The sequence below is a fragment of the Phyllobates terribilis genome, unplaced genomic scaffold (genome assembly GCF_046119375.1).
Source record: "Phyllobates terribilis strain yellow unplaced genomic scaffold, ASM4611937v1 Scaffold_3__8_contigs__length_932513732, whole genome shotgun sequence".
Taxonomy (NCBI): domain Eukaryota; kingdom Metazoa; phylum Chordata; class Amphibia; order Anura; family Dendrobatidae; genus Phyllobates; species Phyllobates terribilis.
This window is the reverse complement of record NW_027362763.1, coordinates 859,070,091-859,142,179: the sequence shown is the minus strand read 5'-3', so window position 1 is coordinate 859,142,179 and position 72,089 is coordinate 859,070,091. Positions and strand designations below refer to the sequence as shown.

The 72,089-nt window shown below is 44.8% G+C and overlaps 1 protein-coding gene across 1 annotated transcript; it reads left to right on the top strand.

Moving 5' to 3' along the window:
• The first annotated feature begins 41,954 nt into the window (after nt 1–41,954).
• On the top strand, nt 41,955–71,587 carry SLC30A6 (solute carrier family 30 member 6). Its single transcript, XM_073672565.1, has 14 exons — nt 41,955–42,074; nt 46,185–46,271; nt 49,579–49,663; nt 50,133–50,175; nt 50,488–50,553; nt 51,492–51,572; nt 53,097–53,132; nt 53,216–53,310; nt 54,080–54,128; nt 55,731–55,850; nt 56,359–56,461; nt 65,827–65,874; nt 68,071–68,139; nt 68,867–71,587. Exons 1-14 carry the CDS (start codon nt 42,000–42,002, stop codon nt 69,374–69,376), a joined length of 1,467 nt encoding a protein of 488 aa, XP_073528666.1. The 5' UTR covers nt 41,955–41,999; the 3' UTR covers nt 69,377–71,587.
• Nucleotides 71,588–72,089: the final 502 nt, after the last annotated feature.

Below are 72,089 nucleotides of genomic sequence, written 5' to 3'. Positions count from 1 at the left end.
GTTATGTTCTGGGGCTGCTTTGCTGCATCTGGCACAGGGTGTCTTGAATCTGTGCAGGCTACAATTAAATCTCAAGACTATTGTAGCATTGGCGTCTCTGCCTCCTGCTGGGCAGAGACGTTGATCCCCTCACCGCCGCGGTCCCGGCTCCCCTCCTGCGTCTGGCCGTGATGCGCGCGCCACGTGCAGATTCCCGGGCACTGTGCTTAGGGCGTGCGAGCGCTCTCTCCCTCTTGAAGGGGCCGCACGCGCCATCCTAAAGAGTCCCTGGTCAATGGCTGGAGGACTTCCCCTATATAAGGCACCTCCGCCAAAATGGAGGTGCCTATGCAAGATTGTTGTTTGTGTGCTAACACTCTCCTCAGTCCTCAGGTCCCTGTGCCCACCAACCTGTCTATCAGCCGTGACCACCTGCCTGTCTATCAGCCGTGCCCACCAGCCTGTCTACCTGCCGTGCCTGCCTGCTTGCCTACCTGCATCACCTGCCTGTCTACCGGCCGTGCTCATCTGCTGTGCCTGTCAGCTTCAGCCATCAGTCCCGTGGGAGTCGCCTGCTCTCACAAGATCAGTCCCAGAGTGGCACCTGGTTCACCTTCCCGGTCCCTCCTTGGTTCACGGAGTCGACTAAGCCGCCGTGTGGCCAGGGTCGATCTGGGTAGGCATTTAGTTACGCTCCTCTGGTCCCTCTTGGCATCACAGAACAGAGGTTCCACCACCCGGATCCGTAACAGTTTGCACAGGCCATGGAATCTGGTGGCTCCCAGGCTCCTTTGCTGTCAGACCTGTACCAAGAGGTCTCTTGCCAGAGATTCCAACAGGATACTATCCTGTCCTATCTGCGGACAGTCAACTCTCGCCTGGACGCGCTGTCCACCCCGACTGTGTCCGTCTCTAACCGAGCGGCACCCGCTCCGGCGGCACCTCAACCCAGTGGCGCTGTGGCATTCGGCTTTGGACCCCGGCTTTCTGCACCTCCACATTTCGGTGGTGACCGTGCCCTATGTCGGGGATTCATAAATCAGTGCATGCTGCACTTTGAGCTCCTGGCACACCAGTTCACATCCGACCGGGCCAAGGTCGCATTGATCATGTCTCACTTCACCGGAGAGGCGTTGGCGTGGCTTAACCCTCTATGGGAGAGAGGGGATCCTCTGGTGTCCGATCTCCAGACCTTCCTCGCGGCTTTCCGGAAGGTTTTCGATGAGCCTGGACAAGAATCTTCGACTGCCTCCTCTCTTCTCCAACTCCGCCAAGGGAGTCTCTCTGTGGGACATTATGCCATGCGTTTCCACACCCTCGCATCTGAACTGGCCTGGAACAATGAGGCTCTGGTGTCCACCTTTTGGGAGGGCCTTTCCGGACGGATCAAGGATGAGCTAGCCGGTCTTGACACACCTCCCTCTCTGGACGACCTGGTGTCAATAGCTACCCGGATTGACATCCGTTTTCAGGAGTGCTCTAAGGAGACGACCCGGGAGAGAAGACCCCTGCGTCTCTCACCAACCTTGCAAAGGCCAGTCACGCAACCAGAATTCCCCTCGGTGTCTTCTCCAGAGTCTATGCTAATAGACCAAGTTAGATGATCAAGTCTCGCCAGGAGATCCGCCGTGCCAAAGGGAGTTGCTTCTATTGTGGCAGAATATGCTACGGATCTGGGTGGTGGAACGTCTGTGCTGCGGTGCAAGGAGGGACCAGAGGGGCGTAACTAGGTATCAACTCGGACCAAACAAGGCCGTACAGCGGCTCAATTGACTCCGTGACCAGGGAAGGACCGAGCAGAGGGACCAGGTGCTACTCTGGGGACCGACCTTGTATGAGAGCAGGTGACTCCCACGGGTCAGAAGGCAGAGACTGACCGGTACAGTAGATGAGCACAGCAGGCAGGCTGACGGGAGATCCGGGCAGACGGTCTGGCAGGCACGGCAGGTAACTAGCAGGAGCCTCTAGGTAGGCTGTCTGGTGGTCACGGCAAGTGACAGGCAGGAGCCTCTAGGTAGGCTGTCAGGTGGTCATCGCAAGTGACAGGCAGGAGCCTCTAGGTAGGCTGTCAGGTGGTCACGGCAAGTGACAGGCAGTAGCCTCTAGGCAGGCTGTCAGGTGGTCACGGCAAGTGACGGACAGGAGCCTCTAGGTAGGCTGTTAGGTATACACGGCAGATGCAGACAGGAGCCTCTAGGTAGGCTGTCAGGTATACATGGCAGGTGCAGGCAGGAGCATCCAGGTAACAGGCAAGTTCTCCAAGTAGCAGGCTAACCTAGCCCATAGACAGACTGGCGGGTTTGACCGTAGGCAGACCGTCGGGCTGGAGAGTGTCCTTGGCAGGCGGAGACAGGTAGCAGGTGAAGGCTCCGGATAAGCAGACTAGCCAAGCCCATAGACAGACTCGCGGATTGGGTTGTAAGCAGACTGTCGGGCTGGACTGGTAATCAGGCTGGCAGACTGGACTGATAGTTAGACGGACTAGACTGGTAGTCAGACAGGCAGCAGGACCTGTGGGCTGAAGCAGAGTTTAGCATACAGAGCAACAACCTTGCACGGGCACTTCCATATTGGAGGAGGTGCCTTTTATAGGGGAAGTCCTCCGGCCATGGCCAGGGACTTTTTAGGACGGCGCGCGCGGCCCCTTTTAGAGGGAGGGAGCGCGCGCGCCCCCTAAGTACAGTGCCTGGGGAGCTGCGCGTGCCAGCAGCAAGAGAGGCAGGAGCGCCGGAGGACACCGGGCAGGGAGCGCGGCGGTGAGTGGGACGGCGTCTCTGCCTGTCAGGGGGCAGAGACGCCGATACTACAATACCCCCCCTTTACGCCCCCTCTTCTTTAGGCCTGAAAGAAATTGGGGCGTGGATGTTCTCCCTGGGTTCCCAAGTTCTCTCCTCTGGGCTAAACCCCTTCCAATCCACCAGAAAAAAGTTTTTTCCTCTTACCCTCTTGGTGGCCAGAATGTTCTCTACCTCATAGACGTCCTCAGCGGAGACCGGAGCTGGGGAGGTACCTGGATTATCGGAAAAAGAATTAAGCACAATTGGCTTGAGGAGAGATACGTGGAAGGAGTTGGGAATCCGTAAGGTGGCCGGGAGTTTTAATTTGTAGGCTACTGGGTTGATTTGCTTGAGGACTTCAAACGGACCGATGAACCGTGGACCCAACTTATAGGAGGGTATTTTGAGACGAACATGTTTGGAGGAGAGCGAAACCTTGTCTCCCGGATGGAATTGAGGAGGATCCAGACATCTCTTATCAGCATGCTTCTTCATCCGCTCGGAGGATTGAAGAAGTACGGATCTAGTGTCCTCCCAAATAGTGGAAAATTCACTGACCAGAGACTCTGCGGCCGGGTTGTCCACCGAAGCGGAGGGGGAAACGGAATCCGGGGATGTTGACCGTAGACCACAAAGAATGGGGACTTGGAAGAAGATTTGCTTTCATGGTTGTTGTAGGAGAACTCGGCCCATGGTAGGAGCTCCACCCAATCGGTATGGTGAGCGTTGACAAAGTGCCGGAGATAGCTGGTAAGGATCTGGTTGATACGCTCCACTTGGCCATTGGACTGTGGATGATAAGCGGAGGAGAAATCCAGGGTGACATCCAGCAGCTTACACGTAGCTCTCCACAAGCGCGAAGTGAACTGGACCCCTCGATCAGACACAATGTGGAGGGGTAGGCCGTGGAGACGAAAGATGTGATGGATGAAGTCCTTAGCCAGTACAGATGCAGATGGGAGACCAGGCAGAGGGATAAAGTGAGCCATTTTAGAAAAGCGGTCAGCGACCACCCAAATGACCGTACAACATACAGAAACAGGGAGATCCGTAATAAAGTCCATAGCAATGATGTCTGGGAACCTTGTTGGTGGCAAAGGACGAACAGGCCGTGACGAAGTCTACCACATCCTGGCGCAGGGTAGGCCACCAGTAATGCCGGGTAATGAGCAGGAAGGTCTTCTTCTGGCCAGCATGGCCGGCTAATTTGGATGAATGACCCCAGTGAAGAACCTTCTTACGATCCGGAACCGCTACAAACGTCTTACCGGGTGGGAGACGAGACAGATCCAAGGGGGCCACATTCATCTCTTTGGAGGGATCGATGATATGCATAGGCTCCTCCTCTTGATCGGAAGACAGAAAGGATCGGGACAAGGCGTCTGCTTTAACGTTCTTGTCCGCCGGGCGGTAATGTAGGGTAAAGTTAAAGCGGGTGAAGAACAAAGACCACCGAGCCTGACGCGGATTGAGTCTTTGGGCATTCTGTATATATGCCAGGTTTTTGTGGTCAGTATAGATGACCACCGGGTGCAGAGTCCCTTTGAGCAGGTAATGCCACTCCTCCAGCTCCAATTTGATGGCTAGCAGTTCTCGGTCTCCTATGGAGTAGTTGCGCTCAGACGAGGAGAAGAGCTTGGAGAAGAAGCCGCAGGTTACCATACTCCTAGTTGGAGATTTCTGGGTGAGCACCGCTCCGGCTCCGGAAGAGGAAGCATCTACCTCCAAAAAGAACTGTTTGTTGCAATCCGGACGGTGCAGCACTGGGGCAGAAGAGAAGGCTTGTTTGGACGACCATTCCTTAGGATTCGCTCCCTTTTTGGTGAGCGCAGAGATGGGAGCAGTCCAGGAAGAGAAATGCGGGATGAAGAGACTGGTAATAGTTGTCGAAGCCCAGGAATCGTTGAATCGCCTTCAACCCCTCCGGACGGGGCCACTTTAGGACGGCAGAGACCTTCTCAGGGTCCATCCGTAGACCTGTCTTAGAGATAATATAGCCCAGGAACGGAAGAGAGGACTGCTCGAAGAGGCAGTTCTCAAATTTTGCATATAGGTGATTCTGCCTGAGCCTAAGCAGGCCCTGACGAACATCCCTCCGATGTGAGGGAAGATCCGGAGAGAAGACCAAGATGTCGTCCAGGTACACCACCACACATGAATATAAGAGGTCACGGAAGATGTCATTAACTAATTCTTGGAAGACGGCGGGAGCATTACAAAGACCGAAGGGCATCACACGGTATTCATAGTGACCATCCCGGGTATTGAATGCCGTCTTCCACTCGTCTCCTTGGCGGATCCGGACCAGGTTATACACCCCACGAAGATCGAGCTTGGTGAAGATCTTCGCGCCTTTAAGGTGGTCGAAAAGCTCAGAGATGAGTGGCAGGGGGTATTTGTTTTTGACAGTGATTTGGTTGAGTCCTCTATAATCGATACATGGACGTAGTGAACCGTCTTTCTTTTTAACGAAGAAGAATCCGGCTCCAGCCGGAGAGGAAGATTTCCGGATGAATCCCCTAGCCAGATTTTCTTTGATGTACTCCGACATTGCCCGAGTTTCGGCCAACGACAACGGATAGATACGCCTACGGGGTGGAGTGGCACCGGGTATCAGGTCGATAGGGCAGTCATATGGCCTATGAGGTGGCAGTGTCTCTGCCTCTTTTTTGTCGAAGACATCAGCATAGGACCAGTAAGGTGCTGGTAGACCGGGTAAATTAGTCGGAGTAGATGGAGGTCGAGCCGGGCGAACTGGGACCAGGCAGGTGTTATGGCAATCCTGCCCCCAACGGAGCACCTCACCGGATTGCCAGTTCAGAATGGGTTTGTGTCTCTGTAGCCAGGGTAGACCTAGCAAAAGAGGATGAGAGAGTCCGGAGAGCACATGGAAGGAGTTCCTCTCTGAGTGCAGCATTCCTACCTGCAGGGTTACGGGCTCTGTGATGAGCAAGATGGTCACCGGAAGGAGTCTTCCATCCACGGAAGCGACTGCCAATGGTTCAGCCAGAGATTTGGTAGGAATCAGATACTTCTCTACAAGGGACTGGGAAATGAGATTCCCAGCGGCTTCAGAGTCCAGTTGTGCAGTTTCAAAGAAGCGGTTCTCTCCACAGGAGATAGAAACGGACAAAGTCAAGAACGGAGAGGATTTGCTCTTGCCTAGGACGACCTCTCCGAGCGGTCCTAGACACTGGAGTTTCCCAGCTTCACTGGACAGGAACGGATCAGGTGCTCCTTACTACCACAGTAGAAACAGCTCCCCTCGGCTCGGCGTGTTTCTTGGCGTGACTTGACCATCTTAGTCTGGTCGATCTGCATGGGTTCGGGCGAGCGTGCCCGGGGAGTAGCTGTTTGGGAAGCCGGTTTCTGAAAAACAGGAGCAAGACGGGGAAATCTTCTCTCCCTGGTAGTCTCCTTGGCACGTTCTAGGAAAAGGATGTCAATCCGGGTAGCCAGTGACAACAGGTCATCCAGGGTGGTAGGAATGTCCCGGCCGGCTAACTCGTCCTTAATCCGACCGGAAAGACCCTCCCAGAAGGTGGACACCAGGACCTCGTTGCCCCAGGCAAGCTCAGAAGCGAGGGTACGGAACTGTGTGGCATACTGGCCCACGGTGAGACTCCCTTGGCGGAGACGGAGCAATGAGGAGGCAGTAGAAATCCTTCGTCCGGGTTCATCGAAGACCTTCCGTTATGCAGTGAGGAAAGCCGGTAGATCGGACACCAGGGAATCCCCTCTCTCCCATAGAGGGTTTAGCCATGCCAAAGCTTCCCCGGTGAGGTGAGACATGATGAACGCCACTTTGGCCCGGTCGGAGGGAAACTGATGTGGCAGCAGTTCAAAGTGCAGCGTGCACTGGTTCAGAAAGCCCCGACATAGGACGGGGTCACCTCCAAAACGAGGAGGCGCAGAGAGCCGGGGTCCTGGGCTGGATGCCGTGGTATTGGTAGGCAGCGGCGCTGCCGGAGCGGGTGTCGCTCGACTTGAGTCGGACACCGGTGGACCAGACAGTGTGTCCTGGCGAGAATTGACCGACCGCAGGTAGGTCAGGATGGTCTACTGTTGGGATCTCTGATGAGAAACCTCCTTGTACAGGTCAGCAAGTGAAGGAGCCTGGGGGACACTGGGTTCCATGGCCCGTGCAAACTGTTACGGATCCGGGTGGTGGAACCTCTGTGCTGCTGTGCAAGGAGGGACTGTGGCACCCCTGGGGGTTCAGTCACCACAGAGGTACTGCACCTCACCCAGAGGTGTGGTGCCTCCTTCTCTCAGGTAAAGAGGGAGTGCTGCCCGGGACCCCAACACCCACGTTCAACACTACACTACTCCAGGCCGGCTGGAAGGGCAAGATGCATTATTTCCCTGCTGAGCCCTGTCCCTGGTTGGAGTGGGGGGAACCAAAGAGAGGGGGAACCAGTAGTGGGTGTGGGTGGAGGATGTAGAGTAGGGGAGCACCATTGCAGGAGGTATATAAAGGGAAGCCATCTTAGGGTGGCAGGAGAGTTCATTAGGTCAGTGAGTTAAGACAGTCTGGGAGCAGAGTCTCCTTAGGAGCTCTGTCCCACAAGTGCGGCCTAGTGCTAGAGGCCCAGTAGGTGAGCAGAGGAGGAAGGCTCCGTTCTATTAAAGGGATGCCAGGGGGTACGGCGAGTGCAGCACGGCACCCGTACGCCCCGAACCTGTCAGAAGGCAGAGGGATCAGGCCGCAAGAAGGGGACCGGCCCCTGGACCAGCCGTGTTACGGTGACGCCTCTTCTCGGAAGCCCTTGTCTTTACCCTGGGAGATGGGGGACTTGGAGTCAGGTCCTATGATGGAGAGATGGGGTGCAGCCGTGGCCCGGACCTGACCCGTGCTCAGGGCCGTCACATTAAAAGGATGGTGTGGGCTTATCCGGGTTGAGTGGCTGATTTACGACTAAGCCACCTGTGGCACCTGGTGAAGGCCACCAGCGCTGCTGCAGTCCGCTGAGGTATGGTGTTATGGCGGCCAGAGTTATTACTACTCCCCACAGGCGGAGCAAGGCCTCAGGGCCGAGGGACAGGATGGAGGGGGTAGTAGTAGAGGAGAACGGGCGCAGCGTCGTGCGGTGTAGCGCAGAATAAACAGTCCGGAGGCCATAGGGGTGAACTTCCAAGGCTTTACTCACATTAGAGATGGCAAAAGGAAGGCGACTCCCTGCTTCCCGCGAAGTCCTGCGGTCACCAGGGACAGGGGTCCGACAACCTCAGAGCAAGTCCAGTATTCAATCGGGACCCTGCACCAGAGTGTTCTTGAACTACAGACCGAATCCTTTCCTGTCCGTGTGTGTAGATAGGCCGGGTCTCCCTCTGAGCTCCTCTCAGAACAAGGGTACGGGTGGCAGCTCCGCTCCTTCAGATACCCGGTGGGATCCTCAGGGCCTACCGGGCTTTCCCGACCAGGACATAGAGTAGCAAGGTCGGGTGTCGGGGGCCGGTACCCCTCTTGCAGCCGGACTCCCTGTAACCAGTAGGGCTGCACCTGGTCATTCTAGCCCCCTCTGGTGGAGAAATGTGATGTTGGATGTAAAGGTTGGGTCCTGACCATCACGCTGTTCTTACCTCAGAGGAGGAACACTACACTCCATTAGAGAAGTGCAGCATCCCTGTGACAGTCGAACCCTCAGGGGCGCCACATTTCTCCAGGTCTCGGATGGAAAAAACGGAGGCTTCTGGCTTTTATAGTGCAGTTGCCACAGCCTCATCTTTGTCTCCGTGAGGGTCAAGCAGGTTCTGGAACTCCAAGTTGCCCAGAGGGACTTCAGAGCACCCGAACGGGACTGTGAGTGGGGAAGCGCAGGGCAGGAGGGAGAAGACCCAGCGTTAAGTCAGTCTAGAGAGGAACATAAGAAAGCGGGGTTCCGTCAGGTGCTCCTAACCTACCTGAGGAAGAGCTGAATCCCCGGTCTGGTGAACGCAGTGTGACATGGGAGGCTGGCACTCGCGCAGTGTATCAGTGGAACGTACATGAGAACTGTGAGTAAAGATTCGGATGACTGCACCGCACTGCTTCCGTCCATTATTTCAGCTGCGCCATCTTTCCCCCTGCACTACAACGCCCAGCACAACCAACAATATCTACACTGCCCTGGAGCTAGCTCTTCCAGTGGAGAGCCACACCATCCCTGCTGCAGTAACATCAGCTTCAGAGGACTGCTCCGCAGCGGCGGCTCCCTTTGGCCGCATTCCACAGGTGGCGTCACGAACTTTATAAATCCCCTATAAATAGAAAACGCCTTTTTATTGACCGCCCTGGGTCACGGACCAGGCCAGCCACCATGATATCCCCCCACCAGCATCCATAGGCCCGGCTGCCGAGTACCCCACGGCCCTGGGGGCACGTCAGGACCAGAGGGGCGTAACTAGGTATCAACTCGGACTGACCAAGGCCGTACTGCGGCTCAATCGACTCCGTGACCAGGGAAGGACCGAGCAGAGGGACCAGGTGCTACTCTGGGGACCGACCTTGTATGAGAGCAGGTGACTCCCATGGGTCAGAAGGCAGAGACTGACCAGTACAACAGATGAGCACGGCAGGCAGGCTGACGGGAGATCAGGGCAGACGGGCTGGCAGGCACGGCAGGTAACCAGCAGGAGCCTCTAGGTAGGCTGTCTGGTGGTCACGGCAAGTGACAGGCGGTAGCCTCTAGGTAGGCTGGCAGGTGGTCACGGCAAGTGACAGGCAGGAGCCTCTAGGTAGGCTGTCAGGTGGTCACGGCAAGTGACGGACAGGAGCCTCTAGGTAGGCTGTCAGGTATACACGGCAGGTGTAGACAGGAGCCTCTAGGTAGGCTGTCAGGTATACACGGCAGGTGCAGACAGGAGCCTCCAGGTAACAGGCAAGTTCTCCAAGTAGGCAGGCTAGCCTAGCCCATGGACAGACTGGCGGGTTTGACCGTAGGCAGACCGTCAGGCTGGAGAGTGTCCTTGGCAGGCGGAGAGAGGTAGCAGGTGAAGGCTCCGGATAAGCGGACTGGCCAAGCCCATAGACAGACTAGCGGACTGGGCTGTAAGCAGACTGTCAGGCTGGACTGGTAATCAGGCTGGCAGACTGGACTGATAGTCAGATGGACTAGACTGGTAGTCAGACAGGCAGCAGGACCTGTGGGCTGAAGCAGAGTTTAGCATACAGAGCAACAACCTTGCACGGGCACCTCCATATTGGACGAGGTGCCTTTTATAGGGGAAGTCCTCTGGCCATTGGCCAGGGACTTTTGAGGACGGCACGCTGGGCCCCTTTAAGAGGGAGGGAGCGCGCACCCTAAGCACAGTGCCCGGGGAGCTGCGCGTGCCGGCAGCAAGAGAGGCAGGAGCGACGGAGGACGCCGGGCAGGGAGCGCGGCGGTGAGTGGGACGGCGTCTCTGCCTGTCAGGGGGCAGAGACGTCGATACTACAGTATAGAGCATCAAATCCGCTCCTGTCCGGTGAGACCGGGAAACTCCAGTGTCTAGGACCGCTCTGAGAGGTCGTCCTAGGGAAAAGTTCTTCCTCTCCGCCCTTGACTCTGTCCGTTTCAGTTACCAGTGATGAGACCCGCTTCTTCGAGACTGCCTATCTGGATTCTAGAGCCGCTGAGAATCTCATTCAACAGGCCATTGTGGAGCGTTGTCAGATTCCTACCATACATCTGGCAGATCCTTTAGCGGTTTCCTCTGTGGATGGAAAGCTTCTCTCTGAGACCATCTTGTTTGTCACTGAGCCTGTAACTCTTTAGATGGGAATGTAACATTCGGAGAAGATCCCCTTTTACATGCTGTCCGGTCTATCTCGTCCCCTCTTGCTTGGCCTGCTTTGGTTACAGAGACATGAGCCCGTCCAGAATTGGAGCTCGGGTGAGGTGCTCCCTTGGGGTCAGGAATGTCATAAGTCTTGTCTGGTTCCGGTTCGTCCTGCTCGACCTCCGTCTACTCCAGCTAACCTACCTGGCCTGCCGGCACCCTACTGGTCATATGCGGACGTCTTTGATAAAAAGGAGGCAAAGACTCTACCACCTTGTAGGCCGTATGATTGCCCCATCGACCTAATACCTGGTGCTTTACCTCCTCGCGGGTGAATCTACCCCTTGTCGCTGGCTGAGACCTGTGCTATGTCTGAATACATAGAGGAGAATCTTGCTAGGTGATTTATCCAGAAATCCACCTCTCCGACTGGATCAGGATTCTTCTTCGTCAAGAACGATGGCTCTATTCGTCCATGTATCGACTATAGGGGTCTAAACCAGATTACCATCAAAAATAAGTACCCCTTGCCTCTCTTCCCAGAGCTGTTTGACCGCCTAAAAGGCGCAAAGATCTTCACTAAGCTCAATCCTAGAGGGGCATACAATATGGTCCGGATTCGCCAGGTAGACGAGTGGAAGACGGCATTCAATATATATCACTGACTGCGGTGGAACATAAAATAAAATATAACTTTTATTGAATATAGAAAATAACAATACACTAAATCCACCGTGCTTGTGTGCAGTCTACCCAAGTGTGCCTGCACAAGCAGGACACACCATGAGTATTAATAGACCTAAAAATGTCAAATAAATGTCCAGCATCAGCTCATAATATATGGAGGTTCTAGACTCACTGATATTTCAAATCCCCAACTGATGAAAGAGGGTATAGAGAAACTAAACCAAGAAGGGAGAACACCCCCTTCATAAAGTGCAATTAGTTGTATATTGCACAATAGCCCAAATGCTTGTCATAGAGCCCTGTCACAGAGCTCCTTATTTCATAAAGTGCAATCAGTTGTATATTGCACAATAGCCCAATTGCCTATCATAGAGCCTTGTCATAGAGCTGCTTATTATAACCTTCATTCACCCAGAGCACCTTAGAGTTTACTACAGATAGCTCCCACAAATATTATGGTCTATAACACAGGTTACTGCCTAGAAATTAATTACTAGCTCCTTAATTTCACTGCTCCATTGGTAGCCAGCGAATAATACTATAGCTCACACTGCTTCATTTATAGCAGGGGAGCACATTCAGATCACACCTCGACGCGTTTCATCCCTTTTCAATGCTCACAAGGATACATCAGGAGGCTTATTAGAATATGGTGCATTTGTTTAGCACCAGAGCTTAACAGGTACGGCTCATATAATATAATAATGTCTCTTTGGACTTTTCTTCGGCCTATCATCCTCAGTCCAATGGTCAAGTGGAACGTATTAATCAGATCCTTACCAGTTTTCTTCGGCACTTTGTCAACGCTCACAATAGCGATTGGGTAGAACTCCTGCCTTGGGCCGAGTTTTCTTATAATAACCATGTGAGTGAGTCCTCTGCTAAGTCTCCGTTTTTTGTGGTTTATGGTCGAGACCACCGAATTCTGTTTCCCGTCTCCTCTTCAGTGGACAATCCTGCCACGGAGTCTCTCGTCAGTGAATTTTCGGTGATTTGGGAAGACACTAGATCTGCGCTTCTTCAGTCCTCCGAGCAGATGAAGAAGCATGCTGATAAGAGATGTCTGGATCCACCTCTATTTCGTCCGGGAGACAAGGTCTGGCTTTCCTCCAAATATGTCTGTCTCAAGATACCATCATACAAGTTGGACCCGCGGTTCATCGGTCCTTTTGAGATTCTAAACCAAATAAATCCAGTGGCGTACAAGCTGAAACTCCCTGCCTCCTTACAGATTCCCAATTCCTTTCACGTGTCTCTCCTCAAGCCTGTTGTCCTTAATCCTTTCTCTGATGATCCAGGTACCACTGCAGCTCCAGTCTCCACTGAGAACGTCTTTGAAGCAGAGAACATTTTGGCCATCAAGAGGGTAAGATTGTTGTTTGTGTGCTAACACTCTCCTCAGTCCTCAGGTCCCAGTGCCCGCCAGCCTGTCTATCAGCCGTGACCGCCAGCCTGTTTATCAGCTGTGCCCACCTGCCTGTCTATCAGCCGTGCCTGCCAGCCTGTCTACCTGCCGTGCCCGCCAGCCTGTCTACCTGCCGTGCCCGCCTGCTTGCCTACCCGCATCACCTTCCTGTCTACCGGCTGTGCTCATCTGCTGTGCCTGTCAGCTTCAGTCATCAGTCCTGTGGGAGTCGCCTGCTCTCACAAGGTCGGTCCCAAAGTGGCACCTTGTTCACCTTCCCGGTCCCTACTTGGTTCATGGAGTCGACTAAGCCGCTGTGTGGCCAGGGTCGGTCCGGGTAGGCATTTAGTTACGCCCCTCTGATCCCTCCTTTCATCACAGCACAGAGGTTCCACGACCCGGATCCGTAACAGTTTACACAGGCCATGGAATCCGGTGGCTCCCAGGCTCCTTTGCTCTATGACGTGTACCAAGAGGTCTCTCGCCAGAGATCCCAACAGGTTCCACCACCCAGATCCGTAACAACTATCAAGGGATTCTAGAGAGAAATGTGCTGCTCAGTGTCAGAAAGCTTGGTCTCAGTCGCAGGTCATGGGTCTTGCAACATGATAATGACCCAAAACACACAGCTAAAAACACCCAAGAATGGCTAAGAGGAATACATTGGACTATTCTGAAGTGGCCTTCTATGAGTCCTGACCTAAATCCTATTGAGCATCTTTGGAAAGAGCTGAAACATGCCGTCTGGAAAAGGCGACCTTCAAACACGAGACAACTGGAGCAGTTTGATCATGAGGAGTGGGCCAAAATGCCTGTCGAGAAGTGCAGAAGTCTCATTGACGTTTACTGGAATCGTTTGATTGCAGTGGTTGCCTCAAAAGGTTGTTCAACAAAATATTATGTTAACAGTACCATCATTTCGGTCCAGGCCTATTTCATGAGTTTAATTTTTTTTTAAATTCTGTGGAAGCAAAAAAGCAATGTCTGACTTTCATTTGTTCATTTTCATACATTTTTAATTTATTATTACTTATGTCAGATTCAAGTTATTTCTGTGACCATTGTGGGTTGTTCTTTCATTAAATGATGGGTACCAACAATTTTGACCACGTGTGTACCAGCCTGGTCAGGGCCACTAGTGGAAACAACCTCTTTGAATATTTTTTGATATTTGCTTTAAGAGCTTTTTCAGACCACTTCCATGACTGACTTCATCTCAAGTTGATACCTTACTTTTTAATTTGCCTTCTTCTAACATTTAGTCAATAAAATCTACTTTGAAGGGTTTGGGAAAGACAATAATTCTTTGCATGAACATGTAAACACCGACTAATGCATTTTACACAAATAGCTACGGGCTTTCAATACTGTGTTGCCATGTTTAAACTTGCAGAATGATGTTGATACTTTTGCATCTGGAAACCAAATTGAAAAATACAAAGTGACCATATAGCCTTCACACTCTCCAGTAACTCTAAAATTATTTCATCAACACAAACAGGAAATGCAAAAAAACAAGTAAGAATTTGCAAACTACACTATTCTTCAGCAAGATCCTTTTACAGTCCTGCTCATTGTTATTGGCATCCATGAAGTTTAAGCACATAATGTGTAATATCTCCTGAAAAAAATGAATCAATTCAAACAGTATTTTGTATAGAGCATTCTTGTTAAATACAAAAGAGTAAATGATAAACAATAATTTAAAACAAAAAACATGGGGAGGGAAATAGAAAAACCTAAGCTTGCTGTGTCGCTGGTATTTGCACCCTTTACATTAATTTAGTATGGAAGCACATTTTGACTCATCTGTGGTAAATCACAAAAGAGATTCACCTGTGATTAATTCTCGGTGCCCATGTGACATGAATTAGCTAATAAATGATGATTTCAGTGTTTTAAAAAGCCACATGGTAGGCTCTGTTCCTTTGTCACAATGGTGATGACAAAGGAGCTGTCTGAGGACATCAGAACTGCTATTATTAGCATCAAGACTTCCAAAGGGTATAAGGCCATCTCCAAAGACCTTGGTATCCCAGTTTTAACAGTGTGCAATGTTATTAAGAAGTTTTCCAAGCATGGAACCATCAAGAACCTCCCTGGACATGGGCCTGAAGAGGAAATTTGATCGACAAGAGATGTCTTCGAAGGTTGGTGCGAATGGTGGAAAAAACACCATGTCAAACATCCAAAGACCTGAAGGCCAACTTGGAACAGTCTGGGGTCATGGTTTCAACAAGTACCATACGCCACACACTAAACCAAGAAGAGCTTTATGGGTGAAGCCAAGGGAGAAACCATTGCTGAAGAAAAGACATAAAAAGGAACATCTTTGCCAAAGAGTACCTTGACAAACCACAGTCCTTCTGGGAAAATATTCTGTGGACAGATGAAACAAAAATAGAGCTTTTTGGCAATGCAAAGAAGCAGTTTGTTTACAGACGGAGGGATGAAGCTTATAAGGAAAAGAACACCTTATCAACAGTTAAGCAGGATCCATAATGCTGTGGGGTTTTGTTGCTGCGTCTGGTACTGGAGGCCTTAAACGTATCACAGGAATCATGAAATCAGAGAATTATGGACAGATTTTAGAGCGAAATGTCCTACCCAGTGTAAGAAAACTTGGTTTGAGTCGAAGATCATGGGTCCTCCAGCAAGAAAATGACCCAAAGCACACATCCAAAAGTACACAGGAATAGTTGAAAAAAAAAATGAACTGTTTTAAAATGACCAGCAATGAGTCCTGATTTCAATCCTATTGAAAATCTTTGGGGTGAGCTGAAATCTGCCACTGGGAAAAAGAACCGTGCAAACATTCAAGAGCTTGAACAAACTGCAATGGAAGAGTAGGAGAAAATTCCAGCTGAGAAGTGCAAGAAGCTTATAGATGGCTACAAGAAACGTTTGGAGGCTGTCAGCAATGCCAAAGGGTGTGCAACCAAGTATTAGGGGTGCCTTTATTGCTGCACATGCTGTTTATTCTGTTTCTTCTTTGAAATCGCAACATGGAGGTTGAAAAACAATGTTTTATTGTTGTATTACTTTGGACCACTAGTTAAAGAATCCTGAGGATATAACTTTGGTACATTTCCATTTATTTCTGAAGATATTGTACAGTCTATGAAAAAAATGAAGGGGTGCAGGTAATGGTGAGCAGCATTGTAATTCAATGGCATGGATAGATAGATAGATAGATAGATAGATAGATAGATAGATAGATAGATAGATAGATAGATAGATAGATAGATAGATAGTATTGGAGTTAAGCAGTAAACTTACATGGTTGTTTTTGGTAATATATCCTTGAGTTTGTAGTTGACTATATCTGGTTTTGTTATAGAAGAAGGATTTCAGATGTGGGTCGTGTAAATTGTTGTATTCTGATTTGATCAAATAACAGTTCGGATCTGTCAGATCAAACTCAAAAGCTGGTTGATGAAGCTAAAATAGAAATAATATTTACATTAATTTTAATACTAAGCAAAAATGAACAAAATTTTATAACATCTCTCCTTAACTGTACATTTGTGGGAAGCCCTACACTGGTGATTTTTCTAAATATTGTCTATTAAAAAAAGCATTTAGAAAAGTCCCTATTGTCTTCTGAAAGGGCCCAACTTTCTAGAAAAAAAATCAGGCTCAAACTTCCGGGTTGGGATCCCAGGTGAGTGATCCCACAACCCTTCGCTGCCTCTCTGCCAGATCTTGCTCTTTGCACTAACCCAGTGCTGCAGCGTACTTTACTAGGCTGTTACCTTACACTAACTGCTTTAGTACTGTTATCGTTCGGTAAAAGGTTAGTAAAGTACGCAGTAGTGCTGGATTAGCGCAAAGAGTGAGATCTCGCTTTTTCAATGTGAGAGTGGCCGTGGAGATATATGGGATCCCATTCTACATGCCAGCATCCAGAAAGCTGGAAGTTCAGGCCCAACTTTTGCTGAGCGCTGAGATGATATGTAGAAAAATCACCAGTCTGAGGTTGGCCATATTTTTTACTAAACAAAAAGTGCAGCCCCAGATTAGTGACAGATGCTCTTTAAAAGGGACCTGTCATGATGAACATGGCGTGTGCTCTGCATGGTATAGAGCAGGTGAAGCTAAACAGACTGATACATAGTTTGAAAGGATATGTAGTGGTTATACCTTGTATATTACTCATGTAAATCACTGCTCTTTCTAGTCTTAGAAATCATGTAGGCTGTCCTAATCAGTGACTGACAGGTATCTCTGTATGACTGCATACAAAGGCTCTTGGTCACTAAGTAGGACTCCTAAGTATAGCTAGATTAAGGATTTAAATGAATAACATTCAAGTTATATAGAATCTTTCCCATTAATCTGTTCAGCCCGCCCTGCTTTATAGCATGCTGCTCACAGATAGGAGTGTATGGGCAATGTGTTAGGTTCCCATTTAGTACTTCTAAAGCCCATTCCACATAGTGTCTGTTTTTCACATTTTTACTATTTTGATTTTTAATTCCATGAAGTTGCACTAAAACATAGTCTGGTCAGTTTGATATATGACATTTATGTCGCCAATAGAGGGAGGGGGGCTACTCAGGTTTTTTGTAGACAGAGCTAACAAAATAACCAAGCAATGAACACCAAGGAAAATGAAGGCCAGAATTACAGATAACAGAAACCACTATATTTTTAAGCCACAGGAAAATTTAGCACTGCAAGTAATCGTAATAAATTGTATTGACAATAAACATATAGATGCGGTAGCTAGACAGATAGATAGAAAAACAATTGGAACAGCAAGTTAAATGCTCAGTCACTGTTTTTTTTTCTCTGTTGTGAGTTTGGAGAAGGAAGTCTCCAGACTGTGGAACTTCAGCTAAAGAGGAGCTAAAGTGTGCTGCAACTTAAGCGGACGAATCCCGCACACATATGAACTGTGTTATCGTTTTTCTTTTGTTTTGCCGTTAGTGCCAGCAAGGCTGTGTTTATTTTGCTTAACCTGCAGTGCTTTATGCCATTTTAAATAAACCAGCAGACAAAAACGTTCCTGAGTCTACTTCTGAAGGCAGCCGAGTGAGTCGCCTTACCACAATAGATAGATAGATAGATAGACAAAAAAAAGATAGACAGACAATAAATGAGAAGTAGGAAGAATTACCGGTTCACCAAGTCTTGTCCTGTAGAATGAATACTTGTAGCCTGACTTTACGGGATATTTAGATGCCATTTCTAGTGTTTTTTCTGAATAAAGAGAAGAAACAGAATACATTATGTGTGACAATGAGATGTCCTGGATTATTTGTAATGATATTCACAGCCACAGTCACGTGAGCTGCATGTGAGCCTTGGTACCTTAACAAATGCAGTGCTACTCCTGCTATAGAAATTAGGAAGGTGCTAGAAATATTTATTTTCTTTAAAGGGGTTTGCAGTACTTTTATATTGATGATCCATGCATTGGTGTAATCAATCAGGTAGGTGTCACCCGATGTCAATTAGAGTTAGCTTGAGATGGGTGCTAATTTCTCTGGAGCCAACCACTGAGCTCCTGTAGACCAATAGTAGAAACAGTGAAGGAGCGGCACACCTAAAGGCACATGATGATGGTTCAAATAAGATTTATTCAAAGTATTTCATATCCATTCCTCACATGTATTGAAGCTGTCAAACAGTCGCAAATCATGCACACGGGAGTGATTCAAACATATCACCAAGTACGCTGAAGATACTCGGTAGTCGCCTGAGTGAAAGTAAAAATTAGTTTTCCAGCACACGATGTAGAAAAATTTAAAAAAGCCTTTATTTAATCCATCGTTAAAAAATACAATTCCAACAGAAATAAAAGCATGTGTAGGCTTACGCGTTTCGGATCATGTTTGACCCTTAGTCATAGCTAATTAACAAAAAACATCTGCAAAAGCTTCCTACGCGTTTAAAAAGGTTTCTTAGCTTATTTCAGTAGGCTTCACAATCTTGGGGAAGACTGCTGACTTGACAGATGTCCAGAAGGCAGTCATTGACACACTCCACAAGGAGGGTAAGCAACAAAAGGTCATTGCTAAAGAAGCTGGCTGTTCACAGAGTGCTGTATCCAAGCATATTAACCCCTTTACCCCCGAGGGTGGTTTGCACGTTAATGACCAGGCCAATTTTTACAATTCTGACCACTGTCACTTTATGAGGTAATTACTCTGGAACGCTTCAACGGATCCCCCTGATTCTGAGACTGTTTTTTTGTGACATATTGTACTTCATGATAGTGGTAAAATTTCTTCGATATCACTTGCGTTTATTTGTGAAAAAAATCGGAAATTTGGCAATTTTCAAAATTTAAATTTTTATGCCCTTAAATCAAAGAGATATGTCACACAAAATAGTTAATAAATAACATTTCCCACATGTCTACTTTACATCAGCACAATTTTGGAGAAATTTTTTTTTTTTAGCAGGGAGCTATAAGGGTTAAAAGTTGACCAGCGATTTCTCATTTTAACAACAAAATTTACAAAACAATTTTTTTAGGGACCACATCACATTTGAAGTCACTTTGAGGGGTCTTTATGACAGAAAATACCCAAAAGTGACACCATTCTAAAACTGCATCCCTCAAGGTGCTCAAAACCACATTCAAGAAGTTTATTAACCCTTCAGGTGCTTCACAGGAATTTTTGGAATGTGGAAGAAAAAAATGAACATTTAACTTTTTTCACAAAAATGTTACTTTAGACCCAATTTTTTTTATTTTCGCAGGGGTAAAAGGAAAAAATGGACCCCAAAATTTGTTGTGCAATTTCCCCTGAGCACGTAGATACTCCATATGTGGGGAAAAACCACTGTTTGGGTTCACGGCAGGGTTTGGAAGGGAAGGAGCGCCATTTGACTTTTTGAATATAAAATTTGCTTGAATAATTAGCGGACACCATGTTGCGTTTTAGTAGCCCCTGATGTGCCTAAACAGTGGAAACCCCCCACAAGTGACCCCATTTAGGAAACTAGACCCCTTAGGGAACTTATCTAGATGTGTGGTGAGCACTTTGAACCCCCAGGTGCTTCACAGAAGTTTATAACATTGAGCCGTAAAAATAAAATTTTCACATTTTTCCAACAAAAATGTTTTTCAGCCCCCAATTTTGCATTTTCATAAGGGTAACAGGAGAAATTGCACCATGCAATTTGTTGTGCAATTTCTCCTGAGTAAGTAGATACCCCATATGTTGGGAAAAACCACTGTTTCGGCGCACGGCAGGGTTTGGAAGGGAAGGAGCGCCATTTGACTTTTTGAATGTAAAATTTGCTTGAGTAATTATCGGACGCCATGTTGCATTTGGGGAGCCCCTGATGTGCCTAAACAGTGGAAACCCCCCACAAGTAACACAATTTTGGAAACTAGACCCCTTAGGGAACTTATCTAGATGCGTGGTGTGCACCTTGAACCCCCATGTGCTTCACAGAGGTTTATAACATTGAGCCGTAAAAATAAAATTTTCACATTTTTCCAACAAAAATGTTTTTCAGCCCCCAATTTTGCATTTTCACAAGGGTAACAGGTTGCGTTTGGGGAGTCCCTGATGTGCCTAAATAGTGGAAACCACCCCACCCTCCCCCCAGTGAATCCATTTTGGAAGCTACACCCCTCCAGGATTTTATCAAGGGGTATAGTGAACATTTTGAACCCAGGGGTGCGACACAGAATTTGATAACATTAGGTCATCATATTGAATAAGTTGTTATTAGTCTTGAGTGCAAGTGCTCGCTATTTGCGTTTGCATCAGGTACTAGGGTATGCACCAAGTATCGCGGGTGCTCAAGTGACATGCTCGAGTCCCTGCCCCGCATGTTTTTTTTTATTAGACACCCAAAAAAAAACATGCGGGGATCGCTCGTGCATGGCAGGCAATACCCGCAAGGTTTTTTGGCTGTATAACAGCTGCAAAACATTTGGGGAGGAGACTCGAGCATGTCACTCGAGCACCCGCCATACTCGGTGCATACGCAAGCACCTGATGCAAACTCAAGTCGCGAGTACTTGCGCTCACTAGTCGCCATATCGTCGTCATTTTTTTTTCTTTACTTCTGAAGAAATCCCAACCCGAACCTTAGCCCAACCCTAACCCTAGCCTAACCGTAACCTTAGCCTAACCCTAGCCCAACCCTAACCCCAACCCTAGCCCAACCCTAACCCCAACCCTAGCCCCAACCCTAATCCTAGCCCAACGTTAACCCAAACCCTAGCACAACCCTAACCCTAAAGTTTATTTTTTACGCCATTCCTTGTGTGGTATAAGTGATTAGACACCGTTATTCTTCGGGTTGGTGCAATTACAGCGATGCCAGATTCATATCAGGTTTTTATGATTGACAGTTGTCACACACTAAAAGACGCATTTTTTTTGCAAAGACTAGTTTTTGCATCGTCATATTTTGAGAGCTATAATTTTTCCATATTTCAGCCGACAGAGTCATGTGATGGCTTGTTTTTTGCGGGACAAGTTGACGTTTTTATCGGTATCATTTTCGGGCAAATGACATTTTTTTATCGCTTTCTATTCTGATTTTTGGGAGGCAGAATAAACAAAAGCCAACAATTCAGGAATTGTTTTTCTGGTTTTTTTTTTATGCCGTTCTGCGTGTGGTAAAATTGATAAGGTAGCTTTATTCTTTTTGTCAGTACGTTTACAGTGGTACCGCATTTTTTTTTTTTTTTATATTTTGGCGCTTTTACACAATAAAAACTATTTTATAGAAAAAATAATTGTTTTTGCATCGCTTTATTCTGAGAGCTATAACTTTTTTATTTTTCTGTTTTTGGAGCTGTATTGCGGCTTGCTTTTTGCGGGACAAGATGACGTCAGCGGTACCATTTTTATTTACATTCGTCTTTTTGATCGCGCTTTATTCCATTTTTTGATTGGCGGTATGATGATAAAACATCGTTTTATGTTTCTTTTTTTTTTTTTTACTGTGTTCACTAAAGGGGTTAACTAGTGGGACAGTTTTATAGGTCAGGTCGTTCCGGACGCGGCAATACCAAATATGTGTACTTTTATTGGTTTATTATTTTTTTTCATAAGATTATTTATTTATGGGTACAATATATATTTTTTTATTATTATTTTTTTCATTAAATATTTTTGCACATTTTTTTTTTTTCTTTCACTTTCTGACATTTTTATTACTTGTTTACATTTTCCCACTATGGGACTTTCACTTTTTGCAGCCTGATCGCCTGCATGGCATAGAGAGCAGCAGCTCCCTATTCCATGCAGCCTGTCAGCGCTGCACAGGGAGAAGTTACTTTGGTCGTGCACTGCGCATGACCAAAGCAACTTCCTGCCTCCTGGTGACCCGGATGTTGTCATGACGACGTCGGGTCACCATGGCAACATCCGGGACTGGATTCAGACGCCGCTGGACGCCGGCAGAGCAGGTAAGTATCGCGCTTAGCTCCTCTTGCCACCAGAATGCTGCAATCGATTTTGATCGCAGAATTTCGGGGGTTAATGTGCCGGGAGCGGTGCGGGACTGCTCCCTGCACATAGCACAGGGTGTCAGCTGTGACAATCAGCTGATACCCAGCGGCGATCTCGCCCGCACCACTTGCGTGCGGGCGAAATCGCCAGAGTGTATTAATACGTATCAGGCCCATAAGGCCTAGGGCACAGATAAGTACTAATACGCCCTGGATCAGAAAGGGGTTAATGGAAAGTTGAGTGGAAGGAAAAAGTGTGGTAGGAAAAGGTGCACAAGCAGCCGGGATAACCGCAGACTTGAAAGGATTGTTTAGGCCATTCAAAAATTTGGAGGAGATTCACAAGGAGTCATTGCTTCAAGAGCCACCACACACAGACGTATCCAGGACATGGGCTACAAGTGTTGCATTCCTTGTGTCAAGCCACTCATGACCAATAGACAACGCCAGAAGCGTCTTACTTGGGCCAAGAAGAAAAACACCTGGACTGTTGCTCAGTGGTCCAAGGTGTTGTTTTCAGATGAAAGTAAATTTTGCATTTAATTTGGAAATCAAGGTCCTAGAGTCTGGAGGAAGAGTGGAGAGGCCACAATCCAAGCTGCTTGAGGTCTAGTGTGAAGTTTCCACAATCAGTGATGGTTTGGGGAGCCATGTCTTCTGCTGGTGTAGGTCCACTGTGTTTTATCAAGACCAAAGTCATCGCAGCCGTCTACCAAGACATTTTAGAGCACTTCATGCTTCCCTCTGCCGACAAGGTTTTTGGAGATGGAAATTTCATTCTCCAGCAGGACTTGGCACCTGTCCACACTGCCAAAAGTACCAATACCTGGTTTAAAAACAACAGTATCACTGTGCTTGATTGACCAGCAAACCCACCTGACCTTAACCTGTGACGCCTCTACTCAGAAAGCCCGTGTTTTACCCTGGGTGTTGGGGGGACTCGGTGTCGGGCCCTGTGTTGAAGAGTTGGGATGCAGCCGTGGCCCGGGCCCGACCCGTGCTCAGGGCCGTCACATTAGAAAGAGATGGTGTGGGCTATTCCGGGTTGAGTGGCTTAATTAACGACTACGCCACCTGTGGTGTCTGGTGAAGGGGCCACCAGCGCCGCTACAGTCCGCTGAGGCCCGATGTCATGGCGGCTAAAGTTCTCGCTGCTCCCCACAGGCGGAGCAAGGCCTCAGGGCAGGTAAACAGGATGAAGGGGGGTAGCAGTAGCAGCGCGGGGAGTACGGGCACCGCGTCGCATGGTATGGCGCGTAATGAACAGTCCGGAGGCCATAGGGGTGAACTTCCAAGGCTTTACTCACTCAGAGATATTAGCGGGAAGGCGACTCCCTGCTCCTCGCGGAGTCCTGCGGTTACGAGGGACGGGGGTCCGACTACCTCCGAGGAAGTCCAGTGTTCGGTAGCGACCCTACACCAGAGTGTTCCTGCACTACAGACTTCACCCTTTCCCGTCTGTGCGTGTGTAGATAGGCCGGGTCTCCCTCTGAGCTCCTCTCAGGTGTAGGGCTCGGGTGGCAATTCCTCTCCATCCGACGCCCGGTGGCATCCTCAGGGCCTAACCGGGCTTTCCCGTCCTGGACGTAGAGTACGAGGTCGGGTGTCGGGGGCCGGTACCCCTCTTGCAGCCGGAATCCCTCTGAATAGATCAGGTAGGCGAGGACAGGTGGCGTGCTCTGCTCCGTCTGCATCCTCTCCGGGACCCATTTGCTAGGGAGCCACACTCTAAAGCTCCTGAGCCTTCTTGATCCTGGTCCTCGGCCGGGTTGAGACATTCCTTGTCTGCAACCTACCTCTCGTCCCAAAGATCGGGGTACGAGGGCTGTGTCCCATACCGGTGCAGGCCCACACAGGATCTGCGCTCCCGGAGGGAAGTCACATTACACACAGTATTTTGACAGCACAGTGACAGCCGACAGACTAGCAAAGGCTAGACTGATGGACCACACAAGAACCAAAGGACCAACGAACAACTCGGACCAAGATCAAAGATGGCATTCTATTAAATATGAAATTAGAAGTGTAACTAACTAACTGTTCCTCCACCCACACCCACTAACTGGTTCCTACCACTTTGTGTTCCCCAGTCTCCCTGTAACCAGGGGAGCGGCACCTAGTGCATAATAGCTCCCTCTGATGCAAATGTGCTGTTGGATGCAAAAGGCTAGATCACTACCATCACACCGGGCTTACCTCAGAGGAGGAACACCACACTCCATTGGAGAAGTGCAGCATTCCTGTGGCGGTTGAACCCTCAGGGGCGTCACAAACCCCATAGAGAATCTATGGAGTATTGTCAAGAGGGAGATGAGAGACACCAGGAGATGACAACTAGCACCCCACTGTACCAATGCCTAATTTACAGTTGGATCCTGGTTGTCCATATTGAGGGAGATGAGAGACACCAGACCCAACAATGCAGACGAGCTGAAGGCTGCTATCAAAGCAACCTGGGCTTCCATAACACCTCAACAGTGCCACAGGTTGATCGCCTCCATGCCACTCCGCATTAATGCAGTAATTGATGCAAAACGAGCCCCGACCAAGTATTGAGTGCATTTACTGAACATACATTTCAGTAGGCCAACATTTTGGATTTTAAAAACATTTTTCAAGCTGTTGTTATAAAGTATTCTAATTTACTGAGATAATGACTTTTGCGTTTTCATTGGCTGTAAGCCATAATCATCAACATTAACAGAAATGAACACTTGAAATAGATCACTCTGTTTGTAATGACTCTATATAATATATGAGTTTCACTTTTTGTATTGAAGAACTGAAATAAATTAACTTTTTGATGATATTCTAATTTAGTGAGATGCACCTGTATATCATAAAAATAAAAAAGCTTATGATGACATCTCCCCATCACCCCATCTGACGTCTCCTGTGTACGCCTTCTCCTTCTGTGCGCAGGCCGGAAGTGGCCAGCGTTCTGATGGAGTCTCCCTCTGTAGCTCCTCTGCTCCTGTTCCGATGGCAGAACATGAATTGTATTCGCGATTGAGAGACATGAATACAATTGAGTGCAGGAGGAGCGACGACTGAGGGGCAGGTAGAGGGAGGAGGTATCTGTGACTGACACTGCTCCCCTGTGTGCCTGCACCCCGGCCATCACTGTGCTGAAAGCCTGCGACCGGAGGAAGGTGCCGGATGGCCGCAGACATTCAGCACTGTCAATTTTTTACCCCAATGTGTGCCCCCCTCGGTTAGGCAGAAGGTAGCACCCTAGGGGGGTACCTACCCCATGTCCCGACTCTGGGCTATGTTCACTTCATATACAGTACAGACCAAAAGTTTGGACACACCTTCTCATTTAGAGCTTTTTCTGTATTTTCATGACTATGAAAATTGTACATTCACACTGAAGGCATCAAAACTATGAATTAACACATGTGGAATTATATACTTAACAAAAAAGTGTGAAACAACTGAAAATATGTCTTATATTCTAGGTACTTCAAAGTAGCCACCTTTTGCTTTGATGACTGCTTTGCACACTCTTGGCATTCTCTTGATGAGCTTCAAGAGGTAGTCACCGGAAACGGTCTTCCACCAATCTTGAAGGAGTTCCCAGAGATGCTTAGCACTTGTTGGCCCTTTTACCTTCACTCTGCGGTCCAGCTCACCCCAAACCATCTCGATTGGCTTCAGGTCTGGTGACTGTGGAAGCCAGGTCATCTGGCGTAGCACCCCATTACTCTCCTTCTTGATCAAATAGCCCTTACACAGCCTGGAGGTGTGTTTGGGGTCATTGTCCTGTTGAAAAATAAATGATGGTCCAACAAAACGCAAACCGGACAGAATAGCATGCCGCTGCAAGATGCTGTGGTAGCCATGCTGGTTCAGTATGCCTTCAATTTTGAATAAATCCCCAACAGTGTCACCAGCAAAGCACCCCCACACCATCACACCATCACACCTCCTCCTCCATGCTTCATGGTGGGAACCAGGCATGTAGAGTCCATCCGTTCACCTTTTCTGCGTCGCACAAAGACACAGTGGTTGGAACCAAAGATCTCAAATTTGGACTCATCAGACCAAAGCACAGATTTTCACTGGTCTAATGTCCATTCCTTGTGTTCTTTAGCCCAAACAAGTCTCTTCTGCTTGTTGCCTGTCCTTAGCAGTGGTTTCCTAGCAGCTATTTTACCATGAAGGCCTGCTGCACAAAGTCTCCTCTTAACAGTTGTGGCATTGACCTAGTCTCTAATCTGAGCTGCTGTTAACCTGCGATTTCTGAGGCTGGTGACTCGGATAAACTTATCCTCAGAAGCAGAGGTGACTCTTGGTCTTCCTTTCCTGGGGCGGTCCTCATGTGAGCCAGTTTCTTTGTAGCGCTTGATGGTTTTAGCAACTGCACTTGGGGACACTTTCAAAGTTTTCCCAATTTTTCGCACTGACTGACCTTCATTTCTTAAAGTAATGATGGCCACTCGTTTTTCTTTACTTAGCTGCTTTTTTCTTGCCATAATACAAATTCTAACAGTCTATTCAGTAGGACTATCAGCTGTGTATCCACCAGACTTCTGCACAACACAACTGATAGTCCCAATCCCATTTATAAGGCAAGAAATCCCACTTATTAAACCTGACAGGGCACACTTGTGAAGTGAAAACCATTTCCGGTGACTACCTCTTGAAGCTCATCAAGAGAATGCCAAGAGTGTGCAAAGCAGTCATCAAAGCAAGAGGTGGCTACTTTGAAGAACCTAGAATATAAGACATATTTTCAGTTGTTTCACACTTTTTTGTTAAGTATATAATTCCACATGTGTTAATTCATAGTTTTAATGCCTTCAGTCCGAATGTACAATTTTCATAGTCATGAAAATACAGAAAAATCTTTAAATGAGAAGGTGTGTCCAAACTTTTGGTCTGTACTGTAGGTCAAGGGGATCCAGGGTGCGAGGTGAGCTTCCCCCAAACAGTGACAACTAGCACCCCACTGTATCAATGCCTAATTTACAGGTGGATCCTAGTTGTCCATATTTGGGGGAAGCACACCCAGCACCCTGGATCCCCTTGATCCTTGAACATAGCCTATACGTCTGATGAAGGGTTTTTCACCCGAAGCGTTTACGTAACACTGTACTTAACGTGGTGTAACCAATGGATATGAAATACTGTCATTACATCCTATTTGAAGCATTTCCACGTGCCTTTAGTTGCGCAGTTCCTTCACTCTAATATAAGCTTGGTGGGGATCGGATACCCGACACCACCATTAATCAGATGTTATTACCTCTGCTGGTAGACAGGTGTACACATTGCATAAGGAGCCGAACCTCACAGCTCTATACACTGTTTTGTGACTGCTGATGATCTGCGGTACATGGAAGCAGTCCCTAAACAGTAGAACGAGCTGCAGCATTCTGCTGTGTACACTGTTTATATCCAGAGGTTATAACAGCTAATACATGTGGGTGCCTTGTGTCAAACTCCCACCTATCTTATATTGACAACCTATTCTTTCAGAATGCAAAGATGAAAATTTGAAAAAAGTCACATCTTGAAAGCTAAAACTGGCCTCTTGATTAAAGGTAAACTAGAATCAGAAACTTACATATTGTTTAAATCAGGATTTTATGTTAAATATATTAAAACATTTTGGCATTGATCTGTATTAAAAACAAAATTTGTAACCTTGCAATCTGGCCAGTAGAGCTTTTTAGACTCATACTTCCTCCTGTTTCAGGAAATAACACATGTACATTAACCACAATGAACATACTCAAACCCTGTCTTTTGTATTGAAGCATCTAATAAGCATGTATAAAAGTCAGTGTGCAGGGAGGGTGAGAAAGGTCATCTGTGACATCATCTACTGTGATTGGTGGATCCTGTATTATCAGCTGAGAATATAGTTGTTATCTGTCATTGTAATCCTGCCTCTGCTGATAAGGAGCTTTGCTGAAAAATATTCCATAAAATTTAGGAACAAAGGGGCCAAATCATCAAAGTTTTTAAGCCATAAAACTGGCGTAAAAGTTTTGAAAAGTTGTCAAACTTTTGCGCAGTCCAGAGTTTTGACGTTTTCACACCAGTTTGAAGCAGTTCCACTGAAATGGAGAGAGCTGGAGAAGAGATGGGGCAGGACAGGGTGTGGCTACACCTGTTGGTCAAATTAATTGAAAATTCCAGCGTTTCTTATGCCAGAAATACTACTCCAGTCCTGGACTGGAGTAGCATTTCTGGCGAGGTGCATGGCGGCACTCTCAAGCAAAAGAGAAGACCTGCCATATTTACTAAATGGCCTTCTATTCAATTTGTCCCTTTGTACTCCAGCGAGCCCTTTATTAACACTAGTGTGCGCAACGCCAGTCTTAATGACGGTCTCCGTGAGCCAAAAAAAGTCCAAATGACCAGTGAGAAAATTGCTACTTACTCTTTTTTTTTTTAAATAAAGATCGTGATATGAAAAAAAAACATTGCCAAATTTGTTTTTTTTAAATACATGTAACACAAAAACCTGATTTAAACAATAGTTATTGTCTTATGACAGCTTCCATTTAACCCCTTCACGACATGCGCCGTACATGTACAGCGCAAGTCAGAAGCGGGTGTATGGAGCAGGCTTGCCCCATACTCTGCAGGTGATGGCTGTGTTTTAGAGCCAGGACCTGCCTCTAAGGCCACGGTCACTTGATCAGTATTTGGTCAGTATTTTACATCAGTATCTGTAAGCCAAAACCAGGAGTGGAACAATCAGAGGAAAAGTATAATAGAAACACGACACCACTTTTGCATTTTTCACCCACTCCTGGTTTTGGCTTACAAATAAAAAAATCACCAAATTCTGATAGTGTGAACGTGACTGTGACCTAACAATCGTGGGTGAAGTGGAGCTTCGGTCAGATTGTTAACATGTTAAATGCCACTGTCAAACTCTGACAGCGGCATTTAACAAGTGCCAGCACGGAAGCACATTATTTCATGCGCCCATCAGAGCGAAGGTGACGTGATGGGTTGCTTTGACTGCTGGGGGTCTGCTGAAGACCCCCGTGAAACCCTGCCTGTGGCCGTGATTTAAAGGAGACTGTAATTTTTTTTATATGCAGCAATGCTATGGTATTGCTGTATACAGTACAGAAGATCAGACGATCACAGTTCAAGTTCCCTAAGGAGGACTATTAAGAACAGTAGAAAGTAAACAAAAATGTTTTACAAAATATGAAAGAAATAAAAAAAATTAAAGTTTAAATCACCCTCTTTTCCCCTTTTAAAAATAAAGATATAAAAAAATACAGATATGTGGTATCGTTGCCTTCAGAAAAATTAAACCAATCAGTAAACACTGTAAACATAAAAAAATCAAGAACGCCAAAGTTACATCATATCTATCTTAAAATGGTATGAATAAAAATGTTGTCTTGCCCAGCAAAAAATAAGCCATCACACAGCTCCATCGATCGAAAAATCAAAACGTTTCACAACCCGAATTTTTTTTGTTGTTGCAAATTTCTGATTTTTTTCATCACTAAAATAATAAAAAACCTGGACATGTTTGGTATCGCCATAATCGTACTGATGAACAGAATCATATTGCATGGTCATTTTTACCACAAAATGTACACTGTAAAAGCAATTCCCAAAAAACAATGTCAGAATTGTGTGTTTTTCACAATTTCTCCCCATTTGGAATTTTTTTCCCGTTTTCCAGTACACTATGTGGTAAAATGAATGGTGTCATTCAAAAGTACAACTTGTCCTGCAAAAAAAAACATGCTCTTATATGTCTATGTGGAAAGAAAAATAAAAGAGTTATGGCTCTGGGAAGAAGGGGAGGAAAAAATGAAAATGCAGGAACAGAAATTTGCCGTGGCGTGAAGAGGTTAGAGGATTAAGGGCCCATTTTCTAATTCCTACCTATGCAAACCTATGCCACTGGATGGGACAAAATACAAAAAAAGGCAACTAATGTGATATAACTTTAAGGGGTTTTCAGGTTAGGCTATCAATATCACATCTATCTGGGTCTCATTACCCCATTGATTAACTTCAGCGGAGCAGCAGAAGCAGAGTCAGCGAGCACAAACTGTACAGAGCCTGGTAAATAAGAGGATCCGGTGCTCTCCGGACTGCTGTGTTCCCTCATTCAGCTAATCAGTGACCTATCCCATCAATAACAATGTCCTAGAAATCCTCCTTAGAACTAAAGCTTCTTTTAGGGATGCCCCTACCCACCTAACCTCATAATTGAGATTCAAGAGCCATATCTGGTTCTGGGTGGTTCCTGGGGGGACAACAAACATGCATAGGAAGCAATGTAAATTATTCATTCAATGACATTATCAGCTCCTGCCACTGGCTTCCTTGGTCGGATCAGTTGCCGCCATCTTTATTTAGGGAGCGGGCAATCTAAAAATAGGTTTATCCAAACTAGATAACACCTGCTGCATTAGAAGGGTTAAAGTCATGTAATCAGGGGGTCTCTTCTTCATTATCGATGTTCCTATCTCTTCTTTAAGTGCAGAGACAATTGTCACCAGTCGGTCCCACAATCTATTTTCCTATCTCAGGTACTAAGGGCCTCATTTCTCAAAGCTCAAACGCCAAAAAATGGCATAAAAGTTTTGAAAAGTCACAAAATTTGGGGCCAAAATGTTGTGACTTTTGGAGTTTTCACTCCCATTTCTCCCAGCTTTTACAAAATGGGAAGAACTAGGGTGAGACGGGGGTGCGGTGCCACAGCTCATCTGATCCATGACTGGCGTTCCCTACTTCGGAAATCTCACTCCCGTCCCTGACTAGAGTAAGATATGTGACATGGCGCACACCACTCAACAGACGCTGCAGATCCATGAAGAGACCCTCATGAATCAGGAGCGTCTGACTCTACCACGTCTCCTCTTCAAGACCGGCGAGAAAATCACTGGTCTTGATGAATCGGGACTTACGTTTTTGAAGTATGGAAGGAATTCGAATGACCTGGAGGACACCCACCCAAAATATAACTTGAAGACCAACCAATACTCCTATAAATAAAAGTATCTGGATGAATATATATACATATATATATATATATATTAATATAACTGTCTAATTCCTTGGCTACTTGCCATCCAGTGTGCCCAGCGCACACCAATGTCCAATGTCCAGTGCTTGATACATCCTGCAAATGTCACCCATAGCAACCAATCAGGACTCTGCTTTCATTTTCTACTCTGCACTAGAAAAAGAGCTGGAATCGGATTGGTTGCTCCATATTTCCCCCAAGTGCAGTGTTATTATTAGGCCATGGTCACACGTTCAGTATTTGGTCAGTATTTTACCTCAGTATCTGTAAGCAGAGTGGAACAATCAGAGAAGAAGTATAATAGACACACGTCACCACTTCTGTATTTATCACCCACTCCTGGTTTTGACTTACAAATACTGATGTAAAATACTGACCAAATACTGAACGTGGCCGTAGTCTCATGACAGGTCCTGTAATGTTCTCACCTGGTGAATTTTGACATATTTTCTTTTTTATATCAGTGTGTTTTCTATGATGGTGATTTAACTTTTACTTCTTAGGAAATCTAATATACTGTTATATTGCTTTTTTTTTTACTTATTGTGCTGTAATTATAGAGTACATGTTTACACCCCGAAAAGGGGCTTCACGTATGTACACCCCTTCCAAAACAGTCGTGTAACCCTACCCTAACATGGTCACCCTGTTGCCTAAGCAGCGTCACCCACCTTGCCCCCTCCATAATGGCAGAAGTCACTCTTCCCCCATAAAAGTGAACTCCACATAACAAAGATACTGTAGTTGTAGTGCTAGTCACATTGCCCCGTTTGCCCAACAGCTTTCCTAGGCCTCATTCACACGTCAGTGTTTAAACTCATACGTGAAAAATTAGTGCCGCGTGTCATCAGTGTTTTCCATCAGTGTGTCATCCGTGTTTTCCGGGTTCACCATCAGTGTTTTTCCAGTATGGATAAAGAAAGAAGCTTCTCCTATGCTTTGCAATGTTAAACACGGACAGCACATCGATGCCATCCATGTGCTGAACTTGTGTTTCACAGTTGTGGCACCCCTGAGGGTTCGACCGCCACAGGGATGCTGCACCTCTTTAATGGGGTGTAGTGTTCCTCCTTTGAGGTAAGAACAGTGTGATGGTCAGGACCCCACCTCCACATCCAACACCACACTTCTCCCACCAGAGGGGGCTAGTAGGCACTAGGTGCTGCCCCTACTGGAAATTGGGAGACTGGGGAACCAAGAGATAGGGGGAACCAATTAGTGGGTGAGGGTGGAGGACTCACATTTTAGTGACACTTAATATTTCATATTTAATACACAACCGTCTTGGCTTGTTGTTCTTTGATTGTGATCTCCCTCCCTGAACGTGGATCCTGTTGGACCTGCAGCGGATGGGGACACGGCCCTCGTACCCTGGCCTTGGGTCGAGGGGCAGGTTGCAGATAATGTATGTCTCAAACCTGTCAAGGACCATGACCAAGAAGGCCCGGAGCTTCGGAGTGTAGCTCCACCGCAAATGGATCCCAGGGGGATGCAGACGGAGCGGTATACGCCACCTGTCCTCGCTAATCTGATCTAGTCAGAGGGATTCCGGCTACAAGAGGGGTACCGGCCCCCGACACCTGACCTTGCTACTCTACGTCCTGGTCAGGGAAGCCCGGTAGGCCCAGAGGATCCCACCGGGTAACGGAAGGAGCGGAGCTGCCACCCGTACCCTTTTTCTGAGAGGAGTTCAGAGGGAGACCCGGCCTATCTTCACACACAAAGACAGGAAAGGACCCGGTCTGAAGTCTAGGAACACTCTGGTGCGGGGCCCTGATTGAACACTTGACTTACTCGGAGGTTGTCGGACCCCCCGTCTCTGGTGACCGCAGAACTCCGCGAGGAGCAGGGAGAAGCCTTTCAACTGAACTCTCCACCGTGAGTAAAAACCCTGGAAGTTAAGTCTTATGGCCTCCGGACTCTTTATTCTGCATTACACCGCACTACGCAGCACCAGCCCTCCTACACTACAACCCCCTCCATCCTGTCTCTCGGCCCTGAGGCCCTGCTCCGCCTGTGGGGAGTAGTATCAACGCCGGCTGCCACAACATCCTGCCTCAGAGGACTGCAGCAGCGCTGGTGGCCTTCACCAGGTACCACAGGTGGCGTAGTCGAGATCAACCACTCAACCTGGATAAGCCCGTACCACCCTTTTTAGTGTGACGGCCCTGGGCACGGAGCGGGTCCGGGCTACGGCTGCACCCCATCGACAACATAGGACCCGGCTCCGAGTCCCCCATCTCCCAGGGTAGGGCTGCGAGCGTCACACACAGTCCTATAGACTTATATTGGCCCTATTCATCCGTGCTGCTGGAAAAAAAACGGACATGTTTCATTGTGGTTTCTATGGACATACAGTCCATGAAAAACACAGACATGTGAACAGCACCATAGGTTATAATGCAAACGTGATTTTCTGTGAAAAAAACGGATACAACAGTACATGCAACACGGACGTCTGAATGACGTCTTAGGGTATGTGCACACGGTCAGGAGTCGCTGTGGGTTTGATGCTGCGTGTTTATGCAACGTCAATCCCGCAGCAGCCAGATGTTACAGCATAGTGGATGGGATTTATAGAAATCCTATGTCCACTATGTGTCTCTGTGCACCTGAGGATCAAGTCGTGGAAACTTTCAGACCCGCAGCATGTCAATTTCTCTTGCGAGTCCACTTGTGGACTTTCCCCATAGACAAACATCTATGAGGAAAGTCCGCATGCGAAAAATATTCCTATTCTGCAGTGTCGGGGCTGCAGGCGGCTCCTGACAGTATGCACATACCCTTAGAGTATTTTTCTTTAGCAAATCTGACATGTAAGTACTGCAGATTCTGAGGGTGACACTTGAATTTCTGCCATTTGCTTTGTCGCAGATCCGCACAAACTCCATTCAATCGGGCTAATCTCAGCAGGGCTTTCCCATTGACTTTTCCATGCAGAAAACGTGAGAATTTGTAGTAGAAAACTTTCTCTCACATGTTTTTTTTTCTGAACTGTGAACAAAAATCTGTACAGAATGTATTTTCCTACTGCAGGTGATTGGGGTTATGAAAACACCAATACTATCATCAAATGCAATTGGTTATAGGATTTCATGTTGATTTCTCTGTAGAATCTGCGCCATGGTGTGAACAGACTCATATGGTAGTGCTGGATTTACTTTGAGAGTCTTCTAGACTTTCCAGGAGACCAAACAGGAATGAACTGGTGCATGTTTCATTTCATTACGCACAATGTCTAGATTTGAAGACAGTTAAAGGGAATCTGTCACCAGGTTTTTGCTACTTCATCTGAAAGCAGCATAATGTAGGGGCAGAAACCCTAATTCCAGTGATCTATCACATACTGTGCTGCTTGCTGCCATTTTGATAAAATCACAGTTTACTCTGCGGCAGATCTACTAGTTTTCTGAAAGCTGAGCTCTGTATAACCCCACCCACACCACTAATTGACAGCTTTCTGTGTACACTGTTCATAGGCAGAAAGCTGCCAACCAGTGGTTAGAGCGAGGTTATTTAGCACCCACGAATCTGGAGGACTACACTGCAGCAGGTTTATTAGTCCCCTAGTGATACTCTCCCGGGGATCTAACATTGATGATATTAAAACTACGGCAAGGAGTCCAGTAAGTGACACATTGTAGGAATCAGGATCTCAGTCTTTACATTATGCTGCTCTCAAATTAGTCGGCAAAAGCCTGGTGTCAGATTCCCTTTAAAGGGGTAGTCCAGGCATATAATATTGATGACCCATCCTTGGAATAGGTCATCAATATCAGATCAGCTGTTGTTAGTTTCAGCATCCTGGATGTAAACATTTAATGGAGCTGGTTAGCACAGTTCTGGTCAGTGTGTAGCAGCCGCTGCTGGCTCCTGCAGGTCAGCTCCTAAATAAGACAAAGAAAGGAGAGACTACCGAACCTGAGGTCCTAAAATCAAAGAACACATGTAATGAAATGCATAAAAAACCTTTATTACATGATTGATTAAGTGGTACTACAAGCAAAAAAGTGCTCGCACACTTACAGAAAGTTACAGAATTAGAAAAATAGGGTAAAATGTACAAACATAGACCATATACAAAATTTATCAATGTAATCTAGAATAAAGCATGTTTAACACACAATGCACATTGCACAAAATGCATGACATGTGTTTAATGGGCCCGTGGTATAACACAAAGTAATGCGTATCGAAGCTTGCAAATAGTAATGTCAACATGTCACAAAATGAACTTATAAGACCACCGCCCCACTATCAGTATTTGGTCAGTATTTTTTCTCAGGAGTGGGAGCCAAAACCAGGAGTGGGTGATAAATGCAGAATTGGTGACGTGTTTCTATTATACCTTTTCTCTGATTGTTCCTCATCTGGTTTTGGCTCCCACTCCTGAGAAAAAATACTGACCAAATACTGATAGTGGGGCCGTGGCCTAATTGACAAAAGGGTATGCACATATATGGTAACGGCTGGGATAGAATATAGCAAAAGGTCATTGATCAGGAGAGATAATGTGACTGGAAAGGATATATGTATATATGCTTAGTTTGGTACAAAATAAGATGTTACATATCAAGGATCATGTGTATATGACATATATGTGGGAACAATGTACTAAGTACTATGGAGGTTAAGTAAAAAGGTTACCCCACATTATTTAGTGGTACATCCAAAGACATATATGTAATGACAGGTGCCACAGAGTTGAACCCTACAAGCGGTGTCTTAAAGAAGGACCATATGTAATATATAGTATTTTCAAAGTGAAAAAGATATAAGCTGAAAATGCATGCCACATATGGTATATGCATAAGTAAGTAAGATCTTACACATAGTGCAGACGGTTGATCAGTAAAGTACACCACTGCCTGAGACCTGTATGTCCCACATATAGTAACATGTGGACGTGCTAGTACAAAGTAGAGGAATTGTGCGTTTACCTAGTTGGTCCACAGAGAAGTGCAATGCATGCCCTGACGCGCGTTTTGGACAAAAGTATTGACCCGATATATATATGTGAATAGCATCCCCCAAAGGGTGAAAAGGCAGCAGCTGTCAGCTGTACACTATAGCTGACACCCTGCTGCATTAGTCAAGATTGTTATTGACCATGACCAAGGCTGTTTAACCCCTTAGATGCTAATGTCAATACTGACTACAGCATCTAGATGGTTAACAGAGTGTGAGGGCTCCCTCTTTAACCCCAGCGGCACCTGAGATAATGATTGTGTGGTCCTGATGGTTGTCATGGCAATTCACAGCCAAATAACGGCCTTAAAGTTTGCCATATATAGGGGTCTGTTCAGAAGTTAGCGATATTTAGGTGGTAAAAATAACATTTTCCTTTCCTGTGATGCCACTTTCCATTAATTCTTGAAAAGCATCTGAAGGATTAATAAACTACCTGACAACAGTTATGACTATAGGTTGCTTTTATAATGGCATAACTTTTGGGAGTTTTCCAATATATAGGTCCCCCAAAGTCACTTCAAATCTGAATGAGTCTTTAAAAAATAAGTTTCGTAAATTTCCTTGAAAAAATGAAAAATTGCTGCTACAATTTTAAACCTTCTATCTAAATAAAAGAACATTTTACAGATGGTGTTGATGTGAAACAGATATGAGGGAAATGTTATTAACTATTTTGTGTGGTATGACTGCCTGGATAAGGGCTCGCTCACAGTAGCGTATAAATTGTGCTATTCGATGTTTTATCGGATAGCACTCGGCCCAATGTTCCACTATGGGGCAGTGCAGATTTGCGATTATTTTTTCAATGCCGATTTGCCATGAGAAAACAATCGCAGCATGCGGCGAGTCCATCTGAAAATCGGATTACACTCACCCATTCAAGTGTATGGGTGCGTGTGCACACGGCTGCCACCAGGAATTTCTGGGCCTCATATTTGCAAAATTTTTGGGCCCCCTTGAGACTCCGACCAGACTCCACCTCAGATCCGTCTCCACCCCTCGAACCTTCCACAGTCCCACTGTTCAGTCTTGGAAAAACTCTAATTTCTGCACCACATCTTCACCAATCAAACATTAACTGTTCCCATCTAACACTATATCACGTACGTAGCCATCAACTTTTGTTTTGGCCAAATTATTTTTTTAAACTGCCACCACGACAAGGTAGACTCTTCTGGCAGAGCCCTACTGTACTCTAAGCTATTAAACATTTCTTATAATACCCAATATTCTTTTTAGGTATATTTTTATTTAAGGAAATGTGTCACATACATTTTTTAAAATGACCAATAATACCACATACAAGGGACAAATACCATCACACCATGACCAGATTACATATTACCACCACATAGTGACCAAATAATACCACATACAAGGGGCAAATACCATCACACCATGACCAGACCACATATTACCACCACAAAGTGACCAAATAATACCACATACGAGGGACAAATACCATCACACTATGACCAGATCACATATTACCACCACATAGTGACCAAATAATACCACATACAAGGGACAAATACCATCACACCATGACCAGACCACATATTGCCACCACATAGTTACCAAATAATACCACATACAAGGGACAAATACCGTCACACCATGACCAGATCTCATATTACCACCACATACTGACTGAATAATATCACATACAAGGGAAAAATACCATCACACCATGACCAGATCACATATTACCACCACATAGTGACCGATTACTACAATAAGTAACATTAATAAAAAAATAGAATACTAATATTACCATAAGTGCCATTATACACAGGAGCCATGTGTATAGTATACAGTGTATAGTGTCAGTGTACAGGTAATACACTGACTCACCGGTGATGTCTCTAGTTGAAGTCCTCTATCTTCGCTTTTCCTCTTCATCGAGCACAGACCTCTATCACTTCTTCTAGCCAGGACTCATCTCTGCATAGAATAACACAGTTATCTAGAGGAGCTGACAGAGCACATTCTCCAATTTTCCCCAACTTCTATACTACACCAGATGAAGGAAAAAAAGTGACAGTGTTGCCAGGCACAGTAGCAGGAACCCCCCACCCCTCCCCCCACTGAAAACAGTATCCTCAAAAATAAAATACACCACAGCAGTAATAATATCCTTTAATTAACCCCTACAGTAATAATGTCTCCATCCTGCCCCTAATGTCTCCATCCTGCCCCCAATGTCTCCATTTGTCTCCATTCTGACCCCATTGTCTCCATTCTGCCCCCAATGTCTCCGTTCTTCTTCCCCCATGTCTCTCCATTCTTCTGCCCCCATGGCACTCCATTATTGTGCCCCCCATGGCACTCCATTATTGTGCCCCCCATGTCTCTCCATTTTGCTGTGCCCCCATTTCTCTCCATTCTGCAGCCTCCCCATGTCTCTCCATTCTGCTGCCTCCCCATGACTCTCCATTCTGCAGCCTCCCCATGTCTCTCCATTCTGCTGCCTCCCCATGACTCTCCATTCTGCTGCCTCCCCATGTCTCTCCATTCTGCTGTGCCCCCATTTCTCTCCATTCTGCTGCCTCCATGTCTCTCCATTCTGCTGCCCCCCCATGTCTCTCCATTCTGCTGCCTCCATGTCTCTCCATTCTGCTGCCCTCCATGTCTCTCCATTCTACTGTGCCCCCATTTCTCTCCATTCTGCTGCCTCCATGTCTCTCTATTCTGCTGCCCCCCCATGTCTCTCCATTCTGCTGCCTCCATGTCTCTCCATTCTGCTGCCCCCCCATGTCTCTCCATTCTGCTGCCTCCATGTCTCTCCATTCTGCTGCCCTCCATGTCTCTCCATTCTACTGTGCCCCCATTTCTCTCCATTCTGCTGCCTCCATGTCTCTCTATTCTGCTGCCCCCCCATGTCTCTCCATTCTGCTGCCTCCATGTCTCTCTATTCTGCTGCCCCCCCATGTCTCTCCATTCTGCTGCCTCCATGTCTCTCCATTCTGCTGCCCTCCATGTCTCTCCATTCTACTGTGCCCCCATTTCTCTCCATTCTGCTGCCTCCATGTCTCTCTATTCTGCTGCCCCCCCATGTCTCTCCATTCTGCTGCCTCCATGTCTCTCCATTCTGCTGCCCCCCCATGTCTCTCCATTCTGCTGCCTCCATGTCTCTCCATTCTGCTGCCTCCCATGTCTCCCATCTTGCCCTGACGGTGCGGCTTTAAAAAAAAACAAAAAAAAACCCCTCTTCTTACCTTCCGGCGCTCCAGCACCGGGCTGTCTCTCATCACTGGAAGCATGATTGCTGGCGCATGACAGTGACATCATATGCCAGCGATGTGCACGCTGATGTCAGCCGCCAGCCAATTGCCGGCGGCTGTTAACTATTACCGTGCGGAAAGCTTTCCGCACGGTAATAGATTTAACGAGAACCTGTGTCCGAGGACACAGGTTCACGGTAACTGAACTGGCAGGGGGCCCCTGAGGGCCAGGTGAGCAGAAGAATGGGGCCCCTGACCAGTAAGGGCAGTAATGCGGGCCATATGCCAGTAAGGGCAGTAATGCCCTGATGGCGGCCCTGCGAGTGAAACATCAGACTGCATTCGGATGACATCCAAGTGCAGTCCGATGTTCTCACACAGAGTCAATGGAGAAGATGGAGAAATTAAGTTCTCCGTCTTCACCGCACCTGTGCTGTGATTTTCTCATGTGAGACAATTGGATCACACTAAGATGACTCTCGAATCAAACTCTGTCATAGTGTCATTAGCATAATCTGCCCGATTCTCTCGCATGAGAAAATATACGCCAGTATGAGCATACCCTTAAAGGGATATTCATTCAGGGTTTGAAAATGGCAATTTTTTTTTATTTTTTTTAATTTCTGTTATTTTTATAAATAACCGCAAACATTTCAACCTAAATTTACCACTATCATAAAATGCAATGTGCCTTAAAAACGCAATGTCACAATCACTGGGATATGCTGACATTTTCCAGATAAAGTGACACACGTCAGACTTGAAATATTTGGCCTGGTTACTAAGGCCACGTGCACACATTGAGTATTGGGGGAGCTTTTTTACATCAGTATTTGTAAGCCAAAACCAGGAGTGGGTGATAAATACAGAAGCGGTGACGTGTTTCTATTATACTTTTCCTCTGATTGTTCCTCTCCTGGTTTTGGCTTACAAATACTGATGTAAAATACTGACCAAATACTTAATGTGTACACGTGGCCTCAGGCTACATTCCCACAATGAGTTTTTGATGTTGTCAATTTTTCTGCACCATATCTGCACTCATTAAGTAAAATAGGTAACTTGCATTTTTTGGAAAATATGCAGCATAAAAAAATCATCAAAAACTAATCATGGGAATGTGGCCTTATAATTAAGGACTCTGCCGTGTAATCATTTTTTAAATCACTCTGTTAGGCCGGTTTCACACGTCCGTATATTTCTGGGACCGGAAAAAACGATACCGGAGATATCCGTGTCCCGTGTGTCCGTGTGTGGCACATGTGTGGCAACCGTGTGCCGCCCGTGTACCGCATCAGGAGCGCACGTACCGGTGCCTGGGAAACAGTTAACGCTGTTCCCAAGCGCCGGTTGCTGAATGCTACCCTCATCATGGTTCCTGCTGGAGCTGCGATCAGCACCAACAGGGACAATGATAAGGGTAGTAGTAGTCTGCTCCCACAGTGTCCACCTGTAAAAATAAGAATAAAATAATAAAATCCATATACTCACCTATCCGGAGATGTCCCCTGCTATAATCCTCTGATGCCGAGGAGAACAAGCCATTCCAGCGAGCGGGCCCCGGAGCTGAGCTCAGCAGCGGTGTCCTGTCATTCACTGAGTGCAGCTCAGGAGCGACTCATTCTCCCTGGCTCCTCGGCGTCAGTGGTCAGAGGATTACAGCGGGGGACATCTCTGGACAGGTGGATTTTATTATTTTGTTCTTATTTTTACACAGGTACACTGCGGGACCAGACACTACTATCCTTGTTATTGTCCCTGCTGGTGCTGATCGCAGCGCCGGCAGGGAACCATGATGAGGGCAGCGTTCAGCACCTGGCGCTTGGAAACAGCGCTAACTGTAGCACTAATTCCCAGTTGCTGGTACGTGTCACTCGGATGACACACAGATGTCATCCATGTGGGACATTGTGTGCAAAAAAATGGACTTGTCTCCGTGTAGATTTGAATGGGTCTGCGTGTGTCAGTGTCTCCAGCACGTGTGGAAACTGTCACCACTCATAGTGGAAGCACGGACGTGTGAAAGAGCCCTTAGAATGTTTTCTGATTGCCCACAGCACGGACCACCCACCACAGGCTGCACTGAACTGTCCTGCATGACACTCTTATCTATGGTCCTCAGTGTAGGAGGAAACACTGCCAGGTCCTATGACTTCCGCTCCCGCTGATGACGGAAGCCTGGCAGGAGGAGGACGCTGCCTAGTGTAGTGTCGCCTGCGCCACAGACTTCAGGTGGGCCGTGCTGCGGATTATCAGCAAGTATCACAGTAATTTATAGAAATGATTACACTGCCGTCTGCCGAGCCCTGCACTATAACCATTTTCTTGTGAAAGTGGAGGCTACTATTTATATCACTATTGTACCTTGGTAATAGATATATTGAGAATTGCTAAAATCTGATTTTTTTTTTACTTCAGACATTCATCAGCACATACTCCTGAGGACAATGCCACTTTGATTTTTGGTGGATTTTAATTTATTCTTTTCTTTCTAGAACACATAAACCTGACCCAATAATTAGGAAGAAGCCAATGCTGAAGAGCAGTAGCCACGGACTAAGTAGCCACACTGGTCACAGAACAGGCATCATGCATCAATCTCTGCATTCTCGGTCCATTACTGACCCCTACTGGCGTTTCTTATTATTGCACACTGGATTAGTAACTTTCCCAAAGTAAAGATGGCTTCCGGCCACGTAGCTGAAATAGTCACGTGACTGGACTCTAACGTGACGCTCTCCCTCTGCCCAACCAATGAATGAGAAGCCGGTCTCCATGCCAACATGTTCCGCCCCCGGTCAGTGGCTCTTCCGGCCCCGGGTTCCTAAACATGGTGAGTGTTGTGCATTCTGGTATGTAGATGGGATGTCGGGAGCTGATGCGGGCGAGTGTCGGCGTGTCGCGATATAAAGTAGTAGTAGTTTTGTAGCAGTGACCGTTCCTTGTCCTCAGACCCAGACTGGTAGTCGGCGTGCAGGTGTTTCATGGCATGGACTTCCCCTTTAACTTCATCCTGGTTGTCAGTGACATTTAAAGAGCACCTTATTGTGACAGATCCCACCCCCCCCTCTCCCCCACCACCACTGGTGATGTCCTTGAGTGTCCTTATGGTTTTAAGGAGTTCTCTGGCCTGGGCATATATTGGAGGGCTATAGTCCACCAGAGCTCGCTCCAGCACATAACGGGGTCCGTGTTATGAGTGGGGGGTGTATTATTTACTAGCTCATCCTCTTTAATACACTATGGTGTATGATCATGTACTGCTTTGCGTGTCAGGAGCTCTGTACAGAACCACAGCCTCATCTCACATCTCTGCCCAAAATCCCATCATGTATCTGAGTGGGGGTCAGTGTACCATTACAGATTACCCCAAGCAAAAAGTATCCTCCCCCCGCGGCACTCCTCACAACATTCCTGAGTGTAAGGGGTTTTGTGGCCACAGTCCTAGTCCCACTTGTCCTTGTCCTAAGAATGCCGCTGTAAAGGGCCCTCCTGTAACAACGAGTTACCACCTATCCATAGTCGAAGATCAGTGGGCAGCCGAGCGCTGGGGCCTGCGCCGATCAGCCGAGCGCTGGGGCCTGCGCCGATCAGCCGAGCGCTGCAGTCCCATACAGAATAAATGGAGCGGTGTTGGTGTGCACTGCTGCTCCATCCTGTCAGGAATAAACGTTCCCCTTCTGGCGATCGGTGCCAATCCCAGCCGTTAGACCCTCGCGGATCAAAAAGTTATCACCTATCCTTGTTTTTACCGGAGAATTCCCTTTAATGGCGAAACATCAGGGGGCTGTGTTGAATCCGTTTTTTAGTGATCGCCTCTCTAGAGCACAGTGATGAGACTGAGCTGCAGTAACTCTGCCGATCTGCTATTTGTAGGGTTAGATGGTGAAGGTCGCAGGGAGATGGAGAACGCGGCCGTGCCATGTTCGTCGAAAGTCTTTTGAATGACCTAAAGTTATAGCATATGTACTCCTATCACTGGCAGACACAGACAGAAAAGGGCCCCTGTGCAAGAACAGTATACGGGCCCTTGGCAGTCTAATAGCTCCTCATTCTGCACAATTCCACCAGCTTTGGAGGTGTTAGTGGCCCCCTTATCTCTTTGGCCCTTGTGCTGCCGCACAGGTTGCACCATTGGTTTGTCCGCCCCTGACTACTATAGGTATAATGTCCCTTCAGTTAGATGATGGGTTCATATTTCCCCCGTGGTCTGTTTTGCTGCAGGTTATTCCGGAATTTCTAGCAGAGACCTGATGACACTATTTCAGTAAATTGCAGCAATATTGCGTTAGGAAATGATCACATGTTACAGAGGACCTGCCATAAATATGTATTTTTCTAACCTGCTGTTCTCCTGAATCTGTTGTTATTTGGATTGTATTCCTGCGACCCTCTGTTCCTGATATAGTAAAGGGGGGTGTGATTTTAAAGGGAACCTGTCATCAGGTTCATGTCGCCTGAACCACAAGCAGCTGGAATCGCCTGGCTGGGGTATTGCGGCCCACTATGTTTTACTCTGTAACTTTCCCGCTTTTCAGAGAAAACAAAGTTTGAAGAGTCGGCCGAGGACCGTAGGGAGAGAGCCTAGTCCATCACATTGCCATATCAGGGCTTTTTTTTTGCCATGTGAGTTGTAGTTTTAAATTACACCATTCATTTTCTTATACAACATGGAAAAAAAAGAATCAAGTGGGATAAAATGGTGAAAAAAATGCAATTCTGCGATGCTTCTTTGGGTTTTGTTTTTACCCCATTCATTCTGTGGTAAAAATCACCTGGAATCATCATTCTGCAGGTCACAATTTTCCAAGACCTGTAACATTTATTCCTTTTCTATGGATGGGGCTTTTTTTTTTTTCGTGGCGAGCTGATGGCTTTATTGATACCAATGATAGATACAAACGTCATTTTGATCGTTTTTTTTTGTGTTTTTTTAATAAGCTGAATTCTGCCGATTTGATTTTCTTTTTCGTTACAGCCTTAACGGGGAATTAGTTTTAGATTTTGATAGACTGGACTTTTACACATGCTTATTTTTTTATTACTATATTTTAATGAGGTGGAAAAGGGTTTGATTCAAATGCTTATATTTTAATGCTTTGAGGGGGTTTTATACATTTAAAAAAAAAAACACCTTTTTTTCTTAAGTTAATTTTTCAGTCTTTTTTTATTATTATTATGAGCTTCAAAGGAGTACCAAGATGGCAGGGGGTCTTTCAGCAGGCTCCAAGCTGCCATGGTAACACATAGGTACCCCACAATCGCGGCGTATGAGGCTCATTGGAGCCAATGTGCTTGAGCACCTGCGACCGTGACATTTAATTGCCGCTGTCAGTGACTGAGGGCAGTGTTTAATAGTTAAAAGCCGCGTTCGATGCTCAGGTCCGGCCGCTCCGCAGATGTAGAGACACCCGCACAGTTATGTCATATTGCATTAAACACTTAAAGAAGATGCCCGTAGAAAGGAGTTGAGGACCACGCCCTCTTGGCTAATAAGACTAGATTTACATACAGGGAAGAGGGTCATATCTCCAGAACGAGAGGTGTAGGAACAACAGAAAAACAACTCCAGATTTGAGAGAACAGCTGCAATTGGACCAGATGAAACCAGTAAATATCTATGACAAATGACCGGTCCTCTTAAATATTTCTTTTGCATTGTGTATTATTTTTTAGAATCTTGGGCAAATTAGTCCATGATACCAAATGCTGGCACCTAGTAGGATTTTGAAGGAATAGCTTGATGTGCCATTCTCTGCCTCCTGTCCTGCCGTCAGGGGTGGAAGCTGCAGGTGTATGATGTGAAGTGAGTATCCTGCACGATGCCTGTTTTAATTAATGGAGACCTGGCACGATATTCGCTGGATGTTGGCATCTGTACCATCCCATACGCAGCTGCCCCTCATGATCAGATCGGGCTGTGCCTGCAGAGACACTTCTAGAGCCATGGTTTGTGTCAGATGGCAGGAGTTCATAGTATGTGGTCCCGGCTGGGGACCATAGGCAGGGAACAAACTAGCACGGCACTGTCCCCGGCCGGCTCTTCCCAGCCCTGCTGCACCCGAATGACAGGTCTCATCATATGGACACACAACTGAGAGACCTGTCAATCACTTGCTGAGGCGCTGGGAAGAGCCGGCCAGGGGTGGCGTTGGATTAGTCTCTGCTCTCTCTACCTGCTGGATCTTTAAAGAATATTTTCTCTGAAACGCCGCAGTGCACATGTGAATAGTATATTTTGCTGCAATTTTTGCTTCCCGCTGTTTCGGCATAATGAATCCCCTGACAGGTTCTTCGTAAAGAGAACCTGTCGCCAGGTCTAAAGTGGCCAATATTTGCTCTTATTTTATTAATTCCTGTTGGTCCCTTAAAGGGGTATTCTCATCTCCACGATCCTATCCCAATATGTAGTAGGTATAATAATATTAGCAAATACCTCCAATTAGAAATGTAGTATAGTTTTTCTGATTCGTTATCTTTATCCTCATGTGCAGGCATTGCAGGACCTTAGGCATCCATGTTTACGACAACTGATACAGTTAGCTAGTTGCTAGTGGTGGTAACCATGGATGCCTAAGGTCCTACAATGCCTGCACATGAGGAAAGAGACATAGTGAATCAGAAGAACTATACTACATTTCTCATTGGAGGTATTTGCTAATATTGTTATTATTACACCTACTACATATTGGGATAGGATCTTGGAGATGGGGATACCTCTTTAAGTATTCCATGTTTTTTTTTCTCTTTAATCCGTATTATAGGCCTTTTATAGTTTTTGGTAATTTTTGTGGTCTTTACCAAGGCGGCGTGGCTCACAGTGTTCTCTGGGGTCATGTCTTGGGCTGCTCTGCTGGGGGTTTTCTGAAGTACATACAGCCGCCTTGTTTGTATATCTTAGCACAGTAAGAAGACACTGAAATGCCTTTTTTTTTCATTTAAGGGGACCATACATCTTTTCCGGAAGACACAGCGATCACTTTTGGGCAAATTAACGCAAGAATTTCGACTAGTGACATCTGACCGTAGGGTAAGTAGCTACTAATGGCGCATTTGTATGGGCTGATAATTGGCTAATGAGGCACAAGAAAACCCAATTCCATTTTTTAAAAGCCCATGTAGATATGCTGCCGGCCGATCAGCATTTTGCTTGTTCACCATCTGGTCGGTTAGGGCAACATAAAAATCACTTTTGTCAGATGTAAACGGGGAATGTGCTGAGGACGCATGATGCTGTGTGGGGACACAACAATCCTATTAACTGTCCCCATGCGTTTTTGTTGGCATGTGTGATCAAGGCCCTACACCAGGGCAGATCAACTTATATATAGTCAATCGGAGATGGATTATGGACAGGATCCTCCTTTTGAGCACTGTCCATTTGGAGGACCTGGCATAAAAACACCAGCATTTACAGAATTTATGCACAACTGTGTGTTACACAAAAATTGTGCAACAGATTTATGCCAGATTTTGGTGCATAGTGATGAATGGGCCCAAAATGTTATTTTATACTCCTAGCTATGGTCACACATTCCAGATTTTGTTTTGGTGCTATGATGTGAGAGTCGCTCCCAGTATAATGGACCATTACATAATGACTGGCATGTAAAACCTACAGAGCCCACCGCAGAGGAGATGGATGGGCTTCTCTTCTGGCTATAAAAACTTTTAACCTGGTCGTCTTTTATTAAAAATAAGTTGTCCTTGTGAGGCGTCATTTAATGTCTTGATTTTCCCATTAAAGGCAACAGAGTAGACAAGTCAACTTCACTTTATATGCAATGAAAGTAAAAGGTATACTGACATACAGGTGCATCTCACAAAATTAGAATATCATCAAAAAGTTAATTAATTTCAGTTCTTCAATACAAAAAGTAAAACTCATATATTATATAGAGTCATTACACACAGAGTGATCTATTTCAAGTGTTTATTTCTGTTAATGTTGATGATTATGGCTTACAGTCAATGAAAACACAAAAGTCATTATCTCAGTAAATTAGAATACTTTATAACAACAGTTTGAAAAATGTTTTTAAAATCCAAAATGTATGTTAGGTAAATGCACTCAATACTTGGTCCGGGCTCCTTTTGCATCAATTACTGCATCAATGCGGCGTGGCATGGAGGCGATCAGCCTGTGCCACTGCTGAGGTGTTATGGAAGCACAGGTTGCTTTGATAGCAGCCTTCAGCTCATCTACATTGTTGGGTCTGGTGTCTCTCATATTCCTCTTGACAATACCCCATAGATTCTCTATGGGGTTAAGGTCAGGCGAGTTTGCTGCCAATCAAGCACAGTGATACTGTTGTTTGTAAACCAGGTATTGGTACTTTTGGCAGTGTGGACAGGTGCCAAGTCCTGCTGGAGAATGAAATCTCCATCTCCAAAAAGCTTGTCGGCAGAGGGAAGAATGAAGTGCTCTAACATTTCCTGGTAGACGGCTGCGCTGACTTTGATCTTGATAAAGCACAGTGGACCTACACCAGCAGATGACATGGCTCCCCAAACCATCACGGATTGTGGAGACTTCACACTAGACCTCAAGCAGCTTGGATTGTGGCCTCTCCACTCTTCCTCCAGACTCTGGGACCTTGATTTCCAAATGAAATGCAAAATTTACTTTGCATTTACATAGTGTGTCAGTGACTGCCTTCTGGACATCTGTTAAGTCAGCAGTCTTCCCCATGACTGTGGAGCCTACTGAAACAGACTAAGGGGTCTTTTTAAATGCTTAGGAAGCCTTTGCAGGTGTTTTTTGTTAGTTATTCTAATTTACTGAGATAATGACTTGTGTTTTCATTGGCTGTAAGCCATAATCATCAACATTAACAGAAATAAACATTTGAAATAGATCACACTGTTTGTAATGACTCTATATAATATATGAGTTTCACTTTTTGTATTGAAGAACTGAAATAAATTAACTTTTTGATGATATTCTAATTTTGTGAGATGCACATGTATATCACCCAAGCATATGCCAAAAGTGCACACTTTTTCTATAGGTTGGGCCCATCATGCATTGAGGTCATATTTTTGTGTGGATCTGATTTTTGCACAAAGCCTATTCCTCAGTTGCTATGGTTAGTCTTCCATTGTAGTTTTCACATTGGCCATTAGATGGCACAACAGGCTCCACTTTGCTGCACAGAAAAACTTAATATCATATCTGGTAGCAGGAGGGATAATGACTGGATGAGTTGTGGCTTATTATAATTATGGTTTGCTTATATAGCGCCATCATATTCTGCAGCACTTTAGATACATCATCGCTGTCCCCATTGGGGCTCACAATATAAATTCCCTATCAGTATGTCTCTGGAGTGTGGCAGTAATGGGAGTCGTCAGGGTAACCCATCGACGCAAGAACAGTCAGTGAGCGAGCGATATTGATCCATACTAGTGATGAGCGAGCGATATTGATCCATACTAGTGATGAGCGAGCGATATTGATCCAGACTAGTGATGAGCGAGCGATATTGATCCATACTAGTGATGAGCGAGCGATATTGATCCAGACTAGTGATGAGCGAGCGATATTGATCCATACTAGTGATGAGCGAGCGATATTGACCCATACTAGTGATGAGCGAGCGATATTGATCCATACTAGTGATGAGCGAGCGATATTGATCCATACTAGTGATGAGCGAGCGATATTGATCCATACTAGTGATGAGCGAGCGATATTGATCCATACTAGTGATGAGCGAGCGATATTGATCCAGACTAGTGATGAGCGAGCGATATTGATCCAGACTAGTGATGAGCGAGCGATATTGACCCAGACTAGTGATGAGCGAGCGATATTGACCCATACTAGTGATGAGCGAGCGATATTGATCCATACTAGTGATGAGCGAGCGATATTGATCCATACTAGTGATGAGCGAGCGATATTGACCCATACTAGTGATGAGCGAGCGATATTGACCCATACTAGTGATGAGCGAGCGATATTGACCCATACTAGTGATGAGCGAGCGATATTGACCCATACTAGTGATGAGCGAGCGATATTGACCCATACTAGTGATGAGCGAGCGATATTGACCCATACTAGTGATGAGCGAGCGATATTGACCCATACTAGTGATGAGCGAGCGATATTGACCCATACTAGTGATGAGCGAGCGATATTGACCCATACTAGTGATGAGCGAGCGATATTGATCCATACTAGTGATGAGCGAGCGATATTGATCCATACTAGTGATGAGCGAGCGATATTGATCCATACTAGTGATGAGCGAGCGATATTGACCCATACTAGTGATGAGCGAGCGATATTGTTCCATACTGAATGAATGACTCTTGATTTCTGTTTGCAGTCATGGAAGATCTTGCTGTTTGGTGCCATTAATGTGCTTTGCACAGGCTTCTTGCTGACGTGGTGCAGCTCTACAAACAGTATGGGTACGTAGTTACATGGAGACGATACTGATGTCTGAATCTGCATGTTCTCCCACCCCATGCTACCTCCTACTCAGGAGCCAAGTGCCATCAATCATTATCCCCCAGAGAAGAGTCCGCTGGGTGGCTCCATCCTTCTCCTCCTCTCCAAGCGATACTTGAGTGACAGGTCTCTCCCTGTATGGGAACGGGGTCAGACCTGTCAGTCAAGCCGGGCTGGACGTAAAAAAGCCTTCTCGGAGCCACCCTGTGGACTCCTCTCCTTTTTCCACGTTTTAGTATTTTCCAGAATGGAAAAACCTGTCTAATCTAATAAAGTGCCATTTCTGAATGTCATCCTGCCAGTTTTTTAGGCAGCATAAATACTGTGGGTACGTCCCCTTTAAATGCTTATTTTTGCATAATCCTAAAAAGTTGATTTTAGGGAAGCATGACTTTACCAGCAGTGTGACGTGTTGTCTTTCTTTTTCAGCTTTAACCGCTTACACCTACCTTACAATTTTTGACCTCTTCAGGTAAGCTTGTGATGAGCTATAACTTTATGGTTATTAGGTAATTTGACATATGGCAAAAAAATAAAAAACTGTCCCCGGCTGGTATTTGGAATAGTGAGTTATCTGTGCTGAATGTCCTCTCCGCTTTTCATTCTTCTAGGATGCCGGATCCATGTGATTTCCATATATGAATATTACTTACACATCACATTAAAGGACAAATCCGTCCTCTTCTTCCATCTGTCCAGCAATGTCCTTAATGGCGACTGTTTCCTCTCTGTACTGACTACTTTCCGTTAACCCTTACACTATATTCTGTCTTTATTTTTGCAGTTTAATAACGTGTTTGATAAGCTATTGGGTAATGATGAAAAAACAAAGTCCAACATATTCTTTTGGGTATGTACTGCTTGTGTGTTACTTGCGTATTATTCTGGGTCCAAATCCAGCTTAGAAATGTGATTATTATTTTTTTTAGCTGTTTAATATGAAATTTTGTTCAGTGGCTATTTCTTTGTTTTATTGCTCAGTCCCGGACCAACAATAGGATGGGTCATCATTATGAGATCGCCTGGGATTTTCCCCTTTCAGAAAATCCCAGCCCCTGGGTGCAGTTTGTTATAAAAAAAACAAACTGTGCTTTGCTTATCCTCCCCAGGTCCAGTCCCACCACTGCCCCTGGCGTCTGGTCGATCACTGAGCTTAGCGCATATACACACAGCGCCCAAGTTTAAGAGCTTTGCGATGTGATGTCATTAGCAGGCATCGGGAGCGGTGGCGGAGACTCAGCTCTGGACTTTAGGAGGGTGAGTAAATGAGATATATATATATATATATATATATATATATATATATATATATATATATAGTCCAACACCTGAGCCGCCACAATAATAATGTCCAGTGGTCATGGCTTGAGCGCACGTGGATGAGATGAGACCCCCGTGGGCCGGTGATGGCTGTAGGGCCTAGCCATCTAACATATCTGAATAGAGATTGAATGTGGGAAAAAGTTTTAAATAATTTCCGCTTTGCTTATTGCGAGGTCTTAGCCCCCCAAGTACAATGTCAATGATTTTCATGAGCACTTAATGTGTATCTTGTACTGCGACATGAATGTTCTGCCTCTTCCACATGTCCCTCCTGTGATAAGACGTCTGCTGGTCAGAAAAACCTTTATTAATCTACTGAAATCCAGTAGACCGTAACAAGGGCGTAAACTACCCAAAAAAAACTGGAGATCCCATTTGTTATTAATAATAATAATAATAATAATAAATTAGTAAATTGAAGTGTGTTCTATGTTTTTTAAATATTTTCTGTTTTTCTGTTTGTAGATTTGAAAGGTTTGAAGTGTTATCAGTATTCGCGTCCACAGTTCTGGCGCAGCTGGGAGCGCTCTTCATACTGAAGGAGAGGTATCTGCCCCAAATGTCCCAATGTCAACGCTCAGTCCGGGCCCCAGCAACATTACATCACATGATAAATGATAATAAATGCTGTGGCTTATTAATTTAGCAAAAAGTTTCATCTTCATGTTAATAGAAATAATGATGATCGTTTTGGTCACTCTGAGCCGCTCTTCGCTCTGTTGTGGTTTTATTGTGCACATTATCTGCTCCAAAATAAGACAAATATTCTTGGGGTTTTGGGGCATAAAAGCATTTCCATAGATTTTTCTGGCTTACACAGTACCACAATTATATTCATTGTACGTCATAACAGTGTGCATTTTACAAATACCCAGCGCATGGTAAAGAAGTTATCACCTATCCACAGGATAACTGTTGGATCGATGTGACCCGCAGTGATCGGCAGAGAGGAGCTTTTAACCCCGTTACATTGTAGCGGCACTGCAATTGTTCAGTCTGCCCTCCATTCATTTCCAGTGTGGCTGTTGAGAGTTGTGCTCTGCTTTTTCTGCCAGCCTTATAGAGAATGAATGAATGGATTGGCAGTCGGGCATCTCACCTGCTGTGCCATGTTGTAATGCAGGGGTGGGGAATCCTTCAGTGGCCACACAAATCGCGCACTAACTCTGCTCACAAAGTACGTCCTGACGCTGGCACTGGTGCGAGGACATAATCTTTCATTGCACGCGCCTCAGGGTTCAGCAGTGAAGACTGTGCACGCTCACAGAGCAAGAAGAAAGTAATAGACTGACGGCCATCAAAATACAGCTGCCGGCCCAAGGACTGTAATACCCGGGAATCTGCCCGGGGGCCGGATGAAAGGTCATCAAGGGCCATAAATGGCCTGCAGGCCTGAGATTCCCCACCTCTGTTGTATCGGATAAAAATAACTTGATTGTTGGCAGATCAGATATCACCTATCTCACGGATAGGTGATAACTTGTCTTAACTGGACAATCCCTCTAAGGGAATCTCATTGTTTGCTGGCATCAGGAAACCCTTCAAGTTTTGTGACAAATCTGCGTAGAAAAAAAAAATGTGACAAAACTGCAACGTGTGCACAGACCCTTAATCTGTATTTGACCGCGCAGAAAATATAGCTGATAATCTTTGAAGAACAGGGACACACAGTCCCTAAAATCAGTATGAACGTAAATATGGAGGTGGAAGCACAAACCAACCATATTTCCATAGACTTGCGTGAGTACAGCTGGTCATACTCTGCAGATGTATATTGGTAGATCCCATGTGTCACGACCTGTCTACAATCTAATGTGCCGCGTCACGAAGAAGCCGATATTAGATTATCCAGCCTGATTTTTCGCTCCATTGTGGGATAAGCAGCACAGAATTTATCCGGCAGCAGCATCTCTTTTGTTTTTTTGGGGGGAGAGGAGAACGTGTGGTGACGGCTGCCTCGTGTATAGATGGCTTACCTCCTATTCCTGCTATATTCTCACTCACAGGCACAATGATTAGTGCATAAATCAAGAATCATCCGCCATTGTTTAATAGATTTTTTTTTTTCAGTGCTGAAAGATTTTTGGAGCAACCAGAGATCCACACGTAAGTGATCTTTCTTCTTTGCTGTCTCACATTGGTATCGCTGTAGCGTATTGCTTATACTGTATTGTTTCTCTGTTCTTCAGGGGCCGTCTACTTGTGGGAACATTTGTGGCCCTATTTTTCAATCTCTTCACTATGCTTTCAGTTAGGAATAAACCGTTTGTGTATGTGTCAGAAGGTAAGTTATATTACTACGTCTGAGCGGCTCTGAACTTCTGGGGTCAAAGAGGGAGGTTGTGCTGCAGTCTTCAGTCGTATGGGCTCGGGAGTAGAGATGAAGCCCCCTACCCCATTGACTTTCGTGTGCGTGTGGTCAGTCTTCTGGATCTACAGTAATCTAGGTTTATAAAGGAAATACAACAGTGATTCCTGCCTATATCAGGGGGCTGCGCTCATCAGTGCTGCAGTACAATGCTCCATGCAGTACGGTATTTTGGCGTTGGTCTCCCCTAGAAGAAAGCTTTTAGGGGGGAATACCTCATTAATACGGCATCTGATATACTATGGTGATTTTTTTAATGTTGGACCTTTGTGTGCCCCTATGATGGCACTGAACGTCTCGGATGCATGAGGTTGTAGAGAATTTTAGGTGCTCACTCTGTTCAGACACCCTTGAATACAATGTGTCCTTTATATTATATTGTATTATCAATGGTCCTGGTTGCAAATAAATAAGCCAGAATAGTCATCATTTTTCAGATGACTGATACATTTTAGTAAAATGCCATATAAAGTCTAGAGGTCTCATTAATCTTCTGTTGGAGCAATTTTAAACAATTTCTTAAACTTTTGGTATTTCCTATGTCTTCATATTTCATACAGTGTGCCTCGTTGTGTATATCATGCATGTATGCACTCAGTTATGTGGTAGAATAAGGAACCCAACAGTTTTCTTTCCACCAGGTCAGTATTGTATGTTACAGGTATTTGCTTTCTTTATCTTACAGCTGCTAGTACGAGCTGGCTTCAAGAACATGTAGCAGACCTGAGCCGGAGGTACAGTGCTTATAACTACAGTCCTGCCATATCCGGCACGGGTGCATATAGTCAGTCTGTGTCTGCGCAAATGCCCTTGTGTGAAGATATGGGTGTGCATGATCCAGAAACCGTCTTAAAGGGAACCTGTCACCAGGATTTTCCCATATAAAGGAGTTGCCCAGTCTTAATCTAAGAGTCTGCTCTGTGACTACAGACTTGTGAATCCTGCGCGCCGTGAGGATATGCTTACTCCGGGCCACATTCCGACTAGACTGTTTCTGGACTCGCACAATACACTTGCATTGAGTGAGGCCACGCCCATCTAGTCGGAATGTGGCCAGGAGTATGCATATCACATACTTGCAGTCACATGACCAACCACTACCAGCATCGGAGAATCCTCATAGCGCCCAGTGGATGTGATGCGAGGAGCAGACTTGTTGCTTAGGACTAGACAACCCCTTTACAGAAGCCCTCCCATTAACTTTTTTCCCCCCTAAACTTGTGTGTGTGTGTAGTGTAATGTCGGTGTATTAATATACTCAACTACAGCGGTCTCCTCTGGTGTCCAGCACTGTTGCGCTCCTCTTCTGAGCGACGTCACCGCTCTTCAGAGCCTTTTACAATGTAAGCCTATGAAGCGTCAGAACAAGGCTCCTGCGTAGAGTGATCCGGAGAGTCTGGTGAGCAGTGACGTCATTCACGAGGACCAGAACAGCGTTGGATAACGGTGACGGTAGGTGAGTATATTGACACCCTAACAGTACACTACATACACAGATTTAGAGAAAAAATTAATCGCAGGCTTCTTTAATCACTTCAGCGTCACATAGTGGTTAAAAACAATGTATACTCCCCTTCCGTGTTCCAGCAATGTCGGCGCTTTTATTCTCGGCGGGTCATATGACATTGTTAGGTCCTGTTACTGCTGCAGCCAATCAGCGACCACTGATATATTGCAGCTCATCAGTATTTTGCCTTATCAGACGTCCACTCTGACTAAATCGTTAAGGTTGCAGCACCGATGTTGTTGGATCGCAGTCTGACTAAAGAGGTCTGCGCATGTCTACCCCATTCGGAAGTCATAGCATCATTGCAGCCTGTAATTGGCTGCAGTGGTCAGGTGACTAGAAGAGCGCGTCATTGGAGAAACATCCAGAACCACAACCTGTCCGCCTCTTTAAGAAAATTGGAACTGATCTCTGTTGTTGCGAGTCGCTGTTGCAGGAGGAACAAAGCTGTACCATTCAGTGTTACTTCCGGCTGCCACCAAAGCTAATAATTGATCAGTGAGGGTGCCATGTGTTGGACCCCCTCCAATCTAATACTGATGATCTGTCCAGGATATGGGTCATGTATATTCTATCTGCAGACGACACCTTTAAGGCTGTTCAGGCATGTTTCTATTAAAGCCATGGTGTGGCAGCCTTCTGTTGTGGAAATATCCATTTGCTACATCCACAAATTATTTTTTGTCACTTTGATAAATTGCAAAGTTTCTTAACGGCATCCCATTAACAAAGTCAAGAGGTCTATATTTAAAGATGAGCTTTTTTCAGCATTTATATGGAGTGGCGCAGGTTCATGATTCTCATTGACTATTGTGTCGTGTTGTTGCAGTTTATGTGGCATTATCCCAGGGCTGAGCAGCGTCTTCTTACCTCGGATGAACCCTTTTGTGCTGATTGACGTGGCTGGAGCACTAGCACTCTGCATTACCTACATGTTGATTGAAATCAAGTAAGTGTGCTACTTGTAAAAGAAGAAGAAATAGTATTGTCACGTATACATTGCTTTGCAGGATGACAGTCTAATCTGTTCAGCGCCATAGAACATTTCTTCCTATAGAAGTCCGATCACTGGCGTGTACATATGACTTCTTTCTCTACTGACTGTGTAACCTGTTAATGTCTGAAGCATGAACATCGGCGTGTAGGCAAATGTCCAGGGTGTAATTGGATCACTCGTTTTACAAGAAGCGATTCCTAAAATAATTTTATTAGTGTTTGTTAGTTATGTAATCCTTTAATATAACCTTTATTTCCTCAGTTACGACTATGCAGTTGTGACTTGGTTTATTTTCCAGCACTGGCTTTGTCCCTGTTTATTATGTGACTTTATTTTTCTTTAGAGACTTTTTTCTTCCCTCGCTTGTTAATTTTCTTTTTTGCTATGAAGGGTATTGTTAGTGTAACATCATCAATTTCTGTCCAGATAAATAGTATTAATGCACATTTTGTGTTTGCAGCAACTATTTTGCAGTGGACACCGCATCAGCTGTCGCCATTGCTCTTATGACATTTGGTACCATGTATCCGATGAGCGTTTACAGTGGCAAAGTATTACTCCAAGTAAGATTTTTTTTCTTTTTTAACTATGGTGTAATATGCAGTTTCTATACCTTTCTAAATTTTATATAAAATGATATGTCTAGTGTTAGACAGCTCTGTAAAGTATATTGACCCTGAACTTCTATCAGTGGCAGAATTTTGTGATTATGGGGCTTTCTAAGGGAAGAGTTAAACGGCTGTATAACTTGGACGAGGATCACAACGCAATGCTCAGACTGACCGGCAGCTCTCCCGACTTGAGCGTGACAGCTTCATGTATTCTGGTCGGGAAAGCCGCCGGGCAGTCCGAGCATTGCTTTGTGATCCCCGTCCAAGTTATACGGCCATCCACTTTTTCCTAATGGGAAACTCTTAATTTGAAACTCCGACCACTACAAAGTTTTGAATAAAGAAATAATGACCCTTACATCACATAAATTTATTGCTACAAAAAATAAATTGTAAGGTTGTTGTCTTCTGCGCACAACTCCTCACTACAGGGCAGGTTCCCCAATGATCAGTTAATCAGGTGTTCTCCCCATCTGGATACCCGAGAGGGGGACACACTTATACAGGGGGCCTGAGCAAGGGGCTCTCTTCTAATCATGATTTTACAATGGGTATGGAGGGTTGTATAGCAAAACCTTTTAAAGACTAAAAGTAGGTAAAAATAGCAAAGAAGAGCATGCATTGTACTGCTGAAGAAATTCCCTGGGTTGATTGATGAATGTGCGGTATGTATGTGGACATACTGGTTGGATGGGAAGCACATTCTTGCATTCCACTTTCCTTGGTTTAGCTGCATTTTTGCAGTAGAGGGAGAGTCACCTCTAGGTCCAGATGTATTTTACGTGCAGAAGAAGAGCTACTTAGTATAAGGCACAATGTGGTGATATTTCCCAGTAGCGTTCAAAAATGAATTACTAAAAAAACTAACTATTGCTCCGTGATCACGTCTGTAGAAATAATGATATAGTGGTGAAATAAAATTGTTATTCTTTTTTTAAATAGGGTTGTTCCTTCTTAGACCTTTTATGACATGTGCAGGACATGCCACGAATGTCTGATAGATGCGCGTCCTACTGTCTGTAAGACGGGGACCTGTCTCACCCAGCTGGGGATGGAGAGGTGGCCGCACATACGCTGCTCCCTCCATTCACTTATAAGAGAGTTAGCAAGGAACTATTGTCATTTTCCTAACATTTCAATGTTAATGTTGTTTTGGTGCAGGACAAGGCAGCTGCAGGTTATTATTACTGTCATAGGCACGCTGTAAAAATGTGTTTTGTGCTGTGACATATTCCTTATAACGTTACGATCCATGTTCTTTATATCTAAAGTGATTGCTAAATATGTGCCAGAAAGCCTTGCCGACCCATTACACTACAAGAAACAGCCCTAAAAGGGAACATTTGGCTTCCTGGGTGGCACTGGCGATCTCACATGTTGGCACGGCTGTGTGATTAATAAGACTAGCGCCATCTGTGGTAATCTTCAGGACTCAGCGGGCATTTACCCTGTGCCCAGTATCAGGAGGTCTGATTATGTCTATTTGACTTGGGGCTGCGCGATGGCGTGTAGCACTGCGGTCCTGAGATTGGAACCAGCAGAAGTTTGGATATTGTATAGACTTTTTGGGTACCCTATGTGTCGTTTAGTACCACGGCCAACTGGTGCTCACAAGAAACGACTAAGAGTTATTGGCTTCCATGTGCCTGGCCACAGTGTGTGCACATGGCTTTCTGAGAGGAGGAGAATAGATGGTGGTGACAGAAATGGCTGCGAATAATCACAAAATGTAATAATAATATAGGACTGCGACTTCACTGTGTCTTCACCGCCTGCCCAATTATCACTCCCATTTTACATGTTACTCGGATTAGGTGGTTGGAGTAGTTGTGGCCCATTAGGTAGGGATATGGAGAACTTCTCTCACTGCTTACATTGTGGCGCAGGAACCAGAAGGTCCAGTTCTTGTACCTATGTTTAGACCGCAATTAACCAAGTAATATACAGAACCAGTCAAAAGTGTGAACACTCCAATTGGAATATTGGTCTCTCTTTATTACGGCACATTTTATTATAAAGGCTTGTAGTTTAAAATGATTTTGGACAAAAACCTGAATTGTTTTAAAGGGAGAAAAACCAAACAAACCCCCTTACCGAGCCTTACCGATCTTCACCGTTCCTGTGTCAGTATTTCCCCCGTCCCAGCTGGTCTCTACTTTGTAGGCTCATCTTGATGCACCAGGAAACTGTCAATAGCCAGAGATTGGTATATGGCGAGTCATGGCTGGGTCCCATGGTTGGCTCAGTGGGCATTACTGGCTGTGTATCAGGACAGGCTCATAAAGAAGCGACCAGCAGAGAATGGGTAGGCGGCAGAATAGAAGATATGTGAAAACTATTAATTACTTTTTATTTTTTTTTAGCCAATCTCAGGCATTTTACAAATATTTTTATCTGCTGAACAACCCTATTAATGCCTGTGTATGAGTGAATTGTATTTAGGAATGAAAAATGTTGATCCTTAATTATTCAGTTATTTTAAGGATCACATAAGGGTATGCAATAAGTGTGTGCATAATGCATGTAGGGAGCCTGTCCCTTTTTATGTTAATTAGTGGAATGACCGTTACAGAGGTTGAATAAAAGAATGTCTTTCCTCATTCCTGCCTAATGCCAATCAGACGTGTCACCCAGAATGGTGGGCTCATAAATAGTCTTATTTTGGGTCTTTTATATTTGTGTGATATGGCTAGTACACCTAAACGAAGTCAAGAATAAAAAGACAATCCACAATTACTGTAAAGAATGCAGGTCAGTCATCATTGAAAATTTCAAGAACTCTTTAGTGTTTTTAAGAAACCTGATGTAATGAGGAATGCTGTGGGTTATGTTTTAAATGGAACCTGTCATTAGGTTCAGGCTGCCTGGTCCACGGACAGTACGAATTGGAGCCTAACTGCTCAATTGCGCTGCACTGTGGTGTTTCAGAGAACCTGGATTGAAAAGCTGTCAATCTCCCGCCCCCTCCAGTTGATTGACAGATCTTTTCCTATGTGCACGCATGGGAGAAATCTGTTAATTTACTGGAGCGAGGAAGGAGCTATTCGGGGGCTGCATCGGACTAGTCAAGGCTTTCCCTATGGCCCCCGGCCGGTTTTTCAAATGGTTTTCTCTGAAATGCAGCATTTCAAAGTAAAACATTTCTGGCTGTAATCGATCACTCAGACTCTGATTCCTGCTGCCTGTGATTTGGGCAACATGAATCTAGTGATTAGGTTGCCATAAATCATGAGAGCTAATATAATCATAAGTATGTCCACAAAAAAAAAATAATGAACGTATGGATTGCAATGTCAAAACGACTTGTTCTGTCTTTTTTTTAAGAGATGCTAATAAGAGGAAGAGATGAATGCATCTGATGCAGTTTAGCAGCTCCAGAGCCCACGCCATGTGCCTGAAAATATATTATAAAAAAATAATTACATAGGTGGGTTACAAAGAGGGCTATATCAAGCACCAGGATTTTCAGCCTTAAGATCGCAGAATTGATTATTGGATCAAATTCTAGATATCTCATAATTGTTTGATATTTGGTATATTAAATAATGCTTTGGAGCAGACATTGTATCTTGCTAGGAAATTCCTATGAGGAGATATAACCCTGCAACAGTGTGCGCTTCATACCATTATCCTGAGATGGCGGTGGCTGAGACCCATTAAAATCTCCTATCACGGGGTAGACTGGGTCCGATTTTATCATTACTTTTGCGCCTTTTTGTTCCTTGAGTGAAAATGGTTCTAATAATGACTTTTTTTCATTGGGCACCTTAAGCATCATTTCATTTGCACCTTTTCTAAGTTAAAGGGAACCTGTCCGCTATTGCAAATTGTCACTCCCTCCCTCAGGGGTGTGATCACATGATTATTGGGGCGATTAGTCTGGGGAAAACATTGTCCCCGTGACACAAGTTTTGGCATTTTAGCTGTTTACCAAAACATATTCAAGATACAGTTATGTAATCAATATGGGGTTAACCCCTTCACCCTAAGGCGATTTTTCCCTGTTTTCATTTTCTCCTCCCCTTCTTCCAAGAGCCATAACTTTTTTTTATTTTTCCATCTATATCTCCATTTTTTGTGGGAAAATTCTAAATGCGGTGAAATTGCAAAAAAATGTACCGTATATACTTGTGTATAAGCCGACTTTTTCAGCACATTTTTTATGCTGAAAAAGCCCCTTGTGCTTATACTCGAGTATATACTTACATTCCAACTCTGGAAGGTGGTGGAGGAGCGGTGCACAGGCAGTAGTCGGCTGCTGACGCTACCACATGTGCCCGCTGCTAAAGAAAATTAATATTCACTCCATTCCATGGGATTGAAGAGGATTGAATATTTATTCTCTTTAGTAATGGGCACACAGGATTGCTGAGCTGCAGCAGGATGCCAGCGGCTGCGATTGACAGTGTGCATTATTAAAGAAAATGAATTTTCACTCCTCTCCACGCTCATAGTTCCGAGGTGGAGAGGAGTGACTATCCCCGCAGCTCATCTCCGCGTCAGAGGGCGCATGGCATTGACATGGCAGAACAGGACGCAGCGCTGGAGCAGAGGGAGGGAAGGATGGTGAGTGGAAGTGTTTATTTTCTTCATGCGTGCAGTGATGATGGGGCCATGCATACCAGGATTGGGGATGAGGGGGCCATGCATACCAGGATTGGGGATGAGGGGGCCATGCATACCAGAATTCGGGATGAGGGGGCCATGCATACCTGGATTGGGGATGAGGGGGCCATGCATACCAGGATTGGGGATGAGGGGGCCATGCATACCAGGATTGGGGATGAGGGGGCCATGCATACCAGGATTGGGGATGAGAGGGCCATGCATACCAGGATTGGGGATGAGAGGGCCATGCATACCAGGATTGGGGATGAGAGGGCCATGCATACCAGGATTGGGGATGAGGGGGCCATGCATACCAGGATTGGGGATGAGGGGGCCATGCATACCAGGATTGGGGATGAGGGGGCCATGATACCAGGATTGGGGATGAAGGGGCCATACATACCAGGATTGGGGATGAGGGGGCCATACATACCAGGATTGGGGATGAGGGGGCCATACATACCAGGATTGGGGATGAGGGGGCCATACATACCAAGATTGGGGAAGAGGGGGCCATACATACCAAGATTGGGGATGAGGGGGCCATACATACCAAGATTGGGGATGAGGGGGCCATACATACCAAGATTGGGGATGAGGGGGCCATACATACCAAGATTGGGGATGAGGGGGCCATACATACCAAGATTGGGGATGAGGGGGCCATGAATACCAGGATTGGGGATGAAGGGGCCATGCATACCAGGATTGGGGATGAGGGGGCCATATATACCAAGATTGGGGATGAGGGGGCCATGCATAACAGGATTGGGGATGAGAGGGCCATGCATACCAGGATGGGGAAATTTACCAGTAGCTGCTGCATTTCCCACCATAGGCTTATACACAAGTCTGTAAGTTTTCCCAGCTTTTTGTGGTAAAATTAGGTGCCTCTGCTTATATTCGGGTTGGCTTATACTCGAGTATATACTTTAATTCCACAATTTGTTTTTTATTTACCATGTTCACTATATGATAAAAACTGACCTGGCAATATGATTTTACAAGTCAGTACGAGTACACAGATACCAGATCGTTTTTTTTTTTATTTGTTTTGTTTGTTTGTTTTTTTAAGTGGTGAAAAAAATTTGGAAATTTGTAAGAAAAAAATGGAAGAGAAACAGACCATTAGGCTGAAAAAAAGAAATCTATCACAGCGATAGCAGAAATGTTAGGAGAGGCCAAATCAACTATTTCATTCATGAGAAGTCGTATATTCAGGGCACTCACCACATAAATCTTCATTCAAGATTCCATAGATTTACATAAGGTGCATACAGGAAATATGCAGGAGACAAATGTGCTGTAGCAGCAATAGATGTTTCACGTCCTCAGACGCTTTCTCAAAGTACAAGTACATTCTGCAAAAAAAGAGCGCACTGGGGAGCTTGGGAACTCAAGAAGGCCTGGATGTCCATGGAAGATAACAGTGGTGGATGATCGCAGAATGCTTTCTTTTGTGAAGAAAAACCCCTTCACAACAACCACCCAAAGTGAAGAACACTCTCCAGGAATGAGGTGTTTCAGTATCTAAGTCTACCATAAAGAAAAGACTTTGTGAGAACAAATGCAGAGGGTTCATCATAAGGTGCAAACCGTTAATCAGCCTTAAAAATAGAAACGCAAGATTAGACTTTGCCAAAAAACATCTAAAGAAGCCAGCTCCGTTCTGGAAAAGCATCTTGTAACAGATGAAACTAAGATCAACCTGTACAAGAATGGTGGGAAGAAAAAAGTGTGGAGAAGGCTTGGAACGACTCATGATCCAAAGCACACCACATCCTCTGTAACACATGGTGGAGGCAGTGTGATGGCATGGGCATGCATGGCTTCCAATGACACTGGGTCACTCGTGTTTATTGATGATGTGACTGAAGACAGAAGCAGCTGGATGAATTCTGAAGTGTACAGGGCGAAACTTTCTGCTCAGATTCAACCAAATGCAGCAAGGTTGATTGGATGGAGCTTCACAGAACAGATGGACAATGACCCAAATTGATATATTGCAAAAGCAATCCAGGAGTTTAAGACAAAGAAGTGGAATATTCTGCAATGGCCGAGTAAATCACCAGATCTCAACCCCATCGAGCAGCATTTTACATGCTTAAGACAAAACTTAAGGCAGAAAGACCCACAAACAAGCAACATTGAAGTCAGCTGCAGTACAGAGCTTACAAAGCATCACAAAGGAGGAAACCCAGCGTTCAGTGACGTCCATGGCTTCCAGACTTCAGGCAGTCATTGCAAGCAAAGCATTCGCTACAGGATATTAAAATGAACATTTTATTTAAGGTAAAGATAATTTGTCCAATTACTTTTGAACCCCTGAAATGAGGAGACTTTGCAGAGAAATGGCTAAATTTCCTAAACGTGTCAGGATATTTTTGTTCAACCCCTTTAATTAAACCTGAAAGCCTACACTTCAATTGTATCTCAGTTGTTTCATTTGAAATAAAAAAAATAGTGTCATGCAGAGCACAAATCACGGAGATTTGGTTACGGTCCAAATATGTCTGTACCGAACTGTATGAGAACACACACTAATTTGGAGTACAGATGATATCAGTGAAATGGTCAGTACCTGACTCCTACTCCAGTGTTGTGCTTAACCAGAGAGTTAGTGAAATTCAGGTGTTGAGCTGACCCTTTCACTGCCATCATCTGTACTCCCAAGGCAGACAAATATACTTGGGTAGATCAGTGGTTTGGAAGCCATTTGCATGCTTTTTTTTACAGGAATGTAGACCAATCCTCTAAAAAGTGATTGTCTTCTGCAGAATATCCCATCAGTTGAGTTAGTGATAGGTCAGTTATTCTTTCTTATTACTTTTTGTTTTTACAACTGTGTTTTTTTTTGCTTTCATGTACTGCCCTGTACTTCTGTATGTTCCAAATCTTAAGAATGTAAGTGTGTTCCTCGCTGCTCTAATCCTGCCCACAACCTGGAAGAGGAGGAATGTAGCCACTTTACAGTGGTAGAGCAAAGTAAGCAATGTTGTCGGCATTTAGGCATGGTCTGTGGGTGCCTGGACTGGTTTTGGGGTGCGCTCATCTTATTTTAAGCCTAATATGTAAGGTGAGTGTGGAATACTGATTAACCCATTACTGTCATACCCAAGAAATGTGTAGTAAGTGGTGATCATGACAAGCTAACTAATAGAAAAGGTGCAAGTTACTGCTGAAAAGTCATGGGGTGCTTAATCACACTAGCTGGTCCTTGTAAAGGGGTTGATCACTACCGGATAACCCCAACTTAAATGCTAAAGTGTCAATAGTAAATAAAATATTTAACCCTTCCTCCCCGCAGGACCTACGTCTTTCCAGCAATGTCAGCGCTGTGTTTCTGAGTGATCATGTGACAGTATGTGACCTCATTGCTGCAGCCTTTCAGTTTTCTAGCAACCTCCCGGGCTGCGCAGAGGCTACTTAAAAAAAAAAAGAGAAAGGAAAGAAAGCCGAGAAGTGTTCAGCATAAATGGCCAACTTTTGGATAAGCATCTTTGGTGGCTATCTGCTAAAGGGAGAATGCCAAGATTTGTCTTGATAACAGCCTGGCACAAAGGGTGGATTGAAGAATTTAAAGGGAACCTGTCATGTGAAAAAATGCTGTTAATCTTCAGGTTAAGGTTAATAGTGTTCTGAAGCTGTGCGGCCACAGCCCTGAAAGTCTCACTACTGAGAGGAAATGAACCTTATTCCTCCCCATAATAGAGGCGCGACTTCAGTGGTGACTGTAACTCCGCCCCTGGCACTCACTGACAGCCAGCTCTACCATGTATCAGTACAGAGCTGGCTGTCAGTGAGTGCCAGGGCACGGTTACCGCTGCCGCTCATTATGTGGTGACTTAAGCTGTGCCTCTATGACTGAAAGCTGGAGCCTTCTGAGAGGAATAACGTTAATTTCCTTCCCGCAGCCAGGCTTTTTAGTACGGCGGCCGCACAGTTTCAGAACCGCTATTAACCTGCAGATTAACCCTATATCTGCAGATTAATAGCGTTTTTTTCACATGACAGGTTCCTCTTAAACTTTGAGAGAATTTTTAAATGCATTTTTTGGTCACCTTGTCTTTTCATGTCTACTTGGTTCGAGTAATTGTAATATCCTAAAAAAATGTAAAGAAGTAAAAATCAAGAAAAGTCTGAGTAACCCTACGACTGGTACTGTATATTCCATCTTCCTGTTCTGAATGGCTAGTGACATTCATTGTCATTGAGATGTAGACGGATTGAGGTGTAGCAACTTCTTCTCATCACATGTACTCACATTCGCGTTTAGCGTGAATGCATCTCATCACATCACTTGTGGGTGTTGTTTCAGTAAATGACAGCTCTGACAAACACTTATCGCATGAACCCCAGCCAAATACAACACACACGTACTAACAGATCCTTGTTTTACCTATAAACAAATCTGCTTCCGATATGTATCACGTTCACACCATTATATGCTGTGGCTTCTGATCATTGGGGGATAGATTGTAGATCTACACCTGCAGATTGTAAGCCCGTGAGGGGCAGGGTCCCCTCCCCCTCTGTACCTGTCTGACAGTCTGTTTACTTGCATATTTGTATGTATATATATGTAATCTCTTTTTCACATAAACAGCACCCTGCAATTAACTAATAATGATAATCTAAAGTAATTGTGCAGTCTGCAGAAATTGTTCATTCATTATAACTAATGGCTTGTTTTATTTCTTTTCCTGAAGACTACACCACCGCATGTCATTGGCCAACTGGATAAACTACTTCGAGAGGTAAGAAAAGAAAAACCAAGGGAACGAAAGTCATGCATTTATTGGCTTTTCCACCACTTTATAAAAAATAAAAAAATAAAAAAGTACAGATCAGTATGGTCTAAAAATAATGCGTATGCAATCAGTACCAAGCAAATACAGCATACGTTTTATTGCACCACTTCTTAAAACTATGAAAAAAATAAACCTGGGATTTAAAATAAATAAATAAAACTAAATAATAATGTATACCCACCAACTAACCCTCCGCAACTCCTATCGGAGTGCTGTTACGGCCCCCCCATCGTTCTGTGATGGCACCTGGAGGATCCTTTATGCAGGTGCTATCCGAGACCTGGAAATGTAATGCACAAGTGTAAGGAGTGGCTGCTACTGTTTAAGCAAAGTGAACAAAAGGTGGAGATGTTGTTTTAAACACCGAGAAACCAATTTTGTGATTGCAAGGGCGATACATCAGTCATTTAGTTGCTGCTCATAATTAGCTTTGTCATGCGTCTTCCAAATGAAAACCACGAGAATACAAATAGGAAAATGGCACATTTATGCTCCATCGCTAAGGATTAGGGACCATCTTACCATCACTTATTGAATGAAGATGTGTTGCAATACTAGTTGCTATTCATGGACAGATATGACACCCTTCCTGGAAAAAAAAGTCCTTTTATAACCCTGGACAACCCCCTTAAAGAATTATAAATTAGTTTTCATTTTTGAGTCATTAACCCTTTTACCACATATACCCAACTGTATGGATAGCCATTCGGGCACCCATGCATCCTAATCCCGCACCCCAGTCATTGCTGAGATTCATAGGAGATTGTTAATTTTGCTTTTTTTCTTTTTCAATGCCAAAGCAATTAAAGAGTTGCATGTTGCAGTTCCCTAAAAATGTTACAGGTAGTTAAAATAGAAAATTGAAAAAAATAAACAGTTTGTAAAAAGCCCCCTCTCCTTCACCCCCCCTCAGCCACTCCCCTACCCTGACTGCCTTTTGGAAACCAAAAAATTAAAGTTACGGTAAGCTTGTTTGGCAATGTTGCATTCATAAAGTCCCATCTGTGAAAACTGAAATTATTTAACTTCTATGGTAAATTCCATAAAGAAGAAAAAGTCAAAACTGCACCATTGTTTTAGGTCCATGCGTCTCCTCAAAGAAAATGCAATAGAAAGCGATGAAATGGTACCAATAAAAAGTAAAAATAATAATTGGTCTCAGGAAATGGTGGCCTTTTTTTCTTTACAAAAGTTCAGAATATTTTAAAATCAGTACAATACATATTAAAAAAAAAAATATATATATATAATATATATATATATATATATATATATATATATTTGGTATTACTGTAATTGTTCTGACCTGAAGAATCAGTCATGTTTCCAGGTCATTCCTACCGCACACTGAGCACTATAAGATCGAAGAAAAAAAAGTCACCACATAAAATGAAGGATGTCATTCAAAACTACAACTTGTTCCACACAAAAATAACCTCTCAACGGAGAAATAAAAAATGCTATATCTTGGAAGAAGGGGAGGAAAAAACGAAAACTGCAACTTAACCTATCAGCTCTGGCAACTCCTCTATTTAAAGGGACTCTATCAGCACAGAATGATTGTTCAAACCAAGTACAGGCACTCGGTGGAACTTGGTGTGTCCAAACACTTAATTACACCTTCCCACCTGCTTGGTTTCCATCTCTCTGGCTCTATGAAGCCAGTGCCGTCAATCAAAGAGGCTGTGGTAGAGAGAGATGGAAAACAAGCAGGTGGGAAGATGTATATAAATGACTGGCCCCACCATGATGCATCGAGCGCCTGTACTTGGTTTGAACAGTTATTCTGTGCTGACAGAGTCCCTTTAAAAGACTCTGTCAGAGATTGGTAGCGGCATGTAAATGGTTAAACTGCATCGATCCATACTAGCCCCGGTCGCTGCTGTTACAGGCAGATTCTGGTTATATAACAGAGCTGCCATCTACCGTTTAGAGGGTGGACTCAGCTCCTGAGCCCACCCCAAACATGGCAACCTGACGTAGGACGTCGGGAAGGGGCTAAAATTTGCCATGTCATACACAATGGTGGTTAAAAACCCATTTATTAGATTTGTTTGTGTATTGCTATTAACATTATAAGTATGTTACTATTTTAACTTTTGTTTTAATACATTGTGTTCTTTTTGTATTGTCATTACTTAGGTATCTACATTAGATGGTGTTCTAGAAGTCCGCAATGAGCATTTTTGGACTCTGGGATTTGGGACCATGGTATGTAAGAAGATGTGGCTACATATGTATTATGCAACAGTTATATACATTATATAGGTTCATCTGTGCACTGAGCTGTAGATCTTCACAGCGTGGTGGTCATATATGTGTGTGTGTGTGTGTGTGTGTATACACACTCACACTGGAGAACTGCGGGACAGGCTTTGGTTCTATTTTCCTAAAGGGTTAATCCCAGCTTCATAAATGGGAATTGTCGAATAGTGCTTGCAAATACAAGAAATTTTGCAATATACAGCTTATTAACCATTTCAACTGTTCTTGTGATATTAACAGGCACGTTGCCTTGGAAGCCAACCATCGCTGCTTGCTAACATGCGCAGCACTTGCAAGCTCTTTTCCATTGAGCTTGTAAGTACTGTTTTGAAGCTGGCGAGGATCTCTGGAGCACAATTATATCTCCTAATCACTGCCAGCTTCAGCACAGTACTTACAAGCTAGACGGCAGCAGTGGTGGCCGGTCTCCTTAGCAACAAGCTGTAAATAAAAGAAAAGTGTTAATATCTCAAGATCGGGTGCAAATTTAAATAAGCAGTAAATTGTAAAATTGCTTGTTTCAGAAGCACTATCCAACAGTGTCCATCTCTGAAGATGGGATTAACCCTTTAATCTTTACTTAGGATTTACATTTAGACCAAGCAAAGAGGGCATTTCAGACGTTACAACTAGATTTTCAGGTAAATTTTCATATTTTTCCCGTACTTTTCAGGCTGGTTCAGTTCAAGTTCGGATTAGAAGAGACGCTAATGAGCAGCTGGTGTTGGCTCATGTTACAAACCGACTCAATACATTGGTCTCTACTCTTACGGTTCAGATCTTCAAGGACGAATGGTCCAGGCCCGTCTTGTCTTCTGGTCCCATGCCATCCAACATGCTGAACATGTCAGACCATCACATCATTCAGATGCCATCTCTGAAATCTCCAGTTGATGAATTAAGTCCTTTGACTTCAACACCCTCAAAGCCCAGCAGCCCACCTCCTGAATTTGCCTTTAATACACCAGGCAAGAATATCAATCCTGTTATTCTTCAAAATGCACAAACGAGGCCATACGGCCTAGGACTCCAGTACAGTTCTGCACAGTACGGTGCTACATTTAGCCAAGGACTTGGAGTGCCTGGCATTGGTGGCACACAGGGTTTAAGGACTGGTATTACAAATGTTGCGAACAGATATGGAACATACACTCCGGGACAGTTCACACAGTTCAAACAGTGACTTCATTTGTTGGGGGTTTTACTGCCATTTTGGAAAGTTTTCGTTTGTTGGAGGTGAAAACTTTGAGAGATCAGGACATTCAGACCTATCCGTTTTAATCTTTTCTTTTGACTGTCACTGATACATTCCACTTTTTTGTTTACTTTTCTTCCCTTCAAACTCCTTAAAGTGTTTGCGGTATAAAGCAAGAAACTTATTTTAATAAATTAAATGGCCACCATCTACTTTCACCGATATTTTTCTATATTCATGTTTTATTCACTTTGGCCTTTGGAGAACATTGTAAGATAGACCTATGGTAATTTACACGTGTGTGTACACTCCCTAATGATCAGTGAAGAAATTATACAAGGGTGGAGAGAACTCTTGATCGTATCTATGGAGAAATAATCTACTACACATTGCAACTCTTAATTTTTAAGGTTGTACACATCCAAGAACTAGCAGCTCTTAGTCGGCAAACTATGTGCACCCTGCTGTAGAAAATATTCAAAATGGTAGTGAAGGTTTCAATGAGTTGGAATATAGTACCTGGTTTCCAGTAGTTTACTTACGTCAAGCTCCAGCGTTGTCTATTACAACGTTCACTGGTACATGACAAGAATCGCAGAGGAAAACGTAGGGATCCTGCCTTACAAATTGCCAGGCACTGCCTTCTTCCAGGCCCCTGAAGGTATAAATAGATGCAGACTGTGCTATTTTTGCCATTAAAAATATTTGAGATCCCTCAAAGGAAAAAATGCTAATGTGAAGTCTCCCGCAGTTATTGCGTTAACAGCCTTTCTACCATCTTACGTGTATTTTAAATTTTAAAGGGAACCTGTTCAGTCCAGAAATGTTATTTACCTGCAGATATAGGGTTAATCTACAGGTAAATGGCGTTTAAATCCTGTGTTGCCGATTTGCAGCAGCTACAGGGGAAAGAACATGTTTTATTTTCCATATGACTGCTCGCTTTCAGTCATCGGGATGGTACAGGGAGCTGTAGCAGTCACTGTTCACTCATTCCCCAGCACTTTGACAACCTTCTATGCAACGTGTGTGTGCGCGTAGCTGACTGTCAATTACAGTGCCGTGAGTGTACACTGAGCAGTAACTGAAACTGCTCACTGCGCCGTGCCGATGACTGTAAGCCAGCGGCTGCAGGGAGAATAAAACTGTTTTATCCCTGCAGCCGTAACTCCAGTAAACTGGCTACACAGGATTAAAACCCTATATTCCTGCAGAATAACCCTATATCCGTTGATAAATAGTGTTTCTGGACATGACCGGTTCACTTTAAAAGGAACATGTCAGCTAATACATGCTGCCCAATCTATGGCACGTAACGGGCACTAGCTGTGTAATCTCAGCCGGGTATGTTTGAATCTGCCTAAAAATTTTGTACATTACTGTAGTAATAGTATTAGTAGAAGTAGTAGTATACTTCATAATTTAATGCCACATGGAAGAGGCATTTTCTAAGTTTTATAGGAGAGGGGAGCAATTTAATTATCCATTAAAATTCCATCTGTCTGAACAGTACACAGTTGCCACATCATTTTGTTGCTGCTAGGACTGAGAGTTTGTTAGAAGCAGCATTTTTACTGCATCTTACTTATTTTTTCCTTGCAGATTTGAACCATTAAAAGAAATTTGTTTTTTTAAATCTCTAACGTCAATTTTTTTTCTACGTTTTTCACCCATTCAAATGATTTCGGGAAAAAACGCAAAGAAAAACACACAGACAATTCACGTAAAAACACATTAAAAAATGTATAAAAAAATGCGCTTATTTTACATAGAGTTTTTCCTGCCAACACTCTGATTTTGGGTGCAGACAAATCTGCTGCAAATACTCAACGTGTGCACAGGCCCTGATAAGGAACAGATAAATGTTAGAAATCCGTGCTTTCAATCAAGATTTGTACTACTAAAGTTTTATCTTCTACCTGCTGTGATCTAACCAGAGCATAAGATCATAGTAGAAGGCAATCAGCCCTTTTGTTACTTAATCATTGTCATACAGATTCTAATAACATTTGTTTAATGATCTGCAATTGTTAATTAGAAATTCATTATGCATTTAGGAATATGAACAAATTAATCAAACTGCCTGTCCTCCTTTATATTAACGCATTCCCACAATGTCATGTAATTTAATTGTTCAAAATAGACTGGAGAAAAGCAGGGACTTGGAAGTTACTTACATGAATTTTTTTTTTTTTTTTTACATGAACACCAACATATCCCATTATAAAGGGATTTTACAAAGTTTCATAACTTTCCACGCTGGAGAAAATGATGAAAAAAAAACAAACTGTATTTACGCTTTAATGACTGCAAAGCAACTTTGATTCTTTTTTACTGGGCAAACAGTTCAGGCATAAGGAAATCACACGGTGAGGAATAAACTGGTATAGTGATAAAGGACCTGCCTGCGCTTAAAAGCACAGGAGGAGGGAAGAGGGGAGTTAGTCAAGACTGGTGCTTCTGTCGCCAGTCTTGATAAAGTGTTTTGTGTAGTAAGATGTTCCAAATTCATTAAAGGGAACCTGTCGCCACAAAAAAACGCTATTAACCTGCATATATGGGGTTAATCTGCAGGATAATAGCGTTACTAACCTGCCCGGCGCCTGCACGTAGCCTAACACTGCGGGGAGAAAATGAACTTTATTCCCCCCTACAGAGTTCCGATTTCAGTCATCCACCGCTCTGAGTATACAGATCGGTG

Bases quoted from the DNA above. Each gene is read 5' to 3' on its own strand.
- SLC30A6 (XM_073672565.1), top strand. From the start codon at position 42,000: ATGAGAAGCCGGTCTCCATGCCAACATGTTCCGCCCCCGGTCAGTGGC. The intron at 50,554-51,491 runs GTATGTACTGCT...TTCTGTTTGTAG, and splicing joins AGTCCAACATATTCTTTTGG to ATTTGAAAGGTTTGAAGTGT. The intron at 54,129-55,730 runs GTACAGTGCTTA...GTGTTGTTGCAG, and splicing joins GTAGCAGACCTGAGCCGGAG to TTTATGTGGCATTATCCCAG.